We start from the raw sequence: 72089 nt of genomic DNA on the forward strand, positions 1-72089 counted from the left end.
GGCAAGATGCTAGCACACATAAAAATTAAAAACAAAATGGTCAAAAGAGTATTGAAAACACAGAGAAACTGAGGAGCTTACGTTGTATGATTAAATATTCAACAGAGAGGCTACTCTGGAAAACCATTCCCAGTGGCATATAGGAAACACATACTAATCATAGTTGTAGAAATTATACACATAAAGTATTTTAATGCGGATTTTCACAGCACCTTTGCCGATAATAGCCAAAAAATTGGAAATGGCTGAGGTTCAATTCAGTGAGTGACAGGTAAAGGCATGCTGCATTGAGCCTGTGCCACGGAACAACCTCAGCGATAAGGAAACTGCCAGTAACACCTGGACAGTCTGGGTTCAGCTATAAAAGGTTAGATCAGATGGAAAGGACCAATCATAACATGTTGCATGCAGCATGATCTCATATGTAATATTACTTTTAAAAATAATATTTTATTAATTTTTTAAACTGCATACAATGTATTTGATCATATTCACCCTAAACTCCTCCCATGTAAGCTCTCACCTTTTTACCCTCTGACTTTGTGACTTTGTGCCCCATTTCTTATTTTAGCTTAATAACCCAAGAACTTCAATTTGTATAATCTATGATCTTGAATGTGGGGATATCCAATGAAGCATGACTGAGCTACCGGGAAATATGCCATTAAAGAAAACTGCCTCTCCCTTCCACAGAAGCCATGGGCTGTCTGCAGTTTCTCAGGGATGGGAGATCATCTGTCCCTTCCTGCTCCATCCTAGAATTTTGATTGGAATGATCATGTGCTTTTCTCATGGGAAACCACACCTACCATGTGTGTATAAGTCAGTACTGCCATGTCCAGAAGACACTGTTCTGCTCCCATCTTCACAAACCTCTGGCTCGTACAGTCTTGTCACCCTTCTTCTAGGATTGCCCCTAAGCTTGGGACGGAGTGGGATATGGATGTGCCATTTATGACGGAGCACTCCACGCCATTTATTCTCTGCACTTTGACCAGTTCTGAGGTCTTGCATTCACTGCCATCCACTGCACAAATAGACTTCACTGGTAAGGTCTGAGAGCTACTCTAATCAACGGGTATAAAGATACAGAATCAGAGTGTAGCTTAGCACTGTGTCCATTTAACACAGTAATAGCAGTAGACTAACCCCCTGGGGCTGATGAGCTTCCCAAACCTGGGTTGTTGCCCAGATTTTCAGTACCACACATGTGTTTCCTCCAGTAAAAGCCTGAAATCCAACCAGAAATCATTAGACCTCATGACATTCATACCACGATTGCACCTGTGTTCCTATCTTGTAAGAGCAGTCTTTTTTTTTTTTTTTTCAGCAAAGAGTTCAAAGCTTGTAACTGGAAACTGTGCCTTCACTTCCCAACTGGCCAGACCCGAATGCTTACACAGAAACTATATTAATTATAACATGGCTTGGCCAATGGCTTATAAATATTCCTACCTAGTGCTTATCTTAAATTAACCCATTTCTATTGTATATCACCACTAGGCTGTGGCTTACTAGTAAGGTTCTGGCATTTTTCTTTTTCAGCAGCTATATGACATCTGCCTGACTCTACCTTCTTTCTCTCTGCATTCAATTTAGTTTTCCTACCTAGCTCTTTTCTGCCCTGCCATAGGTCAAAGCAGCTTCTTTATTAATCATAATAAAACCACAAAACATATTCATAGAAAGCAGAGGGGAGTCCCGCATCATCTCCCCTTTTCTGTCTAAATAAAAGGAAGGTTCTAACTTCAACATAATAAAGTTGTATATAACAAAAAAAAATCAAGGAGGAATTACAGTTACAATATTTCTTTGTAAATCTAAAGTTTCATATCTAATTTATCTTTTATCATAACTAAGGAAAACTATAACTATCAGTCTTCAATTACATCAAAGACCACAGAAGAAAATAATATTACCGAAATAAACAGGAAATGCATTGTAAGCAGCTTCCAAAGTTCTTATGCAACATTGGGGCAACTATCTTCAGCCATTAGGCCCATAATATCTGGTAGACTCTTCAGTAAAGCAGGTAATTTAAAGATCTGTTCTGCCTTGTACTGACAAAGTTCAGCAGTTGTTTTCTTCTATGCCCTGCAAAATGTCTGGCAGTTTCTTCTGTGAAACAAGAACCCTGAGGGATTGTCTTACCTTCTTTAGGTAAGTTCAACAGCCATTTATTTGTGGGTCCTGCATGTCCAGTTCACACAGCATACCATCAAGCAGTCCAAGCAAGAGCAGTTTCTTGCCCAAATGCCCAACAAACTCCATAAGGAGTCTTTTTGATGCCTATCATCCTCTTGAAGTAGACTGGTGCTACCAGGAACAGATTTGCCTCATTGTCATGAAAAGTCCTAAATTCTTAAAACATTTTTAAATGCCACATTCTATAGGTTTTTGAAAGGTTTGAAGAATACCTATCCATCTGAAATATATCTCTGTACATCTAGAAAATCTAACATGACAGCAAGTTATAAATTACTATTATCAATGACTACCTGTTAATCTGCAATTTTTAATTATACATTACACTTTTAATATCTTAAACAATAGTAGAAATTTACATATAATAAAACTGGCTTAAATTTTTTAGCAGTAAGCCAAGATCTATACCAATGCAAAGTATTCATTTCTTTATCATATCCCCCTTTAAATGAAAACAAACATTTATAAACAATCATTTTGGGAATTTAGGCATTGTTTTCTCCAAACTGCTTCCTGCTTCTTATTGGTTGAAGTATTTTTAGGGTTCATGGAGACTTTTCAGGGAGTCTTATTCTATCAAATCATATTACCATGGAAGAAACTCACAGGTTCTCATCTTCTGTGGAAACAAAAGCAGAACCTCTTTTCCAAAGTAGCATATCCTTAGACTCAAATTTTGAATTCAAGATACCTTTAAAATATATATGTTGGTTTAGCTTAGCAGCCTGTACAATGAGATGTCTCTCTGTAGTTAGTTCATTCACAGTCAAAAACTTCAAAGAAAACACAATAATGTACATAATCCAGATTCTCTGTGTATATCCCATCTTTGTATAGCTTTTTTACTCTATTATTTTTTATATTTATTTTCTTATCTTTACTCCTTTAATTATTACTGTCTGTATTCTTTCTTCCCTTTCTCTCCTAAGCCCATGTACATTTATCCAACACTGTGACCCATTTAGAGGTCTTTTTTTCTGAATCTGTCTTTATTGTGTGTCTGTAAACCTTTTCTGACCAGGAGTGCTTCTTAGAATGCTAAGCAGCATGGCTAGGACTAACACTGAAGCTTTGCCTGTTGACCCCACCTTGTCCAACATGGCAGAGGTTTGTTAAGTTCCTCTGTGAGCCATACTATCCCAGCTCCAGGGATGCAGCAGGTCTATATTGCCATAAAGCAACTAGTAGCATGCTGCTCACAAACCCCATTTAAGTGCAGGACCTCCCAAAAGAGCCAGAGCCATCCCTGTTGCCAGTATGGACCAGGAAGCCATCTCTTAAAGAAGACATGCAGTTTTTGCTGCTAATGCTGAGTCAGGAGCCTTCTCTTAAAGGAACATCACCTCTTGTTGCTGTCAACAAACAGAGCCTATCTGAAAAAAAATGATGCTATCAGGAAGCGCCAATTGACTCCCATTTTTGTGGATGTAGAAGCCCCTTCTTAATAAAACTTTCTCTGGCTTTATGTAGATGTACAATGTTGAACATTGGGTGCCATTATGTATCTTCTATTCTCTTAAGATTTTTGTTCCTCCTTCCCACCAATGGTGGCTTCCTCATTTTCTATATCCACAATACTTCAAATTAAACACACAAATACAAAGATTCAACAATAAGATCCACATATAAGGGAGAACATGTGATGTTTGTTTTTCTGTGTATGTGTTATCCTACTCAGTCTATTTTCCAGCTCCATCTGTTTACCTGTAATCTTCACATTTTCACTTTTCTTTACAACTCAATAAAATCCCATTGTATATATCGATACCACATTTTACTATCCAGTAGTCAGCTGATGAGCACCTAGGCTGTCTCCATGCTTAGCTACTGTGAACAGAGCAGCTTTGCTGAACGTGGGTGGCAGGTAATAGAGTTATTTTGACACATGCTCAGGGGTGGTAGAGCTGGGTTATGTCGTCCATCTATTTCTAGGTGTTTTTGTTTGTTGTTTCTTTGTTGGGATTGCCACACTGATGTCTGAACTGGTTTCCCAGATGTGCACTCTCATCAACTGTGCGTGTGTTTTCCCATTCCACACTCCCTTGTCATCATTTGCTAGATACTAGAACAGCTACTCCTGGTTGGTCTCGTTTAGTTAAAGTATCTTTTTATCCTCTTAATCTAAAGTAGTATCTATCTTTGATAATGATGTGTTTTTTTAGAGGCAACAAAATGATGGATCCTTTTTCCTGATCCAAACTGCTTGTCTGAATCTCTTTGTCAAAGAATTAAGACCGCTAGTATTAAGAGTTATTAATGAATGAGGTGTATTAATTTCTTCCTTTTTTTGTTTTGTGCTGTATTCTTAGATCTTAGACTTAGATTAACTCTCCTGAATAATTTGTTTATTCATTGTGACCTCTGGGTGTGTTTATCTTTGTCTTCAGATGAAAATATCCCTTCCAATAGTCTCTGTAGAGCTGGATTAGTTGTCAGAAATTCCTTTCATCTGTTTTTGTTGTAGCACTTTTCACTTCTTCAAATTTAGTAGATAGTTTTTAAGAATAATATTTTAGGTTAACAAATGTTGTTTTTCAGAACTTGCAATGAGTTTTTCTCAGGCCCTTCTGATTTTATGTTTCTGTCAAATAATCAGGTATTCTTCTGATGAACTGCATTTATAAATGGATTCTCTCTCTCTCTCTCTCTCTCTCTCTCTCTCTCTCTGTGTGTGTGTGTGTGTGTGTGTGTTTTTAAAATCTTCTCTTTATTCTGAGACCAAAATGTGAAGATTAAATCTTCTCCTGGAGTCCTACAGCCCTCCCACTGTCTGTTCATGTTCTTTTTAAACTTACACATTACTCTTACTGAGTGATGAGCCCATTCCATTGCCTTGTCTGCCACCCAGATTCTGGGTTTCCCTCATCCATTATATTGGTGAAACTCCACTGAGAGATTTTTCTTTTTGTTTTGACTTACTGAGTTTTTCCTTTCCAACATCACTTGTTTGAGCTTTGGTAATTCTATCTCTATCTTTATATCTTTAATTGACTTCCTCACTCCGTTCATCTCTTTGTTTTGTTCTTTTGGAGTATATTCGTGTCTTCTTTGAATTGTTTTGAATAATTCTTTTAAATTCTTTGTCTAGTAGTTCCTCCAAGTCATTTTCACTAGGTGTTATTGCTTTGGGAGTAGTAATTTGTGGAGTAGACATGTTGTCTTTGTTCTTCATGCTGTTTCTATTTCTGCCCTGGGACTTGTACACCTGGATGTTCTTTTCTTTCTTTCTTTCTTTTTATTTTTTATTTTTTTTAAATTACAATCACTTATTTTTCTTTCAGGGTAGCAATTGGAAGCTCAGTGAAAGACTACATCCTGATAGGGCTGAGGTGTCCTTCCCACTGTGGGACTGGTGTTTAGGGCAAGGGTCTCTAGCTGGAGCCTTCCTCTGAAGGTCAGGCATTGTTCTACATCAGATGGGGACTCCCATCTGGGTTTAAATCTTTCTTTTTTGTCATAGAGTTTTCCAGATCCCTGCGGGTCTTATTCAGAATCAGCTGTGGTTCTCCCGTGGGTTCTAAGCTACTGCTGTTGCTACTGGGAGTGCTCCTGCTTACCTGTGGGCCTAATAGTGTTGAATCTGGTTCCCACCCTATGTCTTCTTTTAATGAAGCAAGATATGGAACTCCCCAAGCACCAATAGGCCTTACCCAAGCTCAGGACTGGGCCTTCAGCAAGGGATGAAACTTCTGGAAAATGTGAAACTTCATGAGTATCTGTGTGTCTAACCTAGTGTTGGATTCTGTGTGGTATTCTTGAAAGGACATATCTAGACATGAAGAGCAATGGTTCTGGAAATTAAGCCGAGCACAAGGAAAATCCAAAAGGACAATTCAAAGGATGCTTTTGGTGACAGAAATGCTCCATACTAGAGCCAGCACTCTGGTTGTGCTATTGCAGTGAGCAATGATGTGTTTTACACATTGAGTTATACAGTGCATTACAACACTGTTCATTGCAACACTGTACTGTGTGCAGCGTGCTACATTGTATCCTGGCTGGAATTTGCGACTGTTACCTTTGGTGAATCCTGAATAAAAGGTACAGAGGATTTTTCTGCATAATTTCTTCTAACAATTCAAATGTTCACTAACAGATTAATGAATAGAAAGTAGATTCAAAGCAAATAAATAATATATATATATTGCACATACATACAGTGGAGCATTATTCAACCTTAAAAATGAATAAAATATGATGCATGTGACAGCATGCATAGAAATTGAAGATACTCTGCAAAATGAAACAAGCTATATGCAAAAGGATAAATAAATATGAGGTAGTTGTAGTACTAATATACTTAGAGATGAAAAGTAGAATTATAGAAAGTGATTTGGTAGAAGGTGAAGGAAGGTGTTTTGCTTTCTCTTGATATAATAAAATACTGTGACAAAAGCCACTACAAGGGAAAGAGTTTGTTGACCCACAGTTCCAGGCTGCAGTTCATCTTTCTGGGAACATCCAGGCATCAGGAATGTGAAGCAACTGGTCATGTTACATCCACAGTCAAGAGGAAAGAACAATCATCTAGTTTATACATGTTCAGCTTGCCCTGTCCTTTACATTCTGTCTAGGAACCAGCCCATGAAATGGGTCTTCCCACCTCAGTCAATCCAGTTATGAAAATCACTTACAGGCATCCTATGGGCCAACCTCATATAGATCAATTTTTATTGCAACTCCATTTCTGATGGAGGTGGGTCTTGTATCTTATTTGTTGCTTTTATTGGTTAACTAATAAAGAAACTGCCTTGGCCCATTTTATTGTTAGAACATAGGTAGGCGGAGTAAACAGAACAGGATGTTGGGAGAAAGAAGCTGAGTGAGAGAGTCGCCATGATTCTCCCACTCCAGGCAGACGCAGGTTAAGATCTTCCCTGGTAAGCCACCTCGTGGGCTACACAGATTATTAGAAATGGGTTAGGTCAATATGTAAAAGCTAGCCAGTAAGAGGCTACAGATAACGGGCCAGGCAGTGTTTAAAAGAATAGTTTCCATGTAATTATTTCGGGTTAGAGCTAGCCGTGCGGGCGACCGGGTGCCAGAAAAGTAGCCCACCGCCCCTTAACACTACACATTCCCAGGTGATTCTAGATTATATCAAATTGACAACTGGGCCAGGCAGTGGTGGTGCACACCTTTAATCCCAGTATTTGGGAGGCAGAGGCAGGAGAATCTCTGAGTTCAAGGCCAGCCTGATCTACAAGAGCTAGTGCCAGGACAGACTCCAAAGCTACAGAGAAACCCTGTCTTAGAGAGAGGGAGGGAGGGAGAGAGAGAGAGAGAGAGAGAGAGAGAGAGAGAGAACAAGCAAACAAATTGACAAGTAAAACTACTAATAGATACAGAGCTTCGTTGCACTATGATAAAAAAAAATCTAAAATTGATAGCGTTGATAGTTGTGAAGCTCTGAATATAGAATTAATGTTAATGAATGAAATTATTAAAGTGATGTTGTATATATTCCACATATACTATATATTGCTACAATATAAAAACAATGCCCCAACAAAGCAGAACAGCATCAGAAAGGTTTGGAGATCACAATTTGGAGAGAAAGACAGGCTAACAGGGAAGTAGACTCTCTCAATATGCTTTCCTTTGGCAGATCAACTTTGTAATGACCCTTTGCACAACTATAACAATTAAATTGAAGATGTGAAATCTCTACCGAACAAATTGAAAGAGATATGTCAAACTTTACTTCTTGTGACATAAATATACAGTAGGAAAAGACTGCAAAAAAATTACAAAAAGTTAAATCTTCTCATCAGCACAGTGAGGCCCTTCTGAGACTTCCTTTTGCCTGTGGCAAAGATAAAGCAAGTGAGGGGTTTTACTGGAGTTCCTGGGAACCTGTACTTTTACCATGAAAGAATAAAGAATTCAATCTATCAGTAGTGGGGAGAGGTAAAAATTCTGTAGTCCCCAATCTGTGAGGTCTGGAAAGGACCACACAGACTTCTTTTTTTAATTAATTAATTTATTTCTATGTAGAACAAAAAGCCTTGCAAATAATTCATCGTGTAAGCAAACCATCTCTGTAAAGCAGAAGGTAGGGTGTGCAGAATGGGCAGGGTTTCCACTGCCCTTAGCTGCCAGAGTCTGTGCTGTACCACATGTCCCAGACTGAGCACGGAGAGTCCTGTCACCACGGCTGCCGAGGTGCAAAGAGGAAAAGGCAGGGGAAAACTCGCTCTCTGGGGCCACAGGACGGACAATAGAAACCAGGCAGAGTCAGACTGAGTCTCTGCTCCATGCTTAGCCACAGCTCCTGAGCCTGTTGAGACAGCCAAGAGCCACCAGGTAATCCAGGCAGTGCTGTGGAAAGGGAATATGGAAACTAGGGTACCAGATTCCTGACTCACAATGCCAAGAGAGCCAATAAACCATTTACCTTGAGCTTTAGATTAGAGACATTTGTCGGCGATAATGACTTTCTTGGGGCCACTGCGGCCCCAAGGGGCTTTCAGGGGCTCGAGAGCTACTGAAGGTGTGTGCTCTTATCTTCCGCTAGGGAGCGCCAACAGCGTTCGCTAATGGTGGCATTTTGCCCACAACCCTTGACCTGTTATTATTCCTTAAATGATACCCGAAGCTGGGACTGATCCATTTTTAAGACACAGCAGTACCCTGCCCCCAGGGCGTGAGATCAGCAGTACTCAGAGGCTGCCTATGGGTGCTGCTCCTTACCTGTTCTCTCTAGCTTCCGAGCAACTGTTCACAGCGCAAGATGCTGCCACCGTCTGAGACTCGGAAAGACCCTCTGAGGGAGGTCCTCTGTGGAGTATCTGGGTCACTCTGCTGCCCGAAGGATGTGGAGAAGACTAAGATTCCAGCTGACAGGAACTACCCAGCACTGAAGTGCGGGTAGACAGACTCAGTCGCGTTTCCGAAGAGCTGCCTTTGATGGCCCTGATGGCCGATTCTCTGGCTTCCCTCGGAGGTTTTTGCATCTTACTTTATGGGATTCTGTGGTCTGGAATACTCCATAAATCACTACGCGCCTTTCAGAGTCACTCTGTATGCTTCATTCACACGTCCTGACAGTTCCTGCACCATGAAGAGGTCTATGCAGTGGCTGCGAGGCCTGGCCAGGCCTCCTGAGCTCCTATAGATAAATCTATCAGTCGCCTGGCCGGTCCATGCTGGTTTCCCGGCAGAACCGGTGCCTGGATGATCAGAAGTCTGGAAATGTTTAATGACACCGACACTTTGCAAATGCAGCAGAGGGGCAGTTCAGAATCCCCTTGCATCCCTAAGATTGAACAGTGGTCCAGCAATGGTGCTAAAGCCGTGTGCCTTTTCTTGGCTCATGTACTAAGTCTGGGGTTAATCTGAGCAGGTCTAAAACAAAAAGGCTTAATGTGACCCTAGGACTGACATCAAGCTGGGGTAGTGGACAGGGAGCCTTGGGAAAGGCCCACAGAGACAGCTTCTACTCTGAGCTATTACCCTCCTAGACCACACACACACACACACACACACACACACAAAACTATCAGTTCATCTTGCCTTGCAAGTCATATGCTTGGGGAATGCCTGATCAGTCGTCTTCCCTTATGGATCAGAAGGTAGGATCACATCCTCTTTCATCTGCATAGGCTGGATTTGGGAAGATGGGCTCCGTGCAAAAGCTCAAGACCCATATCAGCAAGTAATTGGTGTCAGGTGTCCTTAGAGCCTTAGAACACTTGACAGCTCCCCCGCAACTCTTGGGGCACTGATCTCCATCTTGGTTCTTCTGCTAACCAGGTCCCAGGCAGGCCATGCTGAGCCCGCAGGGCTGTAAATAAAGCCAGTTCAATTTCCACTTTTTCTTCACATTTCCTTCCAGCTTGGCAGTCTTTGCCAGGCTTGAATTGAAGTGCTAATTTGCACCAGTGTGGAAAGGGCAATACTGCTCTTTGTGTGACCCTCAAATGCTACAAAATGCTGCTCAGAGATTCCATCTTAGTTTCTGATTTGACGCATCTTCCCTTGAATGTGGGGTGCTGGACACCGCAACAGTCCTCATGGAGATAGGCCGAGTGGTCAGAACGTTCCAATATGCAGCTTCCTACTCTAGGCATAACGTGCTTCCCCACCCCTGTACAAACACCTGCATCCCTTCCATCCATGCCTTCAAAGAGGGCAGATCCCTCTAGCAAATTCTCAGCTGCTCTTGACCTTGTAAAGGAACTGACCTTGTCTCTCAGTGACATCTTGATCTCAGGAGTGTACACGTACAGTCGAGGTCCTAACTGTGTGGCTGTGGAACCCTGCATAATCTCAACTGCCTCACGTATAAAATGAGCTGAAGAAGAGTGTACACCTCCAATATTTGTTATTATGATGAAATGACGTAATGCTCTGAACGTGTCCAGTCCTGACTGAAGTGGAGAGACGCTTATGTGTTCCTGGCTCAAGGGGGAGTGTGCCAGATGGACTGTCTTTAACATGTGCCCTTCTCGGGGCCCCAAGTCAGGGATTTAGAAATATCTGGCTGATTTCTCAGCGCTGCGTGCATCCTGAGGGTTGCTACGTTATTTCCTAGTGTGTGTTCTGGGAACACCATGGGACCTGAAAATTGTACATTCCCCATTCTGTGCTACTAAAGGGAGGTAGGCTGTGTTATAAGACACCATTCTGTGAAATGGCACACAATAAAACATATTGTATCCTTTCCTGAGAAGGTCTGCATGATGACACTACCTGAACTTAAATATTCTGCAGAACCGAGAGGCCACCAATGCTGATGCAGAAAATGTTAGCTCTCCTCAAATCAGAGCTTAAGCAGCACTGCTTTGTGAGCTTCCCTTCATGTGACTAACCAATTTCAGCTCGAATACTGCCCTGCCAGGAGCCCCACCTCTTTATAAAGCCAGCAATGCCATCCACAGAAGATGCCATGTTTGGAAAGCTCTTTATAGTGAGCAGCCTTCCAGACTCCATGACCTACCCCCCAAACAGGTTTCTACACAGGTACTGGCTCTCTCCCATATTTCGGGGAGCTACGAAGATCCTTCACTTCCTAACCAAAATAATGAGCAAAACTATATATGAATAAAAAGAATTGCATGAATGTGCTCCTAATTGGTATCATAAAAGTAGGTATGTATATATCCACATATCCACATAGGCAGTTACAGTTTTTCATTTGCATACACATAAACATTTCTAGATAGAACACGATGGACTATCAGGATTGACTCAATGTGGTGGTTTGAAGGAACGTGGCTCCCATCAACTCAGAGAGTGGCATTATGGGGTGTGACCTTATTGGAGCAGGTGTGGCCTTGTTGGAGGAAGTGTGTAACAGGGCGGTGGGCTCTGAGGTTTCAGAAGCTCAAGCCAGGACCAGTGTCTCACCCTCTCTTCCTGCTGCCTGGGATCCTGATGTAGAATTCTCAGGTACTCTCCAGCACCATGTCTGCCTGTTTCCTGCCGTGACAATAATGAACTAAGCCTCTGAACTGCAAATCAGCCTCAATTACATGCTTCCCTTTATAAGAATCACCATAGCCATGAGGTCTCTTCACAGCAATATAAAATCCTCACTCCAACACGCAAACATGTATGATTGGAGGATCTGAAGACAGAGGACACTGTGTATTGTTGCCTAAGTACCACCACGTGAGTGGATTTATTCTTTGAGAGGAATATATAAAATAAAAGAAAACGCCAAATTTTATAGTTATCTACCAGCCGCTCAGTTTCACTTCCTCTCCACCACACTATTCGATGAGCTTGCTTCCTCAACCTTCACCCAATTTTCCCTTTTCAACATAACATTGAACGTAAGGGGTAGAGGAGCGTGGAGCACATTCCTAAAACTTCCTCCAGGACAAGGTCTGACAACTCTAAAGGGGAATACCCATCGAACATCACTTTCAACCAGACCGCATTTCTTCGTCTGGACCTTGCTAAATATTTATTCTCTTCAATAAGGGAAGTGTGGGTGTGTTGGGTGCCATGTGTTGGTACTCAGCTGTAGGCTGAGGCAGGGGTATCTGGGGGTCTCACTAGCCAGGGCTATACAGAGAGACCCTGTTCCAGGAAAAAGAAAGAAAACAAGAAAAAAAGGGAGGGAGGGAGGGAGAGAGGGAAGGAGGAAAGGAGAAAAGGAGGGAAGGAGAAAGGAAAGAAAAAGAAAATCCATGAAAATTAAATTCCATTTAAAATGAAAGCGAGAGGCGAATGCACCAGTTAGCATCCTGGTCCCATCATGGGCTTAGAAATCTATTCCCGCTCTGTGCTGCCTCTCCTGCTGCAGTCTGACAAACACAGATGGTTCCCGCAGCAGAGTCCCCACAACAGAAATGTTTGTGGAACGCTGCGCCCCGCAGATGCTCGGCAGACCTCTCACGTGTGTGCTGCAGAAGTGTGTGTGCCTCCTCCACATGCTCAGTGCGGTGTAACTTCACTAGGACGGCCCCCAGCCATGGAGACACTGAGCAGGGGACGTTATTCCGATCCGCATTTCACCAGGGATGATTCGCGTATAGGAAAACCGAACGACTTCAACTAGACGTCCTCTGGGTTGCAAAGTATGCTCTTACTTGCGTGAACAGAGCAGAGAAAAACTGTATTCGGGAGCAAGGAGCCGTTGGTGAGAAAGTCTAACAGGATTTTACACAATCCTTCCTGTTCGCAAAGCAGAATGTCACTCAGGAATACATTGAAGAGATAAACCAAACTGCTCGAGACAGGAGGGCCTTTCCACTCCTTTCTCACCTAGAGCGGAGAGCGGCTTTCCTCTCCAGCTCCCCCTGCATCCTCTGATCTTGCACACTTTCCCAAACTCTGTAGTGTACTGTATTCCTCTTCCCGTCTTCTGACAGTGGCAAGGAGCCCAGCGGCCACATGTTTATGAGCTCCGAGAGAATCGCTCTGTGTTTTCCTCCGTGGATCATGCCGTATCCCTTCTGCCCTGGAGACTGTCCCCACTTGGCTCTCAAGCCCAGCCTCATTAGGCCCAGCCATTCCATAGCCTCAGTGTAATATCTCCCAGGAACTCTCCCGGGTGAGACCTGCTGTGCTTTCGCTCCTAATGACGCGCAGCATCACAGGACATATTATCTGGAGTGACATGAGATCCTGGGCTGGGAACACTCATCACATAGACGAGATTATTACACAGAAATATTGCTCCGAACTCTGGTGTTATTTGAAAGTGGGAGACTTGCTAGATTTAGTGCGAGGGAAGCTATATATAACTTGTTTGGATGGAGTTAACCTCTGTGTGGACTTCCTCGGGGATCGAGTGCATTTATCACGCACCAAAGCTATTAGTGCCACGGCAGGCTGTTGCAATATAACACACGCTTGCTGTCATCAGCCCCCAGTAACGCAAAACCAAGATGTTCACTTGGAATGGTAGGGGCCCTTTGGCAGTTCCAGCTCGATGCCTACTCAATTCACAGCACAAATCCACAGATTCCTAGAACTCGCTTCACATTCGTAAGCGCATGAAGTAAAATATACACAAGAATATTGAAAAGCTCCATAAAATATCTCAGTTTTTTCCCCTAAATATCCAGATGCTTTACTTTGTCTGGCAAAAGCAGCTATGATTTTTACTGCTTTCTTGTCTCCATATTTAATCTCTCTTTGGAAGGCTATGGACCCGTCCACATAAGATGCTTTCCCATTCAAAGCTCAGACATGAAGCTTGAACTTGAAAATGACTTATAAGCAACCCCATGGCTTCTCTTCTAGGCTCTCTGGCATCCTTATGAGCCCTGGGTGTAGTGCATGTAGCAGTCTGGCAGGCTGAAGCCCAGGAGCATCAGGGACCTGAGAGTTAGGGCCAAGGCGAGTCTCAGCAGGGCAGGTTCACCTGTACTCAGTGTTACCTGGGGAAGCCTGGCTCTCAGGCTGCAAATGCCAGCACCCTACATGTGCTGTAAAACGAGAACCGAAGGAAGGCACTGCTCGCCAGGTGATCGTGCCCTTGTCTGTAAATCCGGTATTGTGAAGAGAAAGGGCTGTTTCTAAATTCTTCATCTGTGGTGTGATCTTCTACCCAGGAGTCCCCAAGAAAACTTTTTTTCCAGTGGCCTCTTCTGTCTTAGCCAAATAACACTGGAGAGCTGGTTTTTCCCAGTTAGAACCTCAAGCCCACGGATCCCATCTCCACTCCTCTCCATCCCTTTACCGACCCTCTCCCATTGCCTTTGCTCTGTAAGTGATGTAAAACAACCTTAAATGGGGGTCACAAGCCTGAATGGGGGGGTTCTTAAATTTTTACCAATGTTAAAAGATTTCTAGAATGTGCAACAACCAAAACCCAATTCAAAATCAAACCCATAATAATTCCGGGGTGTGTGTTTCTGTTGCAGTGCCCAACCTCACTTGAACCTTGATTATGAACAGTGTCCTTCCTATGTTCTCCATGCCACTCAATGGCTGATAACCTTGCCTGGAGCAGCTCAGCTCAGATTCAACACCATTATGTGTCGTGGACTGCAGCAGCTTTACGGTACACACAAAGTTTTCTGCTCTTCCAGAAGCATAATGGGTTGATTACAAAAAAAAGGGGGGGGAAGTAAAATATACACAAGAAAATTGAAAAGCTCCATAAAATATCTTTATCCAGGTTTTTCACTATTATCCTATCGTTCCTCTGCATGTAAGTACCTAGTTAGGGTATCTTTGGATTTTGTTGTATTGGGATGCTTGATTTTAAAACTTGCTGACTTGAGTTTCATGTAAAAAAGTCATTAAATGAATTTTGGTTTGGAATTTTCAACAATTTTTGAAATGGCCCTAAACATACTTCTGCTTTGTACTATGTATTTTTCCCATAAACTGGTGTATTGAATGTAAGTATAATGTAATACTATTTAGCTATGAAAATGAATGGAATTTTTTTCTTTTTCATTTAACTTTACTGTGAAAAACTTGGAAGTAAAAACCATCCCACGTTGAAAGTAACCAGATTCTAAGTCGAACTTCTACACAGTTAGACTGGGCATTCTGAACTTATGGAGTTTCACAGTGGATTTTACACTTTCACGGTTGGATATATTTTATGCACCTATCTGCCACCAAAAGAGAAAAAAATCTATGACCCAAGTTGGAGCTAGAAGAAAAATAGCTTTATGTCCCTTTTCATAACTCGTGTCTCTTTTTATTTAAATTTTGTATTTTTTTGAAAATTTCATGATTATTATGTTTACTATTTGCAACACTGTCACTCCCTCCCCTTCCAGCTTCTCCCACAACCTCGCTATTCCTCTCCCATTTATAGATGTGCGCACACACATAGTGAGACCAATTAGACGATAGATAGGTAGATAGATAGATAGATAGATAGATAGATAGATAGATAGATAGATAGATAGATATGATAGATAGATAGACAGACAGACAGACAGACAGACAGACAGACAGATAGATAGATAGATAGATAGATAGAGATAGACAGATAGATAATAGGTGATAGATAGATAGATAGATAGATAGATAGATAGATAATAGATAGATAATAGATAGATAGATAATAGATAGATAGATAGATAGATAATAGATAGATAGATAGATAGATAGATAGATAGATAGATAGATAGATAGATAATAGATANATAGATAGATAATAGATAGATAGATAGATAGATAGATAGATAGATAGATAGATAGATAGATAATAGATAGATAGATAGATAGATAGATAGATAGATAGATGTGGGTGATAAAGGTGTAGATTTAGATACAAATATTTCATACAGTGTTAGCTTCCCCCTTGTTAAATATTTTTGTCTTCATGATGGTATAATTTTCACTATAGTCATCAAATACAATTTCTAAAGCTTGAGTAAATAAAAACTATGCATTCAATTTCTTTTTCTTTTTCTTCCTGATGTCTTAAGATTTTTCGTTTTTTATTTGCATGTTGTTTGCAGAAACCCCTAAACCAGCTCTCAGGGGAAGCATCGCTCGCAGCTCTGGCTCTTCATTGTACTTAGATAACTTCATTCCTGAATAACTTTGCTGGTCACAGGCTTACCAGATGAGAAGACCTTCTCTTTCTGAGCTAAAAAAATCAACATGCCAGTCCATTGATAAAAAACAAACAAACAAAACAACAATAACAACACAACAAAACCACTCCACTCCTCCACCCCGGAATAGCAGTGACATTCCTGAAGAAAGGGAAACGGAAAGCCCACAGTGGACAGCACAGCAACGAGAGACCTGATGCTTTGACACTGCACTTGGAACGCGTTCACGGCAGTTTGTCTCCCTCACACTATTCCCACGGTGCTGCACATGCTGGGCTATGGAGCAAAACAAGTGAGCAAGGCACAAATTAAGACGAGCAAAACCAAATCATGCCTAACTCAGATGGTACGACAGAAGATGTATATGGAAATGTCTAAACGTCTACTAATGCTAAATCCCTGAAATTGCTAAATGATTTCAGCGGAGCGGCAGGATGTGCAATCCATATACAAAATCAAGTGTGTGTCTACACATGAACGAAGAAAACTCCAAAGATAAAGTTTAAATGCAGGTTCTGTCTGTTGTGGTATGAATAGGGATAAGATAATAAGAAGTAAATCAGATCAAAGTCACAGAAAACCTATGTAATAATGAATAGTGAAATATGGCTGAAATAAGTTGACCTCAATAAGTCGGAAACATATCCTGTGCTCATAGATTGGACTTGATGTTATCAAATTGCATCATTTCCCAAGTTCATCTGCATATTCGATGTGATTATTATCAAAGTAATAAGTAGGTTTCAAGATATTTTTATAAAAATAAACACACTTACACTTATCCTAAAGACTTAAAATGCCCTATACAACACTGAAAAATTTGAAAATTGGAAAACTCACTTTCTTATTCCTTAACTTACTGCAGATTTACAGTAATCAAAACACAAAAAAGAAATCTAAAAGGGAAGAGATGAGGCTTCCCCATTAAATTGCCCTAGCACCCTTTGTCAACAATCAATAGACAATAAATTTGAGGATCACTCCATTCACTATCTTTGTCTTCTGAGCATCACTGTTTTGCTTACGTGTGTGTGTGTGTGTGATGTGTGTGTGTGTGATGTGTGTGCCTGATGCCAGAAGAGAGCATTGGATCACCTGGAACTGCAATCACAGACAGTTGTGAGCTGCCATTGGTACCGGAAATCAAATCAGAGGCATCTCTAATCTTTTCAAAGCGTAGTTCTGAGACAGTGAAGACCTGTCTGCAGAGAATGAGCTGAGCCCTACCTCACCCCATATATAAAATTAACAAAATGCAAGGCTAGAGAGAGGGCTCAGTGTGATAAGTGCTTACTGCTCTTCCAGATGACCCAGTTCCGGTTCTCAGCACTCGCATGGGGGAGTTCAAAACTGCCTATCACTCCTGCTCCAGGGGAGAGTACGTCTTCTGGTGTCTATAGACATCTGCACGCACAGACATGCCAGCCCACAAACATACACACAGAATAAATCTTTAAAAACACATATCTCAAGACAGATAAAATTTCTAAATCTAAGAGCAGAGCCTATAAAATTCTCACAAGCAAGCAAGGTGTAAATATAGTTGTGACAGCAGATTCAGGCGACACTTTCTTCAATATGACACAAACGCAGGAATACACAGTTAAAATAGACAAGTCAAACTTCATGACAATTCTTAAAATGTGTACTTCAAAGGCAACATTAAGAAAACCCCTATAACTAGAAAGGACATTTTACATTTTAATTTTGCGTTAAATTTTGAATCAGCTTACAGATGACAGATTTTTTTTCATGACAGTTTATGCATACTTAGTTTTTGTCCTCTTCCCCTCATGCCCCTGCCCACTATATCCACTTAGATCTGTCTGTGCCCAGTGTTTCTCCTCCCACACAATAGCGTGCATTCTGTTACCCTCCCTATCCCTCTCCCTTCAAGCCTCGTCTTGCCCCCTTCGCGGGCCTCTCCGTGCATTCATAGCCACATGGAAATCCATAGATGGACCCTAGAGGCTAACATCTGCGTATGAGAGAGCATGCAGTCTTTCTCTCTGACTCTGGGTTATCCCATCTAATAGAATATTAATTTTTGGGTTCCATGCATTTTCATTGATTTTCCTTTTCTTTTACATCTGGATAAAGTTCCATTGTGTGTGGGTCCACATTTTCATTGGCATCTTATCTACTGATGAGCATCTAGGTTGATTCCATGTCCTTGCGGTGTGGATAGAGCAGCATCAACACAAATGAGAAAGAATCCCTGTAGTAGGAGACCGTGCCGTTTGGGTGCGTGCCCAGGGCTCTTATAGCTGGGTTGTATCATAAGTCTATTTTTATCTTTTTGAGAAACCTCCATCCTGATTTTCCCAGTGGCAATACTGGTTTACAGTCCCATGAATGGTGCACAGGGACTCCTCTTTCCCCACACCCTCGTCAGCATCTGCTGTTGTTATCTTCTTGACGGTGGAGACACTATGTTCACATCTTGTATCTGAAAAAGAGCTTGCATCCAAGATAAATAAGGAATATTTCAACTCCAAATAAAACTAAGTAGCACAATTAAGAACAGGCAAATGGTTTCAGCAGGCTTTTCTTCAAAGCAGGGGGTCGTGAATAAGCGCGTTAAAGGATCGAAACAGCAGCATCACTAGGCAATTGCGAGTCAAACCAGAATGCAGTACCTCTTCACACGCTGAGGAGAACTGTCAGAGTAGAGTTAGACAGGCAAAAGTCCTGGGAAGGGCCGAAGAACTGGAATCCTCATTCATCACTGAAGGGGGATGTAAATAGTACATTCACATGGGGGAAAACTTGGCAGCTTCTCAAAATACTAAACATAGATATAGAGTTACTTATGAGCCAGAAATCCAACTCCAAACTGTAGACCCAGGAGAACTAAAAATATATGTTTATAAAAAATCTTTTACATGAAAGTACCTAGCATACTACTCCAAATATAACCCGAAGTGGAAACAACCCAATGTCCATCAAGCAACAGATGGATGAACAAAATTCATTAACACTACACAAAGGAATATTATTCAGCCATAAGGGATGAAAAATAATACCAACATGTGATAGACTGAATGTACATTGTAACAAACCCAATAAAAGAGTCTACAGTATGCAAAGGCCACACATCACATGATGTCATTTGTAGGAAGTGTCAAGAATATAGAAATGCATGGTGACAAAATACACATTAGTGAGCAGGATGCCAAGGCAGAGAGAAAACGGGGAAGCTATGGGGTTCCTTTGGGTGGTGGTGACCACATTCCTGGGTTAAATGTGAAGATAATTGAACAATCCTATGAATATATTAACCAATGAGATTTTTAATCCAAAAGGATGACTGTATGGAACATAAGTTATATTTTAATTTAAAAAAAATAAGCATGCTTGTTTAATTTTTAGAAGATAGTATTTGTAGATAATTGTGGCATACACTGTGACATTTTGATGAATGAGTTGTGGTATGATTTAGTCAATCCAATTAGCATAACTTATATTTTAGATACTATGTTTTATTTGTTTTTAAGTAGTCTTTGCCTCCAGTGCAAAGAAGCAATGAGCTGGGCAGCCACTTCAGTCCTGCTGGGTCAACGATTTTATCTTAAATGACAGAGTTTGGTACACGTTTGTGGACTACACTATGCCAGTTCAATAGCTACGTACAGCAAACAACTAAGAAGCCCTCTAAGGGAACAGCATGCGCTTGCTCCTGATCTCCGTTGCTCTGAGGAGCACACGGACACTCGGCAGATGTCCCTGGGTAGGTAGCAGTACTTCTCACTTCAAGGTGTGTTTAATCCACAGTCTCAGCGTTCTCTTCACTCTTCCTTACGGAAAAGCTGTCTCTGCTCACTCCCAGAGGAGCTTTGCAACGTTTCAGCAGTGATCTAGTTGTCTAGGACTTCCCTTGAAATCCCAGCCAGGCTCTTGTGTTCTCTAAATGAAACCCAAGTCCATCGTCATCCATGTTCTTTGTTAGGTGTATTCAGCTCGTCATCTTGGGCTGCAGCTAGTGAGGCCCTTCAAGCCCGTGGAGAGCACTGAAGCAGCGTGCGAAGCCATAAGGCAAGACAGAGTGAGTTTGTTAGCGCCCATCGCTCTTCGTCTTCTTTCAAAGCCACCAGTGTCACCATGGGATAGGAGGCAGCATTATGACCTCATCTAATCCCAATGATCTCCCAAAGGCCCTGCCTCTCAATACCATCAAGTGATGAATTTGTGGATTGTTTCCAAAGCATGAATGACGGAAAGCATTCCGAAATCACGGTGGGGCTTTGGACAGCTGGCGTGCTAGGAGCAGCCTTTCTCCTCACCCTGTCTCCCTCACTAAACTGAGCTGATCTCTGAGGCAAATCAAATCGCCACCGCACTCTGAAAATACAGAATTTCCTAGGGGGCTTCAAGTTGGAACAAAAGGCTGGCTGTTTTCTGGGACCTCCACTCCCCTGGCCTTCGGAGCTTTTGGAACCACCTGTGTGTTAGCAGTGGGTGTCTTTGAGTCCTGTCTTAGGACAAATTTCCCTGTCTTACTGGGTCTCTGAGTGAGCCCTTTCCAGTCTGTGCATATGTCATGCAGATACTGGCAACAATCACCCAGAATTCTCTCGCCCAGAATACTCAACATTCAAATTATTCTCTGGGAAGTGCTTACTGGATAATTGACAGCAAAACAACTTTTCTAGAAGTCATTCTCTTCCTAGTCCTGGTACCCCAAAATCTTGTTCCTCTTTCTCCTATCAACAGCAGAAGCCCCACAGGGAGGCTCAAGCAGCGACCCCAGCCTCGTTTTTTTCTCATCATTGCAGCCGGAGCTCGTCATTCCAGAATCCAGCCTGCTCCTGAATGCTCTCATTATTCATTTCTTCTCTTTCTGGAGCATCCTAGCCTAGGAGGTTTGTCCTAACTTCCCAAAATCCAGTAGAGACATCCTGGCTCCTTTTATTTCAGGGGCTATAATTTACTCACTGAGAACAGATCTGACTCTGGATTCTGATTGTCCTTGGGGCATCCAGCTCCCTCCCCAAAACCTCAGCTCCAGGACATGGCCAAGTCTCATCTGCCCCTATTCCCTGGGTACTCAAAACAAATACATGGCGAATAGCTGAATATGTGTAGCAGCCATTTGAAGCTGTAAAGACGTTCAGGGAGAAAATGGCTGAGAGCTAAGAAAATAATGAAAGGGCTTCAACACCAATCAGATGTGTTCTCCCGAGGAATGTCTCCACGCACGTGTGAAGGGAAAAGCCATGAGAACATCACCAAAAGCTTGGCGGCAAGCTCAACGGCCATCCTTCCCTCTGCGGAGGAACTGGCTGACTCCGCTGTAACTAAGAAGGAAGTGACAGGCAGCTCTATCTGTCCACGCTCCAAATCTTGGTTGGCTGAAGACCCTCCAAGAGTTGACTTTAGTCTTCTTGACAGTACAAATGTATTTCTTCTACTTATTGGCAAGTCAAATAATTTCTTTGCAATATTCCTCCTTGACGGTACCCAGAAAAATGAGATAACCTTGACCAGTGTTTGAATTTCCAATGATGTCACTGGAAGAGTAGGTTTTAAAACAAAAGCACCTACTTTAAAAGCATCATTCTCCAAGACCTGCAATGGCAGATGCAGTCTCCCATAGCTTGCTTTCAGGCCTTGATTCCCAAGTCCTGGAAGCAATGCGTGTGTTTATCTCTGGGCTCGGTGGGAGAGTATGTCTCCATGCCAAAATCCACATATCGCTTATGAAATAAAAGATATCAAGTCTCCCTGCTGTGTAAGCAGTAGATCAATAATACAGAACAAAATATGGATAAAAAGCCTAGCTGTTGACAGGGTTCCACTGCCCGCCAATTTCTCCTTTTAACTAAAAAAGACCAGTGCAATATTTGCGAAATATACATTTTGTGTCTATGCACATTTCCTGAGATGTAACTCCTAAATTCCATAGAGCCCATGGAATGTACATTGTGTACTATCTTAGAATTTCTATGGCTGTGAAGAGACACCATGACCACTACAATTCTTTGAAGGAAAACATTTAATTGGGGTGGCTTGCTTACAGTTTCAGGGGTTCCGTCCATTATCATCATGATGGGGAGCATTGTAGCAGGCAAGCAGATGTGGTGCTGGAGTAGTACATCTTTCAAGAAACAGGAAATACACTGAGACACTGGGTTACCGGTATCCTAAGCATAGGAAACCTCAAAACCTGCCCTCACAGTGACACACTTCCTCCAACAAGGCCACACCTCCTGACAGTGCCACTCCCTATGAGATTATGGGGACCAAGTACATTCAAACTACCACATTTCACTCCCTCAACCCCATAAGCTTGTACCAATATCATAATGCAAAATACATTTAATCCAAATCCAAAGGTCCCCGTATAGTCTATCATGGCATCAATAATGGTTTCAAGTTCAAAGTTTCTTCATGCAGTCTCTTAACTGTAATCACATAAAAATCAAAATCAAAAAACAGATCACATATTTCCAACATATAATGGCACAGGATATACATTACCATTCCAAAATGCAGGGAAGGGAGCGTAGTGAGGAAAAACTAGACCAAAGCAAGATTGAAAACCAGCTGGGCAAACTCTAAACAATGCATCTCCATGTCTGATATCAAAACGCTCTTCAAAGCTCCAACTTCATTCAACTTTGTTGACTGCAACGCATTTCTTTCTCTTGGACTGGTTCCACTCCCCGTTAGCAGCTCTCCTCAGCAGGTGTTTCACAACTCTGACTATACCCACTCCAACAAAGCCCTACCTCCTAATAGTGGCACTCCCTGTGGGATTAGAGATGTCGAATTACATTCACACTACCACATACACTAACATGTTAACAGATGGCGTGAAGGCTGAGGAGTTTCAGGATAGTACTTGGTCCCCCAAAAGACCAAGGCTTACTCAACCATGACTATAATGAAGCACTTATAAACTGGGCAATGATGTTACACACCTTTAATCTCAGGGCTTGGAGAGGGGGGCAGAGGCAGACAGATCCCTGTGAAGCCTGCCTGGTCTACAGATCAAGTTCCAGGACAGCCATAGCAAAGAAACACTGTCTGGTCAGGGGCAGATAATAGACGCCCTTATGAAATTCAAAGGTCAGGTACAAGCTTCCTGCCAATAACAGAACTCATGGTGGCCCGCAGGATGGTAAAATCTACAAAGAGATCTATAGAAGCAGACTCTCCAAGGCATGGAGCCCTTTCAGGACTCACAAGAGATATCTTTTATCTGGGAGTAGGAATCTGTTGTGTGGCAATCTCTAGAAATAGTCCATCTTCGGGGAGGCTCGTGAAACTCTGGATGAAACCAAACTTCATATGTCTGAAAAAGCTGAAACACAGAGGATTCACAAGGCCCCTCCCCAAGGTTCCAGACAAAATGAACAACCCGTGGTTGGGGGTAGACTTTGACCAAATGAGCTGCCTGGTGTTGGGGCGCTCTCTGACCTTTTGAGCCACCTGCACGTCTCACAAAGAGTTCCAGGGTTCCAGCTCTCATCAGCTGTCACCTATATTCACGCTTGGATGGCTTTCAGTCATGCATCTGCCTCTGAGTGACCCACTCTCCTGTAAGTGACCCTGGAAGACTCACTGACTAGCCAAGTTGAACTTTAAAGACAAAGGCCACATGATCTGATGCAATGAGGGGCCTGATTGCATCGTACTAACTACTGAATACACTTGGTCATCCCCAGCTGAGGAGGCCCCTGCAAATACTACAGAAACAATGGAAGAAGGACAAGTTGACTGAGAAAATTGGGTGTGCATTAAGATTCCAAGTTCACTGGACCTAATAGGACTGTGATCGCTGGAAAGTTAAGAAGAAAGTTAATCAAGGATCTTGAGACACATGAGCTAAGAGACACAAGGGCAGATGGGACTGACTTAGTCTGGCTTGTGAATCAGATCAGTGAAGGGGAGCAACCCATAGGGGATGGGAAAGAACAAAGCAAAGTGCCTGTCCAGGTCACTCAAAGGCAGAGGTGGAAAGCTTGGCTTTCGATTGGAGTTCCTAAAGAAGATGCTGGCAGAACACCAAGGCTGGGCTAGTGAGCTCCTAGGAGACTTATTTATTTACTTATCTATCTATCTATCTATCTATCTATCTATCTATCTATCTATCTATCTCTCTATCTATCAACAGGGTTTCTTTATGTAGTCCAGGCTGTCTTGGAACTCACTCAGTAGACCAGGCTGGCCTCGAACTCACAGAGATCCACCTACCTCTGTCTCCCAAGTGCTGGGATTAAAGGCGCATGCTGCCACCACCCAGATGCTCTTGGGAGACTTTCAAGCCTGCAGAGAAGTCCTCAGGAGGCACAAAGGATTTCTTTTAAAAATGTGAGGGAGAGAGACTAAGCTTCCCCTGGTGGGAAGTCCTGCTTCCGGAGCACGCTGCATACTTCTCTCCAGGAAAAGATGCTGATGCTGGAACTCATTCGCCCAATCCAGATGTGGCCCAGAGAGGGAAAAGAGGAGTGGCTACAGCTGTAATACAGCTCCCCACATCCGGCCAGGCCAAAGGCCATCACAGCAACCATGGCTGAAGGAGAGACAATGGCTGCTTTCAGCCCAGAGCTTGTCAGAACAGAGGAAGCTGGCAAGTGCTGGCACCTGCTCTTCTTGGCCATGGGCAAACCAGAGCAGTGTGAGCCATTAACTCTCACCCCTTAAGGAGAAGAGAAACTTGGAAAGCCTATTGAAATACCATTGGGTGAAGAAAGTGGAGAGGTCACCGAAATGTCTGAGGAATAAGACTCGTGTCTAGCACTGTAAGCCATGTTTCTAGGGAAGTCACAGGCCTTAGGGAGGAGGCCACTGCTATTGGATATGGTTTGCTGTGCTGAGAACTGCTTTCTAAACATTCGTGCTTTGGGCAATAGGTTACTGTTGTTGTCGGCAGCAACGAGTCATGGAAGGAAATGTAATGGGTGGTGTGCCAAAGAGATTCATGACCACTAATGAAGCCTCTGAAAACAAGTGACATATGTCTAATGCCTAGCCATAGATGGACATCTATCTCACCCCCTCCAAGGCTCAGGGAGCATCACGGGTAGCCTAGGAGCCCAATCGTAGCCACAGATGAACATCTATGTCATCTCCAAGGTTCAGGGAGTATCATGGGTAGCCTAGGAGCCCAATCTTAGCCATAGATGAACATCTTCATCACCCTCTCCGAGGTTCAGGGAGTATCATGGGAGAGAGGATGAAATGAATGCAAGAGCCAGAGGAAGGGAGACCTGCATAGCAATTTCCTCAGTTAAAATATTCCATCCTGGAAGGAGGCTCTTGAGGCTCAAGACATAAATAAACTTCATTAGTCTGGGAAAGCTGAAAGTTATAAGGGTCACAAGACCTCTTCCCAAGCTTTTAGAAGCAGTAACCACTGGCCAAAGGGGGAGACTTAGGCCCACTGACCTGCTTGGGGAGGACTCTATGACCCATCGAGATGACTTTAAGTTTTGTAGAGAGCTCCAAGGGTCCAGCTTTCACAAATTGTAGCCCATGACAGGGTGGGCGTTGAACGATGCAACCTCTGTTGAATCATCTTCCATAAGTGGTCTTTCACTCATTCTCCTGTAAGTAACCAGAACAAAGTCATGGACTGACCAAGCTTGGCTTTCTGGCATTGTTACTGTGGTCTCTTACTAGTTTCCTATCTGGGACAAGCTGACATTTGTTCACACCTCTCCAGGAATAGTGTCCCTTAGTGTCCCTACAACAGTATCTTAGAAAGCACCCTCCCCAACCCTTTAGTAAACCTACCTGTTATCCTGAATTCTGGGAGCCAGTGGTCTGCCACGAAAACCCTGCCAGAAGGTCACAAGCAAGGCAGAAAAACACCTGAGGACTGTGACTGGCATCTGAGGAGGAACAAGATCAGGGGGGAGTCTTGTGCTCAAAGTCCTCAGCCTGTGACTCTGATGCCAGTAGACAGTGTCACAGCCTGAGTGGCATTAGAGGGGACCCAGCTGCTGCCTGCTGCAGAGGTGACTGCTTGCTTGCCGGTGAGAAGTCCCCCACACTGGGGATCACACCCACCTTCTGTGATGATTAGACCTGAGGAGGAGTGAAGGAGAAGCTCGGTCTGGCCTTGTCCGCCTGCTTGGGAACCAGCTAGCTCTGTTTGTGTTCCATCTGGAGAGCGGGCAGGTGACCTGGATTTGGCCAACCAATTACTTCAACTCGGTATGTTGAAACTGGAAAGAGGTGCGTGCCTTTAGAACTGAGAAAATACCCAAGGCAGCCAAAGAAAGGCCCAGCAATCACATCCAGAAAGCCATTCCTGTGGTTGCTTATCTGGGCTGCTTTCCCTGTCACCCAGTCTCACCTGGTTCCAGTCAGCTCTTCAGTCCTGCCTGCCCACCTCCCCATGAACTCTGGGTGTGCCCCTCGGAGTCCAAGACATAATTCTGTTGCTAACTTAGCCAGGACCTAGATCTGGCTTTGGCAACTAAACTCCTACCCCGAGCCCTCTCTTGGAAAATTCACAGCAACCTGGCAGGTCCTGTCAGTCTCAGTCTCACCTCTGAGCTCACTCCTGGACCAGGCTCAGAATCAGAACCAGCAAAGAACTAGCGACTAAGTGAACTCCCCGTGTAAAATGCGTGTGTGTGCACGCATACGCGGGCATGCGCATGAGTGTATGTGTGCGTGTGTATGTATGTTTGCAATATCGTGCCTTACATTTGGAGGGTTTGGAAGGACCCTCCTAGCTTCAGGAACTCTGCTTGTCACAGGAGACGCCATTGAGTCTCTTTTCTCAGATTCTCTGGCATGGAGCGGAGGCCCCAGTCACTTGTCTTTCTCCGGGGTAATGCTGAACAGCTGCTCCGAAGTGAGCACCAGATGAAGCTCTCATAACCCCCTTCTAAATGAAATGCAATAAAGATGACTTTCCCTTTCATAAACAAGGCCAGGAAGCCTGCCAAGGGATCTTGTCTTCTCCCTGCTTGGGCAACTCGCTGGCATCTGAGACAAGGCGAGGAGAGGGCAACTGCTCCCCGGGGACACCACCCCCATCTAGGCAGCTGCCTTCGCACCCCCCTCGCAAAATGCTGTGAGGTCAGTTGCTGCTGGGCGTGGCATACTTTGCACCTCGGCAGAGCCAGGCTGCTCCTAGCCTTGCAATTGCGCCCGGCCAACAGCACTCAAAGAGGGTGGAGGACGGCGGCTGGGAAGCTGCCGTCTAAGGAATGAGACAGATGCAAGGCTGCATTCTCCAGACAGTTGACAGCATGAACAAATGCAGAGCAGCCTAGAGGTGCAAGAAGGAGTCGGGGTGATGTGGAGAAGGGAACAGCGTCTTGCATGAAACCTTTAGGGAAGGAGGGATGTGATTTTCTTTTCTTCTGGTCTCTTCATGAAAAAAACTAAGGAAAAAAATCAATGTGGAAGCCATGATTTCCCATCAGCCAGGATGTGGGCCCTTGCATCCTTCATTGGGCAAGACTGAGATGAATGAAAAGGCTAACCATGTCACAGACAGTCCTGCCCTTATCCCTCAAAGACGGTATGCAAGGAAAAGGGGGTGGATTTGTGTGTGCATCAATTTTATCATATATACCTCCAGAGTCCATATCTTCATATCCAGATAAGGAGTCTTCCAAACATCAGCATTGTTCTGTGCGCGCACATTTATGACATGCCTTTCTCCGTAGAATATATCAGTGTTCCAAGTCATTGTCTGACTCTTCCATGTCACACTTACCAGTTGGGCTGCACTTAGTCACTTTCTAAAGACTGTGCCTTCATTACTTTGGGACCATGTGCCCTTTAGTCTGGTGCACCAAAGGTGCTCAGTAAATATTGAAAACATGAATGGTTAGATCTGTGTCACGAGATCAAAGGCCATAATGCTCCTTAATGCCTACTGAGATTTTGGCAGCATTATATTAAGTCACAGAAGTCAACCACAAGGGAGTATGTGGTATCTGATTCCATTTGTGTGAACTATTCCAAATCACAGATCTACAGAGACAAAATTGACTGCCTGGAAGTGGGACCAGGGCTGGGGAAAGAGGGTGACTGCTAAGGGGGGGGGTTACAAAGGAGGGAAGCAAGTGTCCTGAGATGGATGATGGTGCTGGTGTCGCATACTGTGACTCTACCAAAAGCTATTAAACTGCAGACTTGAAATGAGTGAACAGCTTGGTCTATGACTGACATATCAACAAAGTTATTGCTTACAAAAAATAAAGGAAGAGAAGATCAATGGAGAGAATCAGTATAGGGAGCCAGGGCTGACTTGACCTGCTTCCCCAGAGCCATTTGTTATTGTCCCTGAGAGCCACAGAGTTCTTACTTCATTGCCACCTCTGGCCAACATCTACCCTAGATCACTGGAGAGGAATGCCCCTTTAAAGAAGCATCTCACCTGCCTCAGGTATGCTGTCTCCGCAAAGACTAGCAGGGACTCCTGCTTTATTGACCCTTAGAGCCTGTTTGGGTATTGATTGACTTAGAGCTTTGTTGCTAGGGACAGGAAGCCCCATTTACCAGCCCAAAAATCTTGACAACCCCAATCTCCCTACTATAAATGTCACAGATGATAAATTGGAGGTGAGTCTCCTGTAGGAAATGGTGGAACCCTATATCTGTTCCTGAGAAAAGCAAGACCAGGCAAAGCTCTGGGCAGCTCTTAGTCAGATGCCTTAGCCTGGGGTGGGGGCGGGAGCAGGAATGAAGGCTGGGGTTGGGGATGACTTTTCTAAAGGGCCCAGGCCATCCTGGGACTCTGGACCTACCAGGGATGGAAACATCAGAGGGAAGCAAATAACCTCATGATGGATAAGAGATGCAGAGAGAAGATAATCACTTCTTCCTTTGTGGAGAGAATGCCTGTCCCACTGAGACGGATGCAAGACTGGGCCCATGGGTGTGGTCTGAGGCCCAGGAACTCAGGTAGGAAGCCTGCAGGCTCAGAGATCTGACCTCCAAAGGCAATACTCATCAGGTAAAGTGGGGTGGCAGAGCGCTTCCTGTTGAGACATCATTTAAAGGAGTCCATTGAAAGAGGGGTGTACCACAAAGGACCAGAAACACATGGTAATGGTTTTGATTCACATCAAAGTAGCATCAAACCACTTGCTTTCCCGGATTGTCATCCCGTGGGCTGAGGTGAGAAAATATCCTCTTTGGAGGCTGTTTTGGAACCCAGGAAGTGCTGGGAAAACATTGCCTTCTCTTCTGGGTATTTCTCACTCAGGATCCCACCTGGGACATCTCAGGAGAAGCCAAGCCCATTTCTTCCTCCACTTTCCAGAAGGCAGTCAATCAACCCTGAATGCCATGCCCCTTCCTTCAACATTGCCATCCAAGGAACCACACTCTCAAACTCTTAAGTTCTTAGAAATAACTCTGGCCCAACAGTTTCCAAATCCCTGGTGCATCTACTGTCCGCATCGGTTCACAGACCAGCGCTGTTGGAAGACAGAGGGAAGTGGCAACAAGACACTGGGAGGGAGCCTGAAGCCCGGAAGTGCCTAGACTCAAATGGCATGTGGGAGGGGTTCAGTCAGCAGCTACTTGGGAGGCTCAGTGACCCCCCCCCCCCGTAGTGCTGAAGCCACTTCCCATTTCACACTGGAGGTGATGAGCATCCCAGCTCTCCTCTCAGGGCAGCCTGCAACCCCAACCACTCTTTCATTCAGCAACTTTGCAAAAGATCTTAAAGGGTCCACCGAAGCCTTTGGTGACCTAAAGCCGGTGGCTCACTATATGCCAGAGACCAGCTTTATGAAAGGAAAACTGGGCCCAACTAGAACATGCCCGTGACCCTAGGGACACCCCTTTTCACCAAGAAGAGAGCCTTGCCATTTCTTGGAAAACACATGCTTCTTCAATTTGCCACTTTTGGTGGGAATCCACACATAGAGAACTATTTCTCCACTAAAGAGGGAAGAGTATGGCTGTGGCAATGAATGAGCACCGACCCTCAGCTCCTACCCTGGGAACCCAGAGGAGGGGTAGGGCATGGGGACCTGCCAGAGGGCTTCCTGCCGTTGCATCATTGTCTCCAGACTCTAAAAGCTGTGTCCAATTTTGTAAGATGCTCTGATTTTGAAAAACCAAACCAAACAAACAAACAAAAAACCTGGAGGAGTACCCCTGAGAACTATCCCTCATTTCCTAACTTGAGAAAACCATGGATTCTTCTGGAATATCCACGGAAACCAGCAGTGAAAAATGCCATGGTGGCCAAATATGGCTCTCAAGTTGAGACACCATTCTTAAGCTACCTGTGATGTGAACTGTCATTCCTCCCACAAACCTTCTACAGATTTCGAGCAGATGGTAACTTTAACCCTGGGGAAAACATGGGGTACCCCCAATTTCATCTTCTTCAAAACAACAAGGAGCTACCACCACTTCACCCTCCTGCTCTCTCTGGTACTCTGAGGACCAGCCAAAGACAGTGATTTTTCCCTAGTGAAATGAAAATAGATATTAATTGATTCTCCACATTCTTGGCTTCATTATACAAAAGAAGTAAAAATTCCACACCCCTCCAAAACTAGGGATGACTGGGTAGATTCTGTTCTAATGTCCTGAGCCATTCCGTTAACAGCACGTGTTTCTGGGCAAACATCAGTACTGGGTTCGTGGTATATTCAGCTTTAGTTCCTGAGTCCCAATTTTTGGTGCCAATAATGTCATAGCATAAGCTGTGCACCTGACAAAACCAGCGAGAAAAACCAACCAGGGTAAAATGTACATTCATCCAGAGAGAATAGCTTCCTGACTTTTCTGGAGAAGCCTTGCTTCACCTGGCAATGGTGGTCTTTCCCCTGAATCTCTGTGACCTCCGATCGCTGGGCATTTATGGGTAGTCTAGAAGTGTGGTGCCTACAACGCAGTCTGTGGTGCATAGTCTCACACTGCATGAGTGCTGGAAAACTCCCAGAGGCTGCCCCCTTCAGACTCACTCTTTTCCTCTCGCCAGTGAGCCGCATGCCTTGGATTCTCCTTGATCCTTATACATAACTGCATTTTTCTTTATTTATGCCATAATGAATTTTTTTATTAAAGAAATTGAGGAACATCAGACTACTGGTATGAAAGAGCAAATACCTCCCTTTCCTCCTGTGGTCTGTTCCCACACGACAGCCGGAGCGATACAGTGAAGCCCAGAGACTTCTCTGGGCCTCGGTAGCCTCCCCCCTCCACCCCTGCCTGTTCCCCCACCTCCCACCACTCCTCCCCTGCTTCTCTGACTAAGGTCAGCATCTTTCAAATGATCTTCACGCTCTAGAGTCTCTCCTCACCTCATCTTTTTCTGTCTCCCATCTGTGCTCTCATCCCATGGTCTCTCTCTCCCTCCTGTGTAATTTCAGTTACCTATGATTCCTCAGGCACACAGACAGATCCTGTCTCAGACTTTTACACTTGTCCGGAGTTCACCTGGAACTTCTCTATAAAATATGGGCCTGAGGGCTTTTGTTATTTTCAGTCACTTTGTTGAGTTCCTCTTGCGCCAACCCCACAATCTCTCACTCTCCTTCATTCTTGTCACCATCTGCCAAGCCTTGTTTTTCTTTTCTTTTTTTTTTTACACTACCTTGTCTATTACGTGCCAGGTCATCACCTCGCTGAGAGCAAAAATCCACCAATGGTACTCACAACATACAGAGGGGAATGTCACATCAATGTGGGACACCACTCTGTATGCTGTGAATATGTTTTATTACCATTGATTAATAAAGAGCTGATTTGGCCAATAGCCAGGCAGAATATAGCCAGGTGGGAAATCCAAACAGAGAGACAGGGGAAAAAAGGGCAGAGTCAGAGAGATGCCAGCAGCTGCTGGGAAAGCAAGGCATCTGTTAACAAGCCACAAGCCTTGTGGTAAAATATAAAATACTAGAAATGGGTTAATTTAAGTTATAAGAGCTAGTTAATAATAAGCCTGAGCTAATAGGCCAGTTCATAATTAATATTAAGCCTCAGAGTGGTTATTTGGGAACTGGCAGGAGAGAGAGAAACCTCCAGTTACAATCCAGTGTCTATGCCTGGTATGTGGTTGGGTCTCAATAACTGAAATTACTATTCCTTTCAAATAAATTAATACAGAATAAGAAAGTACATGTGCCATGGCTGATCTTGATTGACAAATTGATCATGGGGGCCATGAGATGACTCCATGGGTAAAGGCACTTGCCTCCAAACCTGAGGACCCGGATTTTCCATCCCCAGAAACTACATAGTAGAATAGACTCCTGCAAGTTGTCCTCTGCCCTCACACATGGGCAGTGACATGGGCACACACACACACATGCGCATATGCACACACACACATAAATTTATAAGGAAAGAAAAGAAAAAGAGGATTGCCATGGAAACAAACCACTAGGTATGGATGTGAAGGAGTTTCTAGATTAGACTAATTGAATTGTAAGACTCACCCTAAATGTAACCTCCACCATTGCATGGTCTGAGTCCCCATGTATAAAAAGGACAAAGTGAGCTGAGGAGAATCATCCCGGTGTCTCTGACAGAGGACATAGTGTGACCAGCTGCTGCCAGATCTTATCGCCGTGACTCCCATGTTGATGGACCTTTTCCTCAAACTGAGTCCACTTACAACTCTTCTTCCTCCATTTACTCTTATTATATCAGGGTATTTTTGTCACAGCAACACAAAAGTAACTAATACAGCTTGCACCTGGCAAAGGCACTCCTCCCATGGTCTCAAGAGAGAAAGTGCTCCATGGCATCTATGCAGTTCCCTCCTCTTCTCTGAGTGTAACCATACTCTAAAATGAATGCAATGGTACCACCATTTTTTATCTCACAGGAACCTGGAGATAACACCGGTAACTATCATGAGCAAGCTAACAGGCACTGGGCCAGCCTTGTCAACCTCAGCACAACTGCCTCCCAAGACAGCTCAGCCTTGGCCGCAGGCTGTACTGTGCTTACAGCGGCTGAACAGCAACCTAGTACCATTGTAATGCGTTTCAGGTCAAGCCCCGGATTCTGACAAAACAAAATGCCCAGAAACACTGCTATGTGTCCCTATAGCAAGCCTATAATAGGGCAAGAATTGTTCCCAGTTGGGGGTGGTTACTCAGTAAGAATGCGTGCTTATAAAAACTATAACTTTCACCATTTTGAGCTATTAGCATCTATTGTGACTAAAATTCAAAGTTTACACTATGCCTTAGAGTGGTTTTCGGTGAGTGTGAGGTACAAGCAGTGCCCGGGTGACTCCCTTGTATCACATATCTTCTCCTCTACTCTCTGGGCAGCAAAATACATTCAGCACTTACATCTCAGTATCAGAGCCATCACTATGCTTCTGAGGGCAGGGCGGGGTCTGTGAGGGATGCCTGAGAAAGCCTGGTAGGAGGCAGTGATCAGGACATGCTTCCCTTTGCTACTGATGTTTATTTGGAAACACTCCAACACGTCTGCAGGAGGCAGCTATGGATTTAAGCATGCAGCCAGCCTAGTTAGAGCAGGAGCTTCATGAAAGTAACATACTACAGAACCCTGTGTCTGAACCTGCGTCCTGGTCACTGCAACAAGTGGGTCCCAAAGTTAAAACACTGCATTTGAACGTGTAAAATGCCACGCTACCTGTTTATACTCTCTGATCATTGCTTAGATCTTTCACAAGCCCCTGATGGTTGGCAAGTGCAGTTAGGGAGCTATAGAAGTCCACGGTACCTTTCCAGTTAGATACATGGTGCTCTGTTCCAGGCTTGCACCTCCTTAAGTGAATAGGTCATTGACGGTTCATTCAGGCTGAGTGCTTTGCCTATATGCTCATCTGGGTGTGAGTCCCAGGAACAAGTCCCATGAGTCCATGGATAGTCTATAAAATCTGCTTTATTGCCCAGCCTCTTAAACTGTGGGTCATTCCCCTGCATCAGATCATTAAGGAAGTACTGAGTGGTGAAAAGTCTGGCAACGGTAAAAGCTTTCTGAATGCACGGTAGCCAAAAATTACCAAAAAGTAACCAAATTCAAAGTCCCTGGTGTGCCTGGATTCAACGCTCGCCCATGTTATATTACATGACTTCACAACAGCTTTGGTTCAGCGCAAACTACACAAATAAGGTCATCAGTCCTTGTAAGGATACACCTTGGCTCATAATGGGAGCTACTATCTGTTACCGACTACAGTGTTTCTACTGTATACCCGAAACTTTTCTGCTCTCAGTGAAACACAGTGGTTTAATGATGGAAAACAAAGACAAGAGGTTCTCAAGATCAAACCTTTTGATTGTATTGTGCTTGATGTTTGACTTTAAAGTTTGTTGTTTGAGGGGGCTGGAGTGATGGCTCAGGAGTTAGAACACTTCCTGTTTCCAGCATCCATGTTGGGAAGCTCCTAGATTCTTGTAATTCTAACACCAAGGTATCCATCCCCCTCTTCCTGCTTCTATGGGCATCCAAATACATATGGCAATACATTCACAGTGGTTCTTAGCCTTCCTAATATCCCCACCCTTTAATACAGCTCCTCATGCTGTGGTGACCCCAAGCCACAAAATTATTTTTATTGCTACTTCATAACTGTAATTTTGCTGCTGTTGTGAGTTATAATATGTTTTCCAATGGTCTTAGGTGACCCCTGTGAAGGGATCATGACCCACAAGATGAGAATCACTGGTTTCACACAGACACATACACAAAAATGAAAATAAAAAATAGTAAAAGAAGAAAAAATCCTCGTTGTTTGAACTGTTGACTTGAGTTTCATTAAAGAAACGATTAACTGAACTTTGGGTGGAGAATAGAGCAGAATTCCCAACAACTTCTGAAATAACCCTTAAACCCGTTTCTGCCGTTTGCTCTGTGTAAGTGAAATAGCATGGTGAGGATTGATGATGGTAAAGTCAAAGTGTTGGTCAGCTCTGACAGACACTGAAGACACTCTGCTCTGCAATACCCAATGTTAAGTCTAGATTTAATCACTATGTAAAAATAAACAGACATACCAGGCAGTGGTGGTGGTCACCTTTAATTCCAGCACTCAGGAGGCAGAAGCAGATAGATCTCTGTCAGTTTGAGGCCAGCCTGGCCTACAGAGCTAGTTCCAGAACAGCCAAGGCTACACAAGGAAAACTTGTCTCTCTTTTTACACACACACACACACACACACACACACACACACACACACACACATAAAATAAAGAAACAAACATATGCAGGTCAATATGCAAATTTACTTTTATCTTTAGGAAATGGTAAAAGTAAATGCATGCTAGGTAATGGATGTAAAATAAATTTCTTTATGACTTATGATCAGCAAGTGTTTGATATATATGCTTTATATATATGCTGCACCTGTATATATGTATGCCCAGAGTTATGTAAAACCAATTGAATTAGAGATGGTTTTTGAGTAGCCCTGCTGTAGTCTTCTGTAGGTATTCAGAGGCCCTAAAAATTCTGGCTATTCCCCCATAAGAGAAAGGACTACCCACTGCTACCCACTGTTGCCCTCGGTGATCCTCTCTTCTTGACCGTGTCTGGAGTACTACTGTGACAAAACACTTAACAAAAATAAATTATAGGGGGAAGAGATTTGGGTCCAGTGTTTCACCTCATCTTGGCTTTGGAAAGACGCCGTAGAGTTCGAAGTAGTGGAAGTATATGGTGGATCATCCTCCATGCTGCTGGAGCAGGAGGCAGGGGGCTGGACCAGGAAAGGGACGGGGTAACCTTGAAAAGAGACCCCCATCTCCAAAATACCATCAAAAATGGGGACCAGATGTTTAAAACACGAGCCTATCGGTGATATTTCAGATTCCACAGTAAAACTGGTTCCCACTGTACTCACATGCAGCTGCAGGCTTCTAGAGGCTTTCCATGCCTGGCCTGGGCTGCGGAGGCCAGGAGTGCTGTTCAGACCTTAGGCTGACAACCATCAGGCCTTCTCTGAACTAATGCCAGCAAGGAGCCAAGACAGAGCCTCTCTCAAAAGCCTGGAGCCTTCTGAGGTCATGCATTTGTGCTGTAAACAGTTACCAAGTGATCTTGTTACATTTGCAAAATGGGCTGAGCAATCAAGAAGCAAGCAGAGCAAAGCCTCCAGTATGGTAGGAACAGAAAGACAGAGGAACCAATGAAAACCCACAGTGTGTCAGAGGGCTACAGGTGTAGTACGGAAACCATACCTCTAAGTGGGATCATTCACATGCTTCAATCACAGGACCGAGGAAGCCATCTCCAGCAAGGTCAAATTTCAAAAAGATGTCACTGGAGACTCACCACCGATAAGGAGAAAAGCCTTGAGAATGTCTGGTGGGAGAATATCCCTGACAGAAAGAAGAGCATCTCCAGATGTCTTAGGCAATAGCACATCTGCATAGTGTGTTTGCAGGACAGCATGAAGCCTGAGCAGCGGAAGTAAGAGATGGCATGGGATTACCAATGTCCATTTATAGGTGACTTGAAGCATTATGGGACTAGGTTCCTATGCCAATAACTCCTAACTGTCCTCCAGTCCTACTCTGAGCACTCTAGGGGATCGGAAGGCCAGTGTCACAATGACAACGGCTCAAAGTTTCCCCTGCTCCACACAGTCTCACATCTTGTTCCATCTAGATGGGGAATCCCATCTTTATGTTCTGAGCTCTTTCCCTCTGTGACACCATTGTGTGGTCAGAGCGCTCAAGAGCCTTACTGTGTCTAAAACTGGCAACTTGAGAATTTAGAAGTCCCTCTTTCTTCTCCAGCTTTGTCTCTGACCATTGACTAGTTTCAGCCCGTGGACTAGAAAACATGGTTGTGTCTGAGGACATGATCAGTGCCTAATACAGAGTGAGGTAGCAGCTGCAGGCAGAACGTTATCCCTCTCTCCACTCCTCAAGAAGGATCCTGCAGCCTCCCCTAGATGAAAGCTTAGCTCCAGCATCCCTAAGGACTCGCAGAACTTAGCTTGATGTTTGGGAAGTTCCAGTGTGAGTCTTCTGTGAGGTAGCAGTGTGGCTTCATAGGCAGAAGACAGCTCGAAATGAGACATGAGAAGTGAATGAAGATATCGCCCACATTTCCAGAAAGTCTACAGGATCCATTTGGAGCCTTAAAAATAACTTTTGTCAAGCCAGGTGATGGTGGCGCACTCCTTTAGTCCCAGTACTCAGGAGGCAGAGGCAGGAGGATCTCTGAGAGCTCGAGGCCAGTCTGGGCTACAGTGTGAATTCCAGGACAGCCAGGGTTGTTACATAGAGAAACCCATCTCAAAAACCAACGAAACCTTTTTCCTCTTTTTTCCCCCATAACCTAGCATGTAGTCGGTTCCTAGAATTGATAAGAAGTTCAAGTTAAGAACAGATTTGCAAGTCCCTAAGGATTGCTTACCAGCTAGCCTGACCTACCAGGCAACGTCTAGGCCAGTCTCAAAAGAGAGGGAGAAGAAGAAGGAGAAGGAGAAGGAGAGGGAGAGGGAGGGGGAGGGGAGGGGGAGGCGGAAGAGGAGGGGGAGGGGAGGGGAGGGGGAGGGGGAGGGGAAGGAGAAGGAGAAGAAGGAGGAGGAAGAGGAGGCCTGAGGAATGATGCCTAACTTAGTCTGACGTCTACATGCATGCACACTTGCTCTTACGTACACACACACAGACACACAGACACACACACACACAAGAGGAGGGAAGGGAGGGAGAGAGAAGAGGATAGAAATAACATTACCATAGAAAACATGAGAGGTGATTTTGTATCACAGACAACCCTAAATATTTTATAAGCAAACCTGACTCTACCTCACTGAAGGGGTGAGACACCATTTTCTATTTCACTGAACAATAACCATGCCTATCCTTCACTCTGCCCACACTACATGTATGTACTTAAAGGTCAGTCTGGAATAACCGCAGATGCTCACTGCACTCACAGAGAGTATGAAAGACACACAGAGAATTATCTCCAACAGAAATAAGGACTCAGATTGTGAAGGGGTGGAAGTTCAGGAATTTCCCAATCTTGATGAGAAAGGATGAACAGTGGAAGCCCAGAGCCAGGCTGTGCAACTGGAAAATCAGCTTGTGCCTCCATCACCTCAGAAATAGCAAAAATGTTCCCAGTATGAAACACAAACCCGTAAGCTCAGGAACGAATATTCCTCCCATGGGGCACTTGTGTGGGAGGTCACAGCCCTGTCTCACTCATCACTGAAAGCCGTCCCTGGCTCCTGACAGCCACACCGCCAGCCTCTGGAGCCACATCTCCAGGCAGGTACCAGTAATTGGGTGTTTAGATTCAAATCAACATTTAAAACAGCCTTGGGGGGAGTTTTCATAGCCTGGGAGACCAAGCAGGCTGCAAGCTGTGAAATGCTCTGAGCTGACCACGCGTGTGCCGACAACAATTTTAACAGAAAGTTCAGTTTGCCCCCCTTGTCGCACCCTCTGCTTATATAGGAATATTAACGATTTGCTAATCCACTGGATTGGGGTTAAATGAAATTTCCTAGAAAGGAAACTACTGAGCATTCAATTTAAAAATATGAGTTAGTAATGAGTGAGATCTAGAGACAGAAAGATTTCCAGAGAGAAGCCAAGCACGTGTTCACTGCTACCTTAGGAAGCCTGGGGGCGGCGGGGTGGTGGCTGGGGGAGGGGTTGTGGAGGACCTAAGGGGGGGAGTTGGCTGTCATGAAGGGAGAAGAAAGTTCCAGAGTTAGGGATGCAAGCCCAGCTCAATGCAGGCATGGGAATGATTCCCTTTCCCTGGGTCCACCCTGCCTGCCACTGTCTTGTCTTTAATGCTGCGTCCTGCAAATGACCACAAATATCTCGCAAGTGTCCAAACGTATAATGGTTCCTTGAAAAGAATATGAAGTAAAATTGCCATATGACACATCCCAAGGAGCTCAAAGACTTGGACACGTCCTGATAGGACACTGGTCACTACAGTGATACTCATGACAGCAGACAAACAGCCAGCATCCATCAACAGGTGACTAAGTGTGATCTAGCAACAAGAAACTGGGACCTGAGGATAGACACAGCACCTGGGTTCCATTCCCACCGCCACAATAAAAATGCCAATAATAAGCAGTGGAATATTATTCAGTCTTCAAAAGGAAGAAAATCATAGCACACACTACAGCATGGACTGAGTTCAAAGGCAACATGATGTCGCTTATATATGGTACCAGAAGTAGTCGAATTCACGGCAGTGGACTGCGAAGGTTGGGGAGGGAGAATGGTTAACTAATTATTTGATGGGCGCAGAGCTGATGTCAGGAATTAAGAACCATGACTGGAGGTAGAGGGCGGCGATGGCAAAACAAAGCAATGTAAATGTACCTTAAAAGAAGGGAATAGTAAAGGCTGTGTGTATCTTACCACCGTAAGAGGAAGAGAGGAGGTGTATTCATGGTGAGTCATGGGTAGAAAGTGGATGGCATTCTCACTCTCTGGCCAGATGTTCAGGCGTCGTACTGACATAGCCACAGCGCAGTGATGGAGAATTGGGGAATTGAAGCCAGGGCTCAGGGTCTCAAGTGACGGCCATAATTACAGCATTTCATTTCCTGCATATAAAGCAAGCCGAGTTCAGGACGAAAATCAATATTCCGGTGGGCTGTGATTAATTGCTTCTCCCGTGTTTAAATGGCCCTCTGCTCCACCTTGGCTATTGTTCTGCACAAATAATTAGGATGGATTCCACTGCCAAGGTCATTCTTGTGCCTGTTCTGGCGAAGGGGAACACAAAGGGTTGTTTCTGTTCAGTGTCTAGATTTCAGACTTGGGGTGTCCTAAACCACCGTACAGATTGGGAACAAATCACCCTCCCTTGTCCATCCTCTGATCTTCTCACTGATTCTGTGATACGTGTGGTATTTTGTTGCTTTATTGGTGAATCTCAGTGAGGCTTAAGTGTTCTCCCAGAGTGAGACAGCTGGCATGTCTCCTGCTCTGCTGGCCACTCCCCTTGTGCTCTTTTGCCCTTTGCTTGGTGACAGGCAGAAGAAACTGTGGCTGTCCCCAAATGTGAGTTATTCATGCCTGTATTTTCTCATTCACGTAACAAACACTAAGTCTTCACGTCCTATGTTCCATCCACAGGGACAGTCTCTGTGAGCCTGGGCTTCAAACATGCTGCTGCAGCTGTTGTTTCTAGAGCAACAGTGCCCTGACCAGGAGACTCGGGTAAGAAGCTGCAGGTCTGCTGCTCATGCAGAAGTGTGAAGGGCCACGGACAGGTGCTGCAGGCCACTATGCCCACAAGATAAGGACAGGAAGGAAGGAAAGGGCAGCAAGTAAGCGACACACATCTACTCACAGTGAGAGCACGCAGAAGGCTCCAGACGTGGAGTACATGCTCGGTGGTGAAGCCAGGAACACAGAGGGCTTAGGTTTCCTCCTAAGGAAAACATTGGTAGGGAGGAGAGAGCAGCTAGGAAACTTACCTGGAGGGTGGGCACAGGGCAAACATGGAGGGAGAAGAGACCACGTTCACCTCCACGGCTGCCTAAAGAGACTACCATCGCAGAATGCCCAAAATCAACAGCACAGATTCTTTGGTAGTTGCAGGTGGGGGAAGTCCATCCTCAGGGTCATGTCCTTCTGCGAGATTCTGGAGGAAATTCTGTCCCCAGCCTCTGTGTCTCCTGAGCTTCTGGTGTCACCCTTAGGGCCGCTCACTCAATGTCTCCCCTGCCTTGCCCACTCCCCGAATTCCTAAATAAGCTCACACTCACAGAGGTTGCGGCTTGGGTGAGTCTTTTCAAAAGACATACCCAACGTAAAACAGAGACAAGTTGGATCATCTGGCTAAGCGGCAGTGAGGGCTTAGGTAACGCGCAGATGAGGGGCAAAGCAAGGACTGAGGAGGCAGCCTGGCTGAGGCTGATAATGGGGCACAGGGAGAGGGCTCTATCTGTCCAACTTGAAAGAGAAAAGGTGTTCACAGAAATAATGGCGATTCCCCACAACGTTGTAACTGTTGTCTGCAATGCAGAATGCTAATTTTTCTTTCAATAGCAAAATCTTGTTAAGCTGGCCTAGAGTTCTCCATCCGCATCCCCCACAGCCTTGCTTTTCCTGGCAGTGTGTACGTACACACAGGCTGGGAAGTTATTCACTCCATTTGCCCCCACATCTGTAATACATCTGTCAGGATCTGCGGGTCCTTATAGGACGGGCCTCATCCAGTCCATGGCCGAGTCCACCTGATGCGGAAAGCGTGGAAAAGATGAGCAGTGTGGGAGCAGGTATGGTCCTGCCCACGGAGCGTCTCTGCCCGTCCAACTCCCACCCTTCATCCCACATGTCATCCTGGAGGCGAGGATGGAGAACCTGGGCCTCCATAGTGTGTTGAGTCTAATTTGCACGCAGCGATGACATACTGCTCTTAATGCACATTGTTTCTTCCACACCACAGAGTGCGTGCAGAAGGCAAGGTCCATGGGTCCCTCGGGCTTCCACCTCCAAGACCCTACTGGGCCTCCTTTAGACCACAGGTGCTCAGGAAATATTTGCTGCCAAGAGGCAGTGCACACCTACCATGTCAGCATTCAGGAGACTGAGACAGGAGAAATGTAAGTTCAAAGCCCTTGGCTTACAGAGTGAGAATCTGCCTTTAAAAAACATTTTTTTTTGAAAGAAATGTTGAACAAAAACACCTCAGGTGGAGTCACTGGTCAGGACAGGAGCAGACCACACAGGCTCTGGAGCAGGTAGACCTGAGTGTGCGGAAGGGTGGAAGGTGAGCTTCTCTGTTAACCCTTTCAGAGCCACTGAAAGTGGGGACCACAGTAGGACTGCTGTGATGGTTTCATGAGGTCATATTCAGAAAGCATCCCCCACATTGTGGGTTCTGAACAAGATCAAATATCAGTCATCCATCAGAAGACGTAAGTCCTTTCCGGTACACCATCCCTCATAAGAACAGATGAGGTGGCGGGGGGGGGGGGGGGGGCTATAGAGCCCGAACCTTCCCTCTAGTCTCTCCACCCTCAGCACAAAGTTAAAGCAGAATGAGAGTGTGGGAAGAGTTCATTTCAGCCTAAGAGCTGAGTGCTGGGGGACCATGAGACCCTGCAGCAGCATCAAAGACACCTCCAGAAGGAACTTAGGACCAAAGACATTCCGACAGAACATGTGCTGGACAGTTTGCAGCCTTGTTCCACAGCCCAGTTTTGCTCTCCTGATTGAGCCTGGCTCTGTTTTACAGTCTGTATAAACTAGGGCAAGTGGATTGCCTTCCTGTAACCCTCTGACTCATGCGGATTGCTGAAAGAATTGCAAGTAATCCCTGTGGATTTATTAACCCCTAGGCTCCAGTACCACCCGCAGGTATATCACAGCCTGAGGCCTGCTTTGGTATCTACTGGCGTCATCATGAAGGTGACACTGGAGCACCACAGTGACAGGGTGGTTCTGTCACACGGCCTCAACATCCATCTTCTGATACTAAAAGAGATTTCAAGGCCTAGGCGAGGGTGCTGTGAACTGACATTGCTCGGAAAGTACTGCCCCCACCCCGCCGAGATTCTTCTTCTAGGAAACCCCCTTGGGCCCTCGTAGAAGACCATGCACCAAGTTGGAACCAAGCTACAAAACACCCAGGAGGTCAGCCACTTGGCAGCTAGGAGGGTGCCAGAAAGAGTCACCCAGGTGATGCTGACCAACAGAGCTACTATCTTCAGTTTGGGGGAGCAGGAGCATCTTCAGAAGTATTTGTAGGGCCCTGTAAGATAGCATATGCTGTCCAGTCAAAAGGTCCCTATTTTAATTCACATGAGCCCTGTTTTTTTTGCCTAGAAAGATCTTGCAGCCCTGGTGCAATGGACTGGAGGCAAGAGGAGACAGCTTCCAACGCTGCTCAGGGACTGTAATTGAATGACTTTGATCAGCCTCTTCCCCATGCTGGAACCAGCTGTCTTCCCTATAAAGAGCGGGTTGAAGAACTTGAGTTCTTGGGCTGGGCTCCTTCCAATAGTATTTTGTAACATTTGGCTTTCAAATTCCCAAGCCTTCCTTCCTCTCCATTCTAATTTTTTTAAAGAAGTGTGGGAACTAGAATTTGGGTAAAACACACTTCTGAGTTCCTAGTCTGTGTCTTTTCCTAGACTTAAGGCTATACCACAAAAGCTCCCAGCAAACATAGTGGAAATACTTAACCTCAGGACCCTCCTTTGGGATGGGACCCAGGAACATCTGTAAATTTAACAAGCTCTGTAGGTGATTTTTTATGATTACACCATAATTAGCCTAAGCAGCCTGAAAATATAACCTCATAAAACAGCTGCTGAACCTCGAACGTGATTCTGCTCTTAAAAGGCAGATCCTCAAGCCAAGGTCAGTACTGGGGAACTGGAGCCAAGACTCCTAACGCACACAGTGATGGCCACCAGTCTTCTTTAGTGGAGTTTCTGGATGTTTTTACACCTCAGAGGTTGGGATAGGTATTTGGGTTCTGGCAACTACAGGGTATGTCCTGTGACTTAAGCTCTTCTTGCACCAAAGCTTGCTTTATTTATTTATTTATTTATTTATTTATTTATTTATTTTTTGAGACAGTGTTTCTCTGTGGCTTTGGAGCCTGTCCTAAAACTAGCTCTGTAGACCAGGCTCTTTTAAAGGACATGCTGACCAGACTTCTTGTCCACACTGTTGTCCAGGCATTCCTTGTTTCAGGCTATGGTGTGTACTTTGGGGTATTTTACAGGAGTCACAACCACTGCCATCCTATGGGTTCCACTGGCAGGTGGCCAACGGAGACCTGGGATCTGGTCACACGGTGACTGGCAGACGGAGCAACACCAACTGCTTGCCATAGGAGAAACATCACTCATGACCACCCAGAAACAGAGTACTGTGGGGGCTGGTTCCCTGGGGGTCACAGGTGGACAGAGGGCAGATGCTCAAGCTTTGCCGGCCTCCCCTAGTGACCCCTGTGATCTAACAGAGAAGAACGTGCAGTCATTCCTTGTTACCCGTGTTAGATTCGGCACGTCCCGAGGGTTCCTCTGCTGGAAATTTGCTCTTCAGTGGAGCAGTGGAACACTAATAGTAGGAGGTTTAAAACAGTAGCTACTGCAGAACAATTATGTCACTAAGGGTATTACTGTGGACCCTAGTGAGATTCCCAAGAGCGAGTTGTTAGACACCCGGAAGTCTGGGCCTGTCTGAACTCTGGCTTCCTGTCTTATTGGATCATCATCCCTTACCTGGCCAGTTTGATGCCATCAGCACACAGTTTTCACCAGATGCTCCCAGCCTAACATTTGACATTCTCTCTCCCTCTCTCCCTCGCTCCTTTCCTCTCCCCTCTCGTGTGTGTGTGTGTGTGTGTGTGTGTGTGTGTGTGTGTGTGTGTGTGTAGGTGTGCACGCCATGGAGCATAAAGTCCAGCAGAGGCCAGCAGGATCCCTGTTCTATCCCTTTGAGACAATGACCCAGAACTAGGCTGGTGCCTGGCCAGTCTCAGTGACTGGTCCTCCTGTCGCTGCCTCCCACAGTGACGGGGTTACAGGAGCGCGCGTCTACGTCCAGCCTTTCCAGCAGTGCTAGGACCCAGAGTCGGGTCTTGATGCTTGTGCTCTCGTGCACTGAACCATCCCTCCAGCTGCCAGCCTTCTTAATGAACTCTGTATCCCCAGCTATTTTATTACAATAACAGAAGACAATCTAATACATGCTTTCAGTTTCTGCCAGCTGTGCTTGAGGCTGGGTTCCTGACAACTGGCTCTCACTGCACAGGAAAAGAGAAGGATCAGGCAGCCAGCCCCACCCCATGAGCGTCTTCTCACCTACCCCATCCTCCACCTGGACACAGCCTGTGTCTGGCATCTTTCCTTTGCTTCGTTACGGTAGTTTCAGTTGCCCTCAACAAGAGACAATGCAGATGTTTCCATTTAAAAACATAACAATTATGCTTGGTTGGTTGGTTATCGGTAGGGAACTTTTCTCTTTAAAGAATATTAATAGAATGTGATGTTGAAATCATCCCTCAGCAGTCCTTAAGTCCATGGATTTTACTTGATTTTTTTATTTCTTTTTTTTAAAGATTTATGGATTTATTTTATGTATATGAGTGCTCTATCTGCATGTATGACTTTATGCCAGAAGAGGGCATCAGATCCTCCTATGTATGGCTGCTGGGAATTGAACTCAGGACCTTTGGAAGAGCAGCCAGTACTCTTAACTACTGAAGCATCTTTCTGGCCCCTATTATTTCATTTTTGTGCTTGGGTGTGCCTTATATCACGTGCTTTCCTGGTGCCTTCAGAGGCTTAGAAGAAAATGTAAGAATCCTGGAACTGTATTTATAGATAACTGTGAACTGTCTTGTGGGTGCTGGGAATGGAACCTGGGTTTCTGGAAGATCAATAAGTTCTCTTAACTCCTGAGCCGTCCATTCAGCCCCTAAGTCCTTGTTTTTGAAGAGGTTCTATGGACATCTGTCTCACGTGGCAATCCTTCCACTGGTCTGTGTCTCTAGCACCTGGGCATTTTTACATATACACCCCCAACCTCCGTTTTATTCCCGCTCCTTTCATTTCCCCTGCAAACCTCTATTCACCTTTGCAAAGTTAAAACTCTTTTAGGTTAACAGAAAAATCATAAAGACAAGCCCAAGTCAGAGAATTTGGGCATGAAGTTCCACCTTTGGCAGAGAGCGCCTAGCAATTGTGAGCTGCTAGGAAACGAAAGGTCAGTTTTCTCTAAGAGTGCCCTGATACATCAGCCACACTCCACATATCCAAGAAACATAAATTGGCCTTGGTGGGGGAAAAAGGACACAAAGTTGTGTGGGGAGGCAAGACGGTAAAAAGCAGATCCGGAAGGAACTGGAGGAGGGAGGGAGGATATGATCAAATGATGTCACACAAACTTCTCAAAGAACTCAAAATTATTCTTAATTAAAGTAACTTTAAAAGCATTTCGTAACCTGTAAAGCATACGGTGGGGCCTGATGGGATAGAGAAGCTGTCGGCTAGCTGGTAAAGAGGTACTGAGAGGTGCGGTGACTCTTGGAGCTTTGCCAGGTGACAAATAACACATCCAGATTCCCTCCAGCCACAGAGGCACAGCCTCTGCCTGCCAGGGAGCCTCCTCAGAGGGGCCTTTCTCATGATGCTCCTACATATTGTGAACAAACATTGGTAAAATGCTGCTCCCAACACATCTTATTAAGGTGTATGCTTCCAGGATGCTTAGTGACTACGCTGTGCTTGCTGGCTTGGATGGCTCGGGCTCCTGTGAAGTCACTCTTTGGTCCCCATTTCTTTCACTGTGCACTTTGGTAGTGGTCACTACCTGCTACCCACACCAAAGATCTACAGAGTCGTAATGGGAGGGCAGGGGCTAACTAATTACATACGAGGATTTTATTCTCTATCAGTTTCACTTTGAATTCAACTGTGTGTTGACATCCCCCAATCTTGGGGGATTTAATTTGTGCTTTGGAGTAAATGCAAATCTACTTTATTTTATGGCTCTGGTTTTACAGAGTGGCCATTGTGGGGTCTGTCACTGAGCTCCTATGCCTTGACACACCCACCACTGAGTCAGAGAGGCTCCAGCTCTTGCTTCCGTGTCTTCTGCCTTGCTCCAGAACCAACGACCTCCCCAGAACCCTGGTTCCTTTCATTGGAGACTAACACAGGATTCAGAATCCAGCTGGATCTAATCCAAAATTCTCCCTGGAAAACTAGTTTTCACGGTACTAGAAGGTTCTATGTAAGATGGCAAGGGAAGGGAGCAACCTGTAGTTCGATCCAGCTGTGATGCCTATGAACCACATCAATGACAGGCCCAGCAAGACATCCCTAAAAGTATGATAGTGGCTGTTATCTTGGTGGTATTCAGCAGAAGTCTAGTTAGCCTTAAAGTCCACTCAGCAGGAGGGTAGTCATGCCTGGTACTGGAACTCCAGCCAACTAGCCATGGCAGGAGAGGTCACGGATCTTAGAAGAGAACATTCTACTGCTCTTTACTAAGCCATCATCATTTCTAACTGCATTCTAAACACTTATTCTTATCCTCACAGGAAACCAGTTCTCACCCCACACTGAAGAAGCTTTCTGCAACAGATGGAAACCATCACAGAAAGCCACGACTGGTCAAAGTGCAGAGAACAGCTGACCATGGGGAGCCCAACTGATACATCTACGAAGCTACCCCTAAGGCTTAGGGCACATCGTGTAAGAGGAGGGGGAGAGATTGTAAGAGCCAGGGGACCAGGGTGTCTGCTGAGAGGTTGTGTCTTCTAGGTATGACTAAGAGGCTACACCCATGAAATCTCAACAATGTGGCTGCTAAAACAGGGCCTAAACAATTACAACAGCCGATGACATGCCAACATGGGTGGAGGAGATTACACGGAATCCCACCCCTGAATAAAGATGTACAGACAATGGACGGCTAAGAGAAGGAGAATAGTCTTCTCCAGCTTCAGCCCTCTAAGTGGTTATCCAAAACCCAGTGGTCAGTCCTAAAGAAATGTGTACATACAAGCTCAACTAAACAGACTCAGTGGGTTGAACTTATATCTTCATTTGTGTGTGCATGTATGTAACAATAATAATTTAGGAGGGAATAAGAGAGAGGAGGGGAAAGGGTTGGAAAGCAGAGATGAAATGGTGTAATCATATTTTGATTTTTAAAAAGATCCTGATGTAGTATATGCTTATGGAGACTGTGATGCCATTGTGTGGGTAAATGGATCATATATACACTTCTTAACTATTTCTGCATCTATTCATATTAGTTGATTAGCAAGTACATTAACCCCACCTTTAATTCAGTACTGTGGTCATCCTCTAGACTTCCCCTGACCCTCTTTTGTCAGAGCCTTTCACTCCTACAGTAAAAGATCTGGCCCTGACTGCCTGTATCCATAGACTGGTCCATCTCGGTGCTCATTGGAGGGTCAGAGTAGTCAGGTCCTGCATCCACAGACTGGTCCATCTCGGTGCTCATGTACTAGAGCGTCAGAGTAGTCAGTTCCTGCATCCACAGACTGGTCCATCTCGGTGCTCATGTACTAGAGCGTCAGAGTAGTCAGTTCCTGCATCCACAGACTGGTCCATCTCGGTGCTCATGTTCTGGAGGTTCAGAGTAGCCAGTTCCTGTCCTCCTAGAAAATGACTTTGGGTGAGCAGTCTGTGTGCAGTTGGAGCTACAAACTCCACTCTCCAAATCATGTAGAGCCACACCTTTTCCATATTAGAACACTCCAGGCAAACGCTCTGCCTCTGCGTTGTACTGCTAACTCTTAGTTTATTGAGACAGGGTCTCCCTCTGTGGTTGAGGCTGGCCTTGGACTCTTTGTTCAAAAGTCTGCTTTGAATTGGAGCTTTACGTAATCTATTTATTGGCTCACTTGGCTGAAAACATGAGATTTCTCTATCTTTTCAAAGAGATTGCTTTTGATATATTTTCCAAATTGCCACCCCTTTCTCAACTTCACAGATGTTTACTTTGATTTTTATTTTCCTTCTTCTTGCATTAGGTATACATGGCCTGCTCTTCTTTTTTTTTCTAAGATTCAGATCATTGGTTTTACATGCTTGAGGGTATTTTTTTGAAATATGTATCTAATGTTATAAATGTTTCTTTCAAAACCACTTTACATGAGCAAATTTTTTAGAAGTGTAACTTAACTTTTACACAATGATAATTTTAGTTTTATAGAATTTTTTAATTTTTGAAACTTCTTATTTCACCTATGACTCACTCAAAGATAAACTGTATTATTTTTAAATATTTGCAGACTTTTCAGCTATAGCTTTGCTATTGATTTCTAGTTTAGTTGGGGTATTAGAAAATCATTTTCATTTTCTGCCTTGAAATTAAACACTACCTGCAAACAACTGTCCTCTCTTTTGCTGCTGGTTTCTTGATCTGGAATCCACACGGCCATTCTGGGCGTCTTTTGATTAATAATAGCACGGTTTGTCTCTTCTCACCCCTTCACTTGCAGCTGATAGGAGCTTTATATTTACTGGTTCCTGTATATAACTGAGTTGATCTTTTTATTTTTCTTCATGTACTGAGACTCCAGCTTAAGGCCTGGAACACTCCAGGCAAGCTCTCTCTCTCTCTCTCTCTCTCTCTCTCTCTCTCTCTCTCTCTCTGGATTATACCCCTAACTCTTGGTTTATTAAGACAGGGTCTCCCTTGTGGCTGAGGCTGACCTTGAACTCAATGTTCCTCTACCTCTTCTTTGAAATTCTGATGATACAGAAATATACCACCATGCCTACTTCCCCTCCCTCCTCCCCCTCCTTCCCTTTTTTCTTCTCCTCTCCTTCCTCCTTTTCCTCTTGCTAGAACATGCTGATAGCCTTTAATTGGAATCTTAGACCGTCATTCATGTTTAAAGTTTATCTGTACAATGTTTTAACCTATACCTCATTTGTAACTTTTTGTTTGTAGTTGTCCTTTCTTCCTTATTTCCTTCCTTCCTTCCTTTCTTTCTTTCTTTCTTTCTTTCTTTCTTTCTTTTTTTTTCTTTCTTGTTTTTGGCCTTCTCTGTTTTCAACTGCACATTTTACCTGACTGCATTTTAAATCCATTTTTTTCCAAGCAAGAATACATACTACTTACATATCCACATATTGCTATATATTGATGATAAGGGCTGGTTCCCAGCTCCTGACCCCTGACCTGATGAAGGTTGGCCATCTACTCAGCACTGTGAAGAGTGTGATGCCTGTGTGCCTACATAGCCTGCGAATTTTCCAGGGGGTCTGAAAGGCAGTTGCACCGCTCTTACAGAAGAAAAACTTGAGGCTTACATGTATTAAATTCTCTCCACAGCCACAGAACTAAGGCAGCCCCCAGGTTCCGGAACTACAGCACCCCAAGCTGAAGTTAGCCCCACAATGTTCATGCAGTGTGGATACACAGTGTGCTCAGGCAGAAAGACGAACATGCTGCAGGCCTGTTGTATGCAGGCCCCTCCATGGAGGAGTTGAACACTAGAGTTTACCGAAGGACCCACACAGCCTGACAAGGCTCTTGATAACTGGAACAGAGCTATTGAAAATATTTTTTTTATTTTGCTAAATGAAAATTAACAAAGACATCTGTCCTATTTCTTTTTGCACACTATGACCATTTGCTGGTTCTCACTTACTGGATTGTTTTTGCCAGGTACCGTGGTGGGTGACTTCTCAGGATACAGCACCCTGAGACTCATAGAGCGAGCAGTTTTACTCAGGATCACAACCTGCCTAGAAAAAAACTGAGGCTACAACTTCCAGATTCCTATTCCTCTGGCTCACCTCCTGCCTCAGGCCTGAAACAGTTGCTTCCACATGCCTTCCTATAATGGCTGAAGAGAGAACACCAAGCCAGCGTTTCTGAGGAAGACTGGAGCCTTCCAAGCTCCTTATAGCTAAGCCACCTGGACAAGGTCCCAAGGCCACAGCAGCCAGTGCCCAGATCCAAGTAATGGCCCATATTTGGGCCTCCAGGGTCCCACTTGAAGGCTAATGAGATCCAGGACCCTGGAAATTTTCCCTTGCAGAATCATCAGCTGGTTGGGTGCAGTTGGTCCAAACAACAGCCAGGAGCAATTTATCAGACCACCCATGCGGCAGGCCCTGCCAGGAAGACCCTTTGGAGACCACACCTGGCACCTCAGACCAGCCTTGCTTTCCAGTGGCAGCTACGAGACAGCGCGCTGGGGCGGGGCCCATGCGAGGGAGGCAGTACAATGGGCTGCAGGCCGCGACATTAAGATGGACACTTGCGAGGCAGCAGCTCCAGGGGGGTCCTACCTGGTCAGATGCCCAGAGTGACAATGACTGCTGTCTTTGGTGCTTCTCCCTGAAGCTGGAGCAGGGCTAACACTGGTGGGAGGAGGAGTGACATTAGGAGGCAGTTCCATGATCCAGAGGTGAAGACAGGCCAGGAGACCGATCTAGAGCTATACAAGGAAGCACCAGGAAAGTAACTAAATTCTGGAGCTTTGAATGAGTAAACCAAACTCTGGGCTTTAACAAGGTTGGTGAGAAAGAAACTCAGCCCTTGACTTAAATGGGCAACTCAATGGGTTCTTCACTGAAAAAGGAAAGATGCTGAAGGACAAGGATGCTAGGGTCCAAGATGCTGGGGGCAGAGTGGGCACCCTAAACACCCTGCAGCAGAGGCCATCAGAGTAGGCTAGGGAGTGTCAGCCAGGTCCCACCAAGGCTCCTGACAGGTTATACAGATGATCCACCGCTCCTTCTCTGTCCACAAAGGCGATGGCATATGCAGAGTCTCGCTTCTCTCTCAAGAACAGCTAAGACCAAATGAGTGTGTGCTAAGTGTGTGTTCTCTCTTAGAAAGTGAGGGCCTTTGCTGTGCTTTAGGAAGGACTCTTGACCACTGAGGAAAGGGAGCCTTGCAGCAAGGATGCCAGAGACCAAGAATCCTTAGGCAGTTGTTGAAAGATAGGTGAAGCCAGGAGGTGTCCATCATGAATGTGGGGGTGCGTGGACAGCTAAGGAGGGAAGCAGCTCCATTCTAGAAGATGGCAGTGGCAAGATTTGGCAAGCATGGATGACAGGAAGAGGATAACACCAGAGTCTTACGTTTGGCCCTGGTGCCTGGAGGCAGAATGGCATGGTGCATAGTGAGTCCTGGGTGCCCCTCTGGCTCACTGAAGCCAGTGTACAGAGCAGAGACGCAGATGCATGACTAGAGAGAAGGAAGACTCTGAATACTATTGCAAGGACTGGTGGTGTCCCATCTCTCAGGAGCACAGGGGAGATGCTTCCTCCCTTAGCCGTGGGGGTTCTTACCTTTGACCTGACTATAGTCAGAGAAGGCTAAGAAGTGACCTCAGCCAGAAGAAATCAGTTCTCTTGTCTCCTTGGGCTGATTCTGCCATCAGGAAAGTTGAGGCGGGTATGTAAACCTTCCTCCAAGCCTACTTCTGAGGTGATGGACCTCTGGTGCCACAGAGCAGAGGGACTCGCGTCACTTATGGACACGGATGGGCCTATCTTAGTAGATGAGAAGTTTTTGAGGTATTCAGGACACCATCCACCCAATGGTCTGTGTGTAGGAGCTAGGGCATGTATGAGACAAGGACCCCACCATGGTCAAAGAGAGGACTAGCTGGCAGAGAACATGGGGCAGAAGGCAGAGCCCTGGCTGAGCCAATTGAATGGAAGGCAGCTTCAGGGCCTATAGAACTCGCACTGGAGATACCGTACACAACATGGGGAAACATTGGAAGGGAACCTACCAAGTGAAGAGGCCCAGACACAATTAGGACTTGGCCTGGGGTGCTGAAACCATGGGCTGCCCTCTATGGAGAAGAGCATCCATTTTATGAGTCCCCAGGCATGCTAGGGTTTGCTCTGAATCTAGACCCATGAGAAAGTCCAGGCGCAAAATCCAGAATACCGCAGCTTAGGTCATGGCCTAGTAATGAACCTGATGGACAGGTGGGATGATGTGTCCAGACTCCAGCTAACAGCAATATGGGAGGTGGAGTGCAAGACACTCTACATATCACCAAAGACAGAAAAAGATATGTGTCACCAAGAACCTCTACCTAACACAGGATCATATAGGTCACTCTCCATCACCACCCCTACCCAGTCTGCTCTGACCCATGGGGCTCCATGTACCACCCCTGGACAGACGCCCCCACTTACCCATAGGAGATTCATTCCAAAGATGCCCAGGTGTACAGGCAAGATCTAATATGTATTAGGGTTTCTTTACATACGCCTATGGGAAAACTTAATTCATAAGTTATAAATAGAAAGAAATCAACAACAACTAATAATAACCAAATAGGGAAATTATCATGATAACATTGTAAAAGTTATCTAGAACATCTAAAGTGTTGATTCCTGTCATTTCTCTTTAATATTTCAAGATGCAGTTTGCCAAAGTTAACTTAAGCTACAAGTAAAAGGGACACTGGTGTCTTCTCCCATGCACCGTGTGCTATGCATGACACATGCTCCAGAAAGCAGTCTGTGGGAGCCATCTCTCCTGGCCCAGGCCAGGCAGCCTGATTCCTAACACTTGTGCATACACCTCCAGCCCAGGCCTCCTGCCAGTGTCTTCCCTTGCCTGGGTTTCTACAAAGGCTCCTGGCTGTGGTACCAGGACCACAGCAAGGCACACAGGAAGTGTGTGTCTTGAGTCCTGTCAGTGTTTACAACGTGCTGTGTATACCTTATCAAGGCCCTCTCTTGTTTCAAAACCTGTAACAAGCCGGCCAAGGCTGCAGACATTACCACCATCCTCAACTCGCAGGAAGAGAGCTGACTCCAGACGTGAATGGAACTTGCCAAAGCTGCAAACCTAGAAGGTGGCAGTGTTGTACTTCAGACAGAGAATAATGGCACCCTGTTCCCGCTGTGAGCCATGCAGAGCAGAGAGGGAAAAGTGAAGGTTGTGACTTCCATGTATCCGTGGGGATTAAGATTACAAAAGTAAAAATCATGAACTGACCCAATCTCATGGAAAAACAAGTTGGGTGCACACAGTTTGAGCCAATGATAAGACTAGGACCCGGTGTACTAGTGGATGCCTCACCCACACAAGAGATAGCCCACCCAGGTCTATTCTGGTCTCGCCAGGGGGTGATGCTTTTCATTGGTTCTTTAACCTGTTGGTGGACCTTCCTCCATCTCCCTGGCAGTCAGGTTCCTCCTTCACTACAGAGGGAGAGGGGTTATCCAAATCCTGAAGTTGCAGCACAGAAACTGGAGCTGGAATTGAGCTAGAACTCCAGCAATTTCTTCATCTGAAGCCACAGTTCTGTTTCTCCATGTGTTAAGAGGAAGAAAACACAACCAATCGCCAATCTACAAGGATTCTACTATCCAAACTTGAAACTCTACACAGGGAATGCATGGGCAGCAGACCAGCAACACGGATTACTACCACCAGAATCATCACTCTCGGTCTTGAAGTCTGTGAAGTACTAACTAGGACATCAGCATGGTTGGTTTCCAGCCCCAGCAGGATGTGGCTCTGCTTCTTTGTTTACTGGAGCAGGTTTGAGAAGGGATACAGTTAATCTACCACGCTGGTGTCATCCTTCACCACAATCTAGAACAATTTCTGGGGAAGGAGGGCAGGGGCCATAGGCGCTGAAGGGCAGCAGGAGGTCTGCCCGAGAGAGAACCGTTAAATTGTTGTGCAGAGAGAAAAGGGTCCATCGCAAAATCCAGTTTTGACCTTGAGTCCTGGGGCTCAAGGAAGCGCCTGGGAAATGGTTCAAGGACCCATCGAAAAGGCTAGTTAGAGGGGCTGGAGATATGGCTGCCCTTCCAGAGGTCCTGAGTTCAATTCCCAGCACCCACAAGGTGACTGTGACAACCATCTATAGTAAGATCTGATGCCCTCTTCTGGTGTGCAGGCATATATGCAGACAGAGCGTTTATACATTACAGGTGTGTGTGTGTGTGTGTGTGCATGTGCTGATTGGAGAGACAGAGGCTTCAGTAGTCGTCTCAGTTGTTCTGGGAGAAGCTACAGGGGCTATGGTCCTGCTTCTGTCTTTCATGTCTCTGTTATCTCATTTGTCATAGAAAACTTAGTGTAAACTCACAAACACTGTTCTGGAATGGAACCAGGAGGTTATCCATAGCCAACAGCTTCCAAGACCCCCTGTCCCCCTATCCTGTGTCCAGCTTGAAGTCTAGGCTTGGAATTCACCCCATTCCCAGAGATAGGGTGCACTCAGATCAAGTGAGCCTATGAGACTCATCCATCAGCCATTGGCCCTGTATCCTCAGCTCCTAGGGAGTCCATAGGATAGGATGTCTCAGGGAATTCAGGGAAGGACCTCAACTCCCACCATCCTTACAAACCATGAGTCTTCTGGTGGCATGCCATAAATCTGAGTAGCATGTGCAAGAAGGCCTATGGTGCCTTGGCCTAGCCTCAGCTTCCCAGAAGAGGCTGCCTTTCTCAGAGCCTCACTCCACCAGGGGTACCACCAGACAAAGCCCCTGGTGGTCAAATGCCGCTGGAGCCAGGGCATCAAGGCAATGTATAGCCAGGGGAAGCAAATGGTGCCCATTCATACCCACACCCCAGGCCATTGCAGAATGCCAGATCAGCCTTCACTGCTGTCATAACAAACATGCGTATGACCTAGACATGTCAAATCCAGCACATGGTGTTTATGGTGCACGGGGAAAACCCCACTCCTGACCTCCCCACAAGCTCAGGACTGACTTTAGAAGCACAGTGGCCTTTCCTACTAGGCAGGCCTGATGTCCGATCAGTGCCCTCCCCACTCCTCACCTGCCAAGCTGAGCTGGCCCTTCCTGATAACCTCATCCCTCCAGTAGATGTCAGTCTCCACCCTGGGCATAGCGTGCTGTGCCTGTGGGGGACACTGGTTTTCTCTGACTTTTCCACTGTGACAACCTACAGGGCATCTGCCACCTCTCTCTGAGGTCCCCTTGTTCTTGGTTAAGATCCTTCACCACCCCCTGCCTCCAGAGTCACTCTGATGAACAGAACTTCTGTTCCTCATGCCAGCCCCAGCCAAATCTGAGGAAACAGCTAGGCCTCTGTGAGGTTGGGAGGTCTAGCCTCGGAACGGGGACTGCCAGAGGAAGCTGAGGGATGGGAATCTGCATTTTCAGACAAAACGTTCAAGTGGGGCCAGAGAAAGGATAGGTGTGGGGGGGGGGGTACTGTGCAGACTGTCTTCATTTGAACTTCCTGCATTCGTGCAGGGGTCGCTGGGACTCCCTGGGCATGACAAGTGATAGACAGGCACTGTCCAGACCCAAGTCACAGGGAAGAAAAGGACCGCCTAATGCCCGTGTGTGAGGATCCTCCTACACCTGTTAGGGAGGAGCCGTGGCTCACAGTGCAGACCCTCAGCAGGGAAGGCCTGACATTTGCCTCCTCAATTAGCGCTCCAGGTGAAGGACCTCACAAAGTAGCGTCACCCTCCATAGCTTTCCTAAGAACCCCAGAGTGAACTGTTCCCTGCCCTCTTCCATTCTACCAGCAGCCCTCCCCATATACAGTTTCTGGGCCTGTGGACACAATGCACATAGCTCCATAGTATCTCTTGAGTGTCGTTTGCCTGCTTATGAGAGAAGAACTGGGGCCCGAGGCCTGAAACTCTGTTCTGCTGTTTCCTTAGCCTCTCTTTATCAAGTTACAGCATCAGGGCAAAGAAGAAATAGCAGACTCCTGCCTGAGTCTGTTGGACAGAAGCCATATTTGTCACTGGGCTTTTGGCCAAGGTAATAATCATTTGTTAAGACTGACCCTGATGGAGAAGAGAAGCAACGGCCACCAAGGCAGCGGGGGTGGGGTGATGAGGGATTCTTCCATGAGCCCATCCATCGGCACTCGGCCTGACAAATGTCTCATCCCTGACACCGGTGCGCGGGGACTCCCAAGTTGATGCCGCACCTTGTTTTCTTAATAAGCAATGAGGTGGCAGAAATGGGTCTCTGGTAAACATCAGGGTCAGGCGTCTTAGGGAGCCTTTGGTGTCAAATAGGAAGGCTGTCTGGGGAGCACGACCAGCATCGAGATTCCTCTTCAGCGCTCTCGGGGCTGGGCTGAACTTAGCCATGCCTTTGTCTGCTTGCCAGAGAAAAGGGCTTGGAGGAAGGAGTTCCCAGAGCCAAGACCCTTCCTCTCTTTGACTTGAAACATGCATGTTTCAGATCATCCTCTGTGTCATGGGTGTTATGGGGTGTGAAGGGGGAAGCGGGCTTCTCCGAGTGGGAAGGTGGATTTGCAGAGGTTCCCAGAAGGCAGAAACCAAAGGTAAACTCCTAAAATCAGAGTTGAACAACAGCAACACTGACAAATAAAAAGCAATGACATTCTAGGAGCTAGGCATAAGAGGAGAGCAGCAAGAAATCAGAGGTGGCTCTGAGGCAACCTGGAAGAGGGACAAGAGGGAAGAGGGCCCTTAGGGAGCTGAGGGGGCAGCCCTGCCCCCAGTGTGCTTCCATGTGTGCCCTAGTCCTGAGAGTGGGCACACAGGAGCCAGCGTGCCAGTTGGGTGTATCAGCCTAACCAGGACATTTGAAGGGCTTAGATAGGGTGGCCCCTTCTCCATGGCCTCCAATCACTGCAGATTGAGCCAGGCTGGGCTTCTGTTCACGCTGCCCCTCTACCTAGATGGAGCTTCCTAACATCCTTTGCTAGATGGACCCTGACTTCACATTCTGGGAAGATACACTCACCTTTCTCCCTTTGCACCTTGGGCCAAGCTTCACTTTGAGCACCTCAGCATCCTGAGGACCTGCTCTTTGCATTGACCAGCTCTGTCCCCGAACCCCTAACAGTCTGCGCTTGTGGGCAGGCATCAGCTCCAGTGAACTTATATATTAGGCCCTCGGTGATAAATGTGCTTCTGGGATGGATGAACAAATGAGAAAGAAGCATCCGTGGCAGAACTGGCCTCGCGGCTCAGAAGAAAAGAGCCTGCCCTGATTTATGTGTGGCTCTCCTGTGATGCCCCCGCGATAGTCTGCACCCTTGAGAAGAAAAAAGAAAATGAAAACTTCCAGGCTCGGGTGTAAACACTGTCCTTGGCCGTTTAACAGATACCTTGGATGTGCAAGCAGACTCCGTGTCTCCCTCCGAATGTGGGGAACTCAGTGGGGGCAACAGCACCGGATGCGTCCAGCCACTCTTGGATCTGATTTACACACTACCGTGACACCAAGAAGTCTTCTGTTTACCCTCGTGCCCTCAGTCTGTGTGTGTGTGTGTGTGTGTGTGTGTGTGTGTGTGTGTGTGTGTGTGCGTGGTCTTTCCAGCACAAAATCTGCAGTAGATTTCCCCGGGGTTCTCAGACAGCTCCCACAATGCAAGGATGCTCGGAACCTGCTCTTTAGGAAGAAAAGCTTTAGCTGGGGGAGCTTGAGGCTGACTCAGGCTTGAAACTGGAAGAACAAGTTGACTTGAAAACATGAATTCCAACGACCATTTGGAGACACACAGATCGATTTGCTCTGCGTAAACGCTGTGATGGATTTGACCCATGTATTGGTCGGAGTCCGCGCATCTTCCCTGCCTTGGTGAAAACCCACCCCTGACCCCAATACGCACAAATGTTTGCAGAGTCTGAGCGAGTAGGGAGGCCCTGGAACCCAGGACGTTTTGAAAGCTAGACGAGTTTCACTCCTCCCATGTTAGAGAAGTGTCCAACAGCTGTCTCCAAACTATAAACAGCTCTCATGTCCTTTGTCCTCTGCTGATCTTTTATAAGGCTGGCGTTATTTATTGACTCTCAGCTTTCTCCATTATGTATTCTCTTCCTTTGAAAGTCTTCTGGTCTGTAACCTGCAAAAAATGCAGATATGTTTGTGTGTCTGATTTAGGAGCAACGGTGAGAGGGGCAGAATTGTTCTTAGAAATTCTTTTTTTTTAATATGTTTATTTTTGTTTTATGGTGTTTTGCCATGGGTGTAGGGTCCTCTGGAACTGGTGTTGGGTCCCCTGGAACTGGAATTACAGACAGTTGTGAGCTGCCATGTGGGTGCTGGGAATTAAACCTGGGTCGTTTAGAAGAGCCGTCAGTGTTGTTAATCATCGAGTCATCACTCCAGCCCCATCCCACCCCCGTTCTCAGAAATTCCAAGTGCAGCCAGGATGGAAAGAACAGGTGTGTTTGTGCCACTGCTCTGGTCTTGGAATTCTCGGGCAATAAGTTGCCAGGACTAAGAGCAGCTGGCCGGGATGGTTCATACCTACAGAGATAAGTAAACAGGAGTGCCATGATCCTGGTGGCAAATCCAACAGCAAAACATCTCGGGCAGCCGTCAGATCAATGAGCAGTGTTTGGGGGGAAATGTTGCATAGTCTGTCCCAGAGGAGAAGTTCAGAGGGATACTCAGAGATGCAAATGAGAAGCAGCCAGGGGGTGGGACCCTAAGAGTCAGAGGTTACCTGGGTGAGGAATGAGGTTCTGTTCTGGGAAGATGCTCTGAAGCAGGACACACTGCAGCAGGTTGGAAGGTGATGGTTAAGCACATTGAGTCTGGGGCTGTCTGGTTCTGTTTAGATCTGAACCTGGTTCAGACATGGCACGACTTGTGCTTTTCCTGGGAAACCTGCTAGACCATCCCAAAGAGGACTCCCTCCTCTCTAAACCAAGAGATAACTTCCGATAATCAGTAATGAAGAAATAAAACATGTGAACAGTTTAAAACCATTGCTTGACTATCAACAACAGTGGTCCTGCCTGGTCATGGCTCATCTAAATTAATCCATGTAAAATCAGTGCAGAGTTCATGTGCCTCCCAATAAAATATATGTGCCTCCTGGAAGCCTGTAGTGGTGGAAGACATTCCCCCTCTACCTCTTACTGCTCTGGGGACGGGGGACAGTGTTCCCTAGAGCTAAGGAAGAGACTTTATACATTCCTGACGTCTCAGATGTCCTGGCCAAAACAGCCTAGGACAACTGCCTCTGGCCATGGCCTTGAAATCTTCATTTCTCTTCCTGTTTTCGGACCGTACAATTAGTTTCCCATTCAGATTTCTATAGAAAAACAATAATCGTGTTTTGCTCAGTGTTTCCACCTGGACCCCTGAGCAGAGCACACAGAGAAATCTGGAGGCTGGTCAAAAGCCCTGGGCGAGCATCCCTCTGGCTCTGAGAAGCGAGAGTGATACTGTCTTTCATAAACGGAAGGAGGTGGCAGGCAGATGTTCATAGCCCCAAAGCCCCTGCAGCCCAGAATGCGACATCAAACACGCAGCTTCAAAAGACTCCTGTCGCCTCCCAGCGTGTCTCCCCCAGCATGCCTCTCCTGCCTGTGTGGAGAGGCACAATCTGAGTATTAGTTTGTACATTTGAGTAATCGGATCCCTGAATCCTTTCCTTCCAGCCTCACACATCATCTGGTTTTTGTCGCGTGGCTGTGTTCTACACTCCCTTGCACATCCCTTGAAGTTCTGATGCTCTTTCTCTCCAAGGCGGCCAACATCAGTCTGTGCACACACACCAAACCTGGCAGCAGCACCACTCAGCACAAAGCTCTGTCACTCGTAGACTGCTGACTGAGAGAACCAAGCACACGCGCGGTCTTGGTTCGGCCATTTACTTAGTAGCTGTATGCTCTTGGACAACTTACCCTGCGCTGAGCGCCAGTTTCCACAGCTCTTGTGTGGATTGGTAATGGTGACTGGCTGTAATTCTGCAAAGACAACTTCTGCATGCCCCTTGGCCCAGTATCCACCATGCAATAGCACTCAGTGTATTGCAGTTCCAGTAAGTTCATATTCCTGAGCTCCCCATCCATCCCTGGGTTCCACCAAATAGCCAGAGCTGTAGACCTGCCTTCATTTCAGTTTCTAAGGCTCCATTGGCCTCCAGTGGGCAAGAATAAAGAAGATAATAAAAGGGTGTGTTTACTAACCATGTAGAGACATTTTCTTCCCATCGTTCCATAGTCAAACAGTATAATAACTTTGTGTTTATCATTTATGCCCTATTAAGTATCAAAAATATTCTAAAGGTGCTTAAAGATATGCAAAAGGAAGGCATGGTTTATCTGTAAACAGTGTTCCATTTTGTATAGGAGATCTGAGGCTTTGGTATCTGGGGAAACGCTGGGAACGCATCACCCTCAGACACCAAAGCACAACAACAGTACAGCCCTTGCCGCTCTCTTACAGGGTGCCATGGTCACACAGTCGTAAGGAATGCTTGTCTTCATTCTCAAAGGTTTCTACCAAATCAGAAAAAGGGGACTGATCCCACTCGAGGAAGTGTCGGAGGTTGGGATCCTCCTGGATTCGGGTAAGACTGTATGAAACAGAGCAGTGAACACAATCTTTATTACCTTCCCTGCTTTTACAACTACATTATACAGTACCGCAAAAAGTACAGGATCACATTCCCATGATCCCATACCTTGCAAGAAGTTCTCTGAACAGCTGCTAACAAGACCATGACACTTCCTTCAAAGCTGTAAAAAGATGTTTCTAATGAAGCAACAGCTACATAACACAAAGAACAAACATTAAATAAATGCTTCCAGTCAACTTCAGTCTGCATGATGCACTCACATTCCCTGAAGTCATTTGTACGTTTCCTACACAGAGCCTTAAATTCAGGCAAATGGGAGCTTCTGCGGGATAAGCAACCCCCACTGCACACCACCCTACTCCATCCCTCACCAGGAATTTTAGACCCAAGAAAGAATTCCTTCCCACTCCTAGAAAGGGTTTCCAGACACTCGGGCTGTAGGTATGTATGTAGCCTTCTGAAAGCCTCCAGTCAAACCCACTCCACCCTCCCTGCACCTGAGTGAGAGAGACTGAGGAATAGCAGGGTGACCCCATCCTCCTCTAGGGAAGGGATATTTGATGCCTTGATCTCGACACAGCTGCCCATGCCTGGAACCCCAGAAGTAGCCCACTCAGATGGACTTTTTCCAGCTAGGGAAAAAAATAACCTTCTCCGCGGCTCATGGAAAATTCCTACCACAATATCCCAACACTAAGCAGCCAGGACTTAATTGGAGATATAAATAGATGACCCTTCCCATCTCTTCATGAGCCCCCGGCTTCAGTGAGACTAGCAGCCAAGCAGAGGCCACGGAGGCTCTGGAACAGGGTTGTGTAGGGTTGCATGCTCAGGCAGGCCAGATATTCAATATCACAACTGGGGTGTCGATCTGGAAACAGAGCTGTGTAATATTCAAGGGTAAAAATGTCACCCAGTGAGAAAAGCAGGTGCTCAGCCAAGGGAACAACAGGCATGCCTGGCTCATTGTTGTGGGGAAGCCCTTGAACGAGTCAAGGCCCTGGGTCTGCATGTGACCTAAGCAATATGTGAGTCTCACCCTGCTATCCACTTGTGCCCTCAAGGGCTCTGATGCCCCCATTGTCATTGCATGGCTTACAGGGAGCCACTGTGGAGGCAAACATAAGGCCCTGAGAGGTGTAATAACGTAACAGCAAGTGTCAGAACTAGGAGTCTTAGCTTCCAGAGTCCAAACTTCATGGAGTGAGAACACAGAAACAAAGCTCCATGTTCTCATCTGCTCCCGGCAAGGGGAAAGGAAGACAGAAGGAATTGTCTTTCTGTGGCCTTTCTACCTACAGGAAGTGATACCTGAAGGGCCCCTGTGCAATGCTACAAGCCGCAACATCATAGAGTAAATGCTCAGCCATCTTTTCACAAGTGACTTATCAGAACCAAGGGAGCTGGTAAAGGCTAATCCAAAAGGCAAGGCTTTTTGGCGTTACTGCTTTGTGAGTCAAATAGTTGCTGTAGGTTTTTTGCTATAGCTGACTTCCTTTCTGTTACATATTTGGGGATTCATTCCCACAGCTCAGAACTGTTTAGTGAGAACAGTTTCCCACTGCCAGGCCTTGTTCCTCTCTCCTAGGTAAGCGCAGAGATCTGCCTTCTTGCAATTATCTTTATCAGCAGGAATTTGGGTCCAGGCATAGAGCATCCCGCTTAGGGTATTCACAGATCTCCAAAGACATAGGATTACTACCTGCCCAAGTTGCTGCTCTGGTTTTACTCCAAGACCAGAATAGCTGATAATACAAAGGCCGGAACTAACAGTTTAAAGGCCTGGGTCCTTTCTTTGTTTTTATTGCTTAGAGCAGTAGGTCTCACTCCAGGTCTAGGGCCATAAAAACTATAGCATCTGGTGTTACCTGGTTATCAGGTAGCTGTAACATGGGGGCCGGCTAGTCGGGGGTTTTTGTCCTGCCCACTTCCTGCAGCCATTTATCCCCAAAGAAAATCACACGGAGGTCTCTAGAAAATTATAATCTGATTGGCCCATTAGCTCAGGCTTCGTATTAGCTCTCATAACTTATATATGTTAGCCACATGGCTGGGTACCTTTCTCAGCAGGGCAGGTCACATCTTGCTTCTTCCGTAGTCTGCACAGGACTTGGGAGGAATGAACTTCCTCCTTCCCATAATTTTTCTGTTCTCATCGCCCCACCTCTACTTCCTGTCTGGTTGACCCGCCTATACTTCCTGCCAGGCCAATCAGCGTTTATTTAAAGCATGATTGACAGAATACAAACAATTCTCCCACACCAGGTAGCCTCTGTGCTTACTGGAAAAAAGCAAGTGGTGAGCTGATTTAAACAATCCATGCCCTCTTCATAATTTGACTGAAAATAAACCTTTTCTCTCATACTAACCACCTAAAAATGTAGCATAGTCCACTAACCTTCCCCTCTGAAATTCCCTAATGATTTAATTCCTTTCTGAACTAACTTTCTAGATTAAGGAGTTCAATGGACATGCACTAGCCACTCCTGTGGATCTCTCTCTCTCTCTCTCTCTGTGTGTGTGTGTGTGTGTGTGTGTGTGTGTGTGTGTGTGTGTAAAATCATATCTGATTTTCTACCAGGCAAAAGAATTCCAGCCCTGGAACCTGTTGGGGCTGGGGAATTGCTGGTTTTACTGGTATGTATGACTGGAAGCATTTACCCTCAGGCCTTTCCCCCCCCCCCCCTTTAGCTATTCATGGTGTCAATTGTAAGGGAGTCAGTCTAAACATTTAAAACCTATTAAGACCGCTAATGTGAAAGAAGGAAGGGTGTGTGCTTATGGACAGAGTTCGGCTCTCAGAACATCTTGGGGAAGCCTGGTGATAGTTGCTATTTAGAGAAGAAAAAAAAAAAGAAAATGGCTGTGTGGGTCCTTGCTGGACACGATCACAGTGACCTGTTCCTCACAGGCGCATGACGTCAGCAATGCCTACACAAGTATGGGAGTGGGATTCGGGGCTAGGGCATAGCTGGCATTGCACTCGATTCCATCTTCAGCACCACATCCAGCAACAGCGGCAGGAAAAACAAACAGCCCATGTGATAGTATACGTGCTAAGGAAGCCGCCACATCCATGGGGTACAGCTTCAAGGTGACCATTTTCACCCTTGACATGCCAAGCATCAGGTCAATAAAACTGTAGGTATATCACCTACGAAGGGAAGGTGCAAGGCACCCCACTGCTGTGCACACACAGGTGTGTATATATATTCGTAGACTGTCATTATGCTAGCCTAAACCACATCTCATCAGCTTACACTGCCCCTCTCCCTTCCTTTTTCCTCTTTTGTCCCTCTTCTGTTCTCCTGAAACATTGACCCTTTGTTATGATGAGAAAAGATCCACCAAGCCTTGCCCTCAGCACCACTTCCGGGGAGGGAGAACCTGAGGCAGCAGATGGAAACAGGAAGTGTCTGATGTCATTCCTCCCTGCTAAACATGGAAACACAATAAAGCCATGAGGTCTGAGGCCTAGGAAGGGCTTTGTGGACCTCTGTCTATCGTATGTCACCAATCTTAAGAGTGGTCCTCTTCAAGTTTAAGGAAGACCAAGTAGGTACAGAGTTCAGATCCCCCCACTTGCTTCCTGTAACCTTAACATGGCTCCTATAGCCTCCATGGCCCCCAAGAGCAGGACCGTTCCCCAGTGTCACTCATGACTCTTCCCTCTTGCCTGTTTCTGCAGCCCCACAGGCTAAGCATCTCTGACTGGTAGACCCCCGGTTTGGAACACTTCTCTGTTAGACTGTGTCCTGGCTGCCTGCTTGGGACATAGGCTCCGTGTAACCTCCCTCCCAGCATGCCTGCAGCTATGCCTGTATCCAGTGTAGCACTTTCTCTCTTGTTTCTCAAAATCCTTGACCCTCTGTGGAACTCTTTTCCAACTCACTAAAAGAGTAAATTCAGATGAGCAAGAGGCCAGCTAGGTTCAATCCTAGCCTTAGGTACAGAGACAGTGCAGTTGTCCCTCACGGGGTATCAGCAGTGAAGTTTCTTCACTTGATTCCTTTCCCTTCAGGTCTTAATAGTTCACCCCTAAAACGAGGAATGGCATAAAAGGAATTGTGACCTACTTCTAAGAACGACATGTATTCCTAACCTCCAGAACCTCAATAAAGGACTTAATCTGGAAACAGGGTTTTGTAAAGGACGTTGGTTGACATGAGGTCATACTGGGCTAGAGTGGTTGCTCTATGTAAATTTTATGAATGAGAATAGATGCGCACAGACGAAAGGGCAATGCCAAGGCACAGGAGAAGATATTTAGCTCTAAAGAGAGGGGTCCGGAACACTTTCTTCTTGGTGTCCTCGGGAAGAACAGGCTCCACCAGTGCCTCGGTTTCTGCCCCGGGCCTCCGGAATTGCAGGGCTTAAATGTTGATGCCAAAGGCAAACAAAATATGGCTGTCTGTCATTGCAGTGGGGACGAGCTCCCTCGCTGGAAAGACCATCTCCTCGTTGCCCTGCTCCTACCTCTCCAGTTCCCGCCAAGGAGGGGGTAGGTCGACAATCTCCTTCCCCGGCTGGCTTTGTCCTGCAGCAACTGATGTAGTCCCTTCCTCAGATAAGAGTAAAGTCCTTATCTAGACACATCCGACGAGCCATATTCTTCCTCACGTTTCCTACAACTGTTCATCCATGGCCTGGCTTAGCAGGAAGCTTTTCACTCTACAGCCCTGGTTCAGTGAGCAGCAAACCCTGGGTGCCGCACACAGCACTGGCACACGGACCAGGGCTGACACCAGCAAGCCCGTTGCTTAAGATTTGGTTGCTGCTGGGGTTCCATCGCAGTCAGGACACCCCCAGCTGGCTCCTCTCATGTTGGAGGACACACGCCCAGACTGAAGCACAGCTCCGTCCTCGTGTCTATTTTCCACAGCCTTTTCCAGTATGGGAAATGGGAACGTTGCCATGCTCAGGAGACTGGCTGAGCAACTTGAGGTTTTTTTGGCAAGCTTAGCTCCATGCAGATGTCCTTCTCCAAACAAGAGCCGGCCTTGTGAGCTAGTTTCCATAGGTCGTCTCTCCAGGAAGGAGGGCCAGTAGCTCGGGATAGCTCGGGACAACACATCTGACTGGGAGAGCCTCTCTTTCCGTGTGTGACTGGGGAAAGGGTCAGCCTTCCATTGTCAGCTTAGGCAGCAAAGCATTGTTCTTGCTTGGGGTTGGTATGAGTAAAGAAGAACACACACAGACATAGACAAATTTCCAATGAGAAAGTTTGTTTGAATTTATCAGAGAAATGTGGTCAACCAAATAACCCCCAATCCAGATTATTACAGGATTCTGCGGGGAGAAATGAGATTTAAATATCACTTACCTGCACAGATATCTCCAAGTGACAGAAAAGCTAGTGCAATTGTACCTTTGGGGTGGGGGAACACCAGCTCACCAATAATAACACAGAGACTTAGTAATTATGGAAGTTCGGCCTTAGTTTAGGCTTCTTCTCAATTAGCTCTTACAACTTAAATTAACCACTTTATAATAATCTATGTTCTGCCACATGGCATTACCTTTCTTCCATCCCATACTTCCTGTTTCCTCTCCATGTCTCATTGGCAAGTCAGCACACCTAGATTCCTCCTCCCAGTTTCTCTCTCTCTCTCTCTCTCTCTCTCTCTCTCTCTCTCTCTCTCTCTCTCTCTCTCTCTCTCTCCCTGGAAGTACCGCCTTTCCTCTCCCGCCTAGCTATTGGTCATTTAGCTCTTTATTAAACCAATCAGAAGGCACCTTAGGCAGAGATACATCTTCACAGCATAAACAAATATTACACAGAAGGCTAGTGAGAGGATTTAGTTAAACCCTTTTAATAAACTGGTAAATACCACAGGTGAGCTAGCTAGCGTGAAAAGGGAGCTAGGGGGATAGAGATACAGGGACCGTTTTCAGATTTCCCTTCTTGAGCCCGTGCTTTGGGACATTTTTTCTTAGGACATGTGAATATATGTCTGCTCACTCCAGATAAGACATCTATGAGACACTAAAGAAATGTTTCTCCCAAAGACTATTTTAGTGAATCAATGACCACCTCAAAAGTAACTGCACCAAAGCTCACAAAAGCTGGATCCCAGGAGATCCCTCCACATCTTCCTGGCAACTTGGCCAGCCATTTACTTCTCAGAAATTTGCTACTGTATGGCCTTGAGGGAAGCCTTTATGAATATTGTAAGTTTAAAGACCTCCCTGTGCCTTGTACGTTGTTTATTTCCTGTGTTTTAAGACCTTCTGGAGGAAATATCCCCACGCTATCCCATCCCTTCCTCTGACCTGACTCTTACATTCTTCCTGCTTATTCCACAGTACCCCTGAGTCTCAGAGGCAATCATAGAAATGTCTGGTGATCCTCTTTCACGTACAGCAGAGCCCTGGGCTACTATACCACAAGAAGTCACTCATTCCCAGGTGTTTGACCAGTTATGAATCTCTATAGTATACTTGCCTCTTATAAATAAGTTTCCCTTCATGAGTGACAGAGGATGACAAAAACAGTAATCTGTGGTCATAAACACAAAGTTGGCAAAGCAATGTGACAAGCTCATCATTCCATTTAACAAAACAGGAGAAGTACTCTTCCCATGGTGGTTATGAGCTCCCTTGACTTACAGTGCTAAACATGAGCTCCCTCTATTAGCTCGGGCTGTAAACCCAATGAGAAAACAATGGTTTGCACCCATAACACGTGTGAAATGTCACCATTATGTCTTCATTTAAATTTCTTAACTTCTAGTCCACTGCTCTTCCAGATGTTCTCTATAAATCTGTGAGACTCAAGAGCTAGCATCTTCTAGAAAGACACACCTTCCAGAAGGTCGGTCAGCATGATCTCTGAATGCTCACCATTGTCTGCTCCAAGCAAGTGCCACTTGGTCTGAAGGAATACTAATGACAGACCTTGTTGGCAAGGTCCCAGACAGCATGAAATGATCTCATAACTTTTACTGGTTGCTTCATCAAAAGAGCAACTTAGGGAACGGTGCTATGCATGGGAGATACACTCCACCTAATTCTCCCTAATCCAGTCATTTTCCACAAGCTATGTGGTTTCCTCATCCCGGGGTATGGCTGCTGGTGTAGGACCACTAAACATCTTCCCACCTCTGATGATCTCTATGGGGCCTGTTTGCATTGCTTGGCCGGGCTCAGGCCCAAGAGGAAGCGGAGTTATGCTCTCACTGGCCGTGTTTGTTGCTGGAGCTGTTCCCCTGTTCTGAAGCCTCTAAGTCAGCACCATGGCCCTTGGCTTTCCTTTGGCCAAAGCTGGCTACTAAATAAATCACGGAGCTGGGCAAAGGATCTCCACTCCAGCATATCTTATTGTAGGAGAAATGGTGGTAAGGACACACCCCTCTAGGTTGAACACGACCTTTCTTTTAACCTGCACTGTTTTATCTACCGTGAATTGTTGCTCAGGCTTTCATGCCTTCCAAAAGCTAACGTGGGCACCAATGACGCTGCTCATTTCTTTCCCAGAAACTCAAGCACAACACAAACATTGCCACATGTGCCTCCAAGTAGCCTGTCCACGCCCCTTTGTTTGGCCTTCTATCATCTTCTTGTGATTTGCCTCACACTTTGCTGATTTGATCTAAGTTATTTATATTTGACAGAGCCTCATGCACCTCCTAATGATGACAGACCACCGGGGGACTTGGCCACGCCACTAAAGCCCCCTAAAAGCCCCCTATCATTTCTGAGGCCCTTGCTGGCTTAACCGCTTTAGTAACTCCTGAGAATGTAGTTCCTTATGAGTATAGCTAATGTAATCATTTAAGTATGTCTGGACCAGTGACCTGAGTCTCAAGCACTGCCCCTCTCATACCCTATTCTCCTGGTGATGCTGCCCTGTCTCTCCTGTCTTCCAGTCCTAGATATTCATGGGGACCTGAGGCAGTGGAAACCAATCTGCTCAAAAGCAAAGCAGTCCTGAAGTTATCCTAGTGTTGTCATTTAAGTGAGAATGGCCCCCGCAGGCCCATATGCTTGAATGCTTTGTCCCCGGCTGGTAGAATTGTTTGGAAAGGACTAGAAGGTGTGATTTCGTTGGAGGAGGTGTTCACTAGGGGTGGCCTTTGAAGTTTAAGAAGTCCAAGTTATTCCAAGTTCTCTCTCTCACTCTCTCTCCTCTCTCTTCTCCCTCTCTCTCCCTCTCCCTCTCTCTCTTTCTGTCTCCCTCCCTCCCTCCCTCCCCCTCTCTCTCTCTCTCCCTCTTCCTCCATCCCTCTCCCTCTCTCTCTGTCTCTCTCTCTCTCCTTCTTCCTTTCTGTGTGTCTCTCTCTATTCCTCTCCCTTTCTTTCTCTCCCTCCCTCCCTCCCTCTCTCCCTCCCTCCCTCTCTTCTTCTCTCCCTTCCTCCCTCCCTCCCCCCTTCCCTCTCTCTCTTCCCCCTCCCCTTGCAGCTGTGCATCAGTTCGGGTCTCAGCTTTGGCTCCAGTACCATGCCTGCTGCCATGCTCCTGGCCATGATGGCCACGGACTCACACCCTCTGGAATCATGAACCCTCAAATTAAATGCTTTCTTTTATGAGTTGCCTTGGACATGGCATCGCTTCACAGCAACAGAACAGTCACTAAGCCACACGGCTTCCTTTAGTGGACCATTACTAAGCGCCCCCCCATCTCCATGCTGAGTCATGGGTTCCCTCTCTCCTGTGTTGAAAGCAGAACCGAGGAATATCACCTGCACTTCAGCCTCACACTTCTCTACTGTCTCATTCTCCCCAGTGGTCCCAAGTTAGCAGAGAGAGAGAGCTTGTACTGCCTTCCCTGTGCATCTTGTCAGCTACAAGAAACAACAAAAGCCTACTCCTCCACCTCATCCTCCCCTTCCCCATTTTCCTTGCCAAGTCAGAAGCTACTGTAGAGCGTATTATCCTCTCCTGAAGACTCAGCCCTCACTTACCCTCAGAAAAAGCATTTTCTCTTGACTTGTAGCTGTATTCCACCGTGGTTTATAAGATACAAGAAGTCATTCCAGTCTCCTGTATTTGTTAAAACTTACCAGCCTAGAATATGGTTTATTCTGAAGAGTCTCCTCTGCTGAGGAGAATAGGTGTTCTGTATCCACTGGATGGTATCTTCTATTGATATTTGCTACATCCTTGATCTGTGGTGTAGTTTAACTCTTTTAAGTTTGTTACTTTTAGTTTGTATAGCCTGTCTATACAAACATTAAAGTGGGGTATTGAGTTCATCTCCTATTATTGCATTAGGACCTATCTGAAACTTTAAGCCCTTAGTTTTCTCTGTAAAATTAGGAGTGCTGACGTTCAGTGGGCACGTTATAATTGCATCATCTTAATGATGTGTTCCTGTTATTAATATACAGTGGCCTTTTTTATAGCTCTGACTTCGCTTTGAGATCTACTTGTTCAAATATGAGATTAACTGTGCCAGCTACTTTCATTCATTTGGTAGATTGATTCCTATCTTTTGACTCTCATTCTGTGGGTATCTTTCCCAGTGAGTAGTGTTCCTAGAGAACAGCAGACAGTTGTTTCTTGGGTTTTGTTGTTGTTTTATTTGTTGTTTGTTTGTTTTGCTTTAACAGCTGCCAAGAATGTATCTCAGTGATGAATGGTATGAGATGAACCCACGTATATTTACGTTTATTCTTTTTTTTACATTTATTCTTGAGAGCTATTTTTACTACTTTTCGTGATTTTTTTGTTATTTTTATGGTTGGTAGAATATTTGTTTGTTCTTTCATTTCTCCCTTTTTAGTAGTAGAGATGTGTTGGCTTACTGAATTAGACATGATGAACTCTTTCCTACTCCAGTGTTAGCCCATTTCTGTCAAAATGTATTCTTTCTTGTGATTAAGACTGTCTTTGTTTGTTGTGAAATGCTGGCTTGATGACTATAAGCTGTGTTTCTTCGTTCCTGTCTCATTTCTCTGTCAATTTTGAAAGGTAAATTCACCAGATAGAAAACCTTGGCTGTCAGTTATTTGCTTTCAGGACTTGGAATAATGCTGCCCCATGTTGTCCTGGCTTTTAGAATTTCTGGCACTAGATCTGAACTTATGTGTTTTCTTTTATAGGAGAGTTGGTGTTTTTCTCTACAGCTTGTAATATGGCTTCTTTTCTTTGTATTTTTGACAACTTGACTATAAGATACCTTGGGAAGCTTCTTCTCCGGTCATGCATGCTTGGGGATAATGCCCCGTGTGTTTTAGTATCTATTATCTTCTTACATTTTTAAAGTTCATGATAATTTCATGGAATTGGTGTTTTCAGCCTTTAGTTTTTCATCTCAGCTTCATATTCTATTCTGAGAAGTCTTAGGATTGTTAACTATTTGGTGCTTTCTCTCCTTTATTTATATTTGATCATATTTCATTGATCTCCACATCCATACCATCTTTTTTTCCATTTGGCCAGGTGTAATGTTGATGTTTTCCTCTGTGCTTTTGATTTGATCCATTATTTCTTGCTTCTACATTTTTCTGCGTTTTTTTTTTTTCAAAATCTCAGTTCCTTGCTGAATTTTCTCATGTCTGACTTTTCCTTCACACATCAGATCGTGTGTTATTTACTGGCTTTCTCATCCCTGTTCTCGTCTTCCTCAGCTTGCTCACTGTTGCCCTTTTGCCTTGCCTCTCGAATTCGCCTGACTTTCTAAAATCATCTTTGAGGTCACTGAACATTTTTTTCACCAATAAAGTTCTGAAATCTTTATCCATTTCAGTCTTTAAATCTGAAATTGGAAGCAGTGTGTGGTGTTTTGAAAAAAAAGTTTTGCCTTGCTTTTGTTTTTTTATTGTGATTCTTGGCTGGAATTAATACATCTATTAATTTTATATATCTTTCCACATTTTATTTGTGCGTCTTATTGAGTGGTTCACTCTTGTAAGCCCAGTTCTCAGTTCTATCCAGAAGAATGAAGTCAAACACTTGTGAGAGCAGCATCAAACTGTATGAGATACAGAAGCACACTGAAAATCCCTCCAGCGCATCACTAATGAGCATCAAACTGGAAGCAAATCTATTGCATCTATGATGTTAAAATTTTTTTCACTGAAAATGTGGAAAGAAAAAATGAATGAGATTAAGAAAGAAGAAAGTGAAATGAGAAAATAGAGGACAAGCAAGGTTAAATAAATTACAAAGAAGAAGAGGGATGCAGAAGACTCTTGTGTGTGGTAAAACAGCATGGGATTGCAAGGAAAGTACGAAGAAAGAAAAACCAAAACAATTAAAACAAAGACTTCTTAGCATGGACACTGTAGACAGGTAGGC

Source organism: Alexandromys fortis, unplaced genomic scaffold (assembly GCF_014885135.2).
Source record: "Alexandromys fortis isolate MF-2015 unplaced genomic scaffold, M_Fortis_MF-2015_v1.1 scaffold_59, whole genome shotgun sequence".
NCBI lineage: Eukaryota > Metazoa > Chordata > Mammalia > Rodentia > Cricetidae > Alexandromys > Alexandromys fortis.